General features: G+C 38.1%; 1 pseudogene; it reads right to left on the bottom strand.

Annotated features, from left to right (window-relative positions):
• Positions 1–15,613: 15,613 nt before the first annotated feature.
• Positions 15,614–42,076, bottom strand: LOC120524481 (annotated as a pseudogene).
• Positions 42,077–72,089: the final 30,013 nt, after the last annotated feature.

Below are 72,089 nucleotides of genomic sequence, written 5' to 3'. Positions count from 1 at the left end.
AGACCCCGGCTAAATGAGTCTATGTAAGTCCTTGATATTTTGGCAAGCAGGTGACCTGAGACTCAACTTTATTTGGTTGCTTTCAGATTTTTCCAGGGATGCAGATCTTTGTGCCCCGAAAATTCCCACATTTATTGGCAGCGAGTCAGTATTGTTTTCGTTTTTTTTTATTTAATGTGATTGGACAACCTTTGGTGCACTATTTTATGTTCATGTCTATGGTTCACAGTTAACACCCTCCATTGATGTAACTAAAGATGAGCGAGTGCAGTTTTAGGGAGATGACAACTTCAAGTGGAACTTCAGAAATCAAAGAGAATTTGGTTACGAATGAAACACCCCTTCAAAAATCGTTTACTTCAAGAAAAATGAAGATGAGTCTACACAGTAACTTTTTCGCACTCTTGTTATGATATATGTAGTTGATTAACTGGATTTTATGTAAGTAATGCCTTTTCTGCTTTCCCTGTTTGCTGCTTCATAGTGTCTGTACCAAAGTGTTGTGGAAATTGACAGGGGTACGAGACTTCATCTTTCTGAAAAATGCAAGCAGCATGAAAGTAGTCACAATCATCTAGACCAGTGCTTTTCAACCAGTGTGCCGTGGCACATTGGCATGCCATGAGAGCTACCCAGGTGTGCCATGGAAATAATAATGTAGTGCCATTGTGTCTGAATCTGAGAGGAACAAGCTCTGCAGTTGGTCAAGACCTGTCTGCAAAGGACAGGGCTACCGGGAGAAGCTGACATAAAAGCAGCTCCATGATCGCCATGTTCTTTCCATGCACTTCAGTCATGTCCAGTCTGCTAGAGTCCATCTGCCACCCTTGGTGTGTGGTTGCCAGCAAGCCTCACAGAGCTGGTGGATAGTGAGCATATGAGCTGCCTCTGAGGCAGAGAGGGGCAGGCAAAGGGGCAAGGTAGCTTGGAAATGCCAATAAAGTGCTCACTAAGTGCTAAGTTACGTTTTAAGATGTGAGGGTTATGTGGATCTTACAATGTGAATTTGTGCCCAGGTGAGGTAAGTCTGGCAGACTGGCAGCAAGTGTGGAATACAATTAGCGTGGGAATGACTTTGTGGCTGTGCTAAATGATAAACTAGGATGCAAGACTTGAGAAAAATCAGAGGAGTACTGATTGTATGTTATGGATTTATGATACACAGTGGAAATGGCTAAGGTCAGAGCACTATATTAACAAATTTGGATTGGACTAATGCTCTGGATTTGTTATAGCATAGATGAAAGTGCAAGCTATTGGAAGATTATGGAGGTTGAGGTGCGGACATTATGGTGTAAGTTTTGGCAGAATAGAGAACTGGGTCAGCTGGCTGAGGATTGGGCAATTTAGTGACAAAAGTATTTTAAGTTTTGTATGGCAGGTGCAACGGTTCCTTTCCACATCTATACAGCAAGTTGTGGGAAGAATAAAAGTACAGTAGAAATGGGAAAACTGGCATTGGATTGGGCAGCATGGTAGAAAGGGCATAATACATGTTGGCCTGGATTTGTCCTATGGGTCTGGTATTGGACAGGACAAGATATGCATTGACACTCTGATGAGGACCACAAGAGCATGTGGAATGGCCAGATAGAGAGATAAAAAGGCACTATATAATAAACTAGCCGAAGCCCGCCATAGCATACGGCAGTGTAAGAATAGGAACGGAAAACGGTGAGAAAGGAATTCAGTATAACAAAGGCTTAGGAAACCACCGTCGCAGTATAACGAAAATAGCAAGGAGCAAAACCAATGCCAATGGTCGAGAGAGTACCTTCCTGTAACATGCTACGGAAAACATAGACATATATAGATAGACGCCGTATTAACTGTGTTGCCCAGTCGACATGATAAGTCAGCGCGTCTGCCCTATTGCGAGTGGTAAAAGTGGCATTTAAACTAATACAGGTAGACATGGAAACTGGGTTTTCTGATGAAAAAACAATAACGTTTTAAACAGTATCGTTTACATACAACAGATTTTGCCGAATCGTTTAAATGCAATTATTATATTTATATACACTAATTATGGCAATTATTAAATAATAATAATAATTATTATTATTATTATCAAATAATTCCACCCGTATAAGTAACATTTCTTGGACTGCTTTCTTCCATCTCCAAAACATTTCTAGACTTCGTCCTGTTCTTACGCAACACAGTACTAAAGTATTGGTTAATGCCCGAGTCACCTCACGTATAGATTACTGTGATGGTATTCTATCTGTCATCCCACAAAAACGTATCCATCGCTTACAATTTATTTAAAATTCTGCTGCCAGGATAATAATCTGCTGTTCTAAATCCACTGAACATACTACACCTATTCTCGCTCAACTTCACTGGCTCCCTGTTAACTACAGAATACAATACTAAATACCGCTCTTAACATTTAAAGCTCTCCACAACCTCACTGATCTTCTACAGACTGACACTCGTCTCGCTCACTCTGATTCTCATCTACAGCTGTACTTTCTGTACCACAGATCGAACTCTGTGCTATGGGAGCTGGAGCGTCTCTCATAGTGCTCCTAAACTCGGGAAATCTCTTCTCTCTCATATACATCAGCTCGATTCAATAACATATTTTAAAACCACCCTCAAAAGTTATCTTTTCAAACTGGAATACCAATTGTGAATTTTGCACTGTTACTGCCAGTTATCTTTGTTTGTTTGCTAATTATTGCTGTTTGATCGAGAGCGACGGTGGACACGGAAGTAGGATTAGAGATGGCGGGCGGGGCTCTGTCGTGCGTATCCCATGGTCTTAGAGTTGGTGGGCGAGGCTCTGTGAGTTTTGGGTGTGGCTCTCTGTCTTACGTGTGCTCTCTGTCTTGCTTGCGCTCACCATCTTGCGCTCACTGTCTTGCGTGCCCTTAGTGATTTATATATATAGATAAGTGCTGCTTCAGTTTGTCCCCCCAAAAATTGTGCCCTGCCGAAATTTTAGGGAGGTGCAAAGCTGTAGATTCGCCAAAAATTTCGATATCTGGTTTTTGACGGATCTCAATGTTTTAGGGTCCCCGATACCAAACATTGCTATCTCAATGATGGATGCATGTCTCTGTGTGTGTGCGTCTATGTGTCATAGTTTCTTGAGAAGAGTCTAGAGCTAAAATGGCTGGACGAAAAATACGAAAACTCAAAACTTAAGCCAGTAATGAGATGATAATGTGCTGATTAGTTTTTGAGCAAAATCATGCAAAAGAAAGAGGCACTCTAGAGGAACCCTCAAATACCATAATTCTGCGATTAATTATGAATTCTTCTCATCAGTTGCTATCATAATGACATATTTTATGATCATAAAGATCAGCATCAGAGCAGTAAATAATTACTGAAATGTTATTGAATAGTTCGGGATCTTGGTTCCTAGGGTGCAAAGCCGACTGACGTTCACATCCAAATTTTTAGTCTTTTTTCTGATTGTAAAAATCAAGGAATGCAGCTTTTACCATTTTGACAGAGTTTTGTAACTTTTCATTTTCTTTCTTATTTAGCTGAGCTCTTATATTTGGGTGAATTGTTTCAGACACCCACTTCTTCAGAACTGTGTTCAGTGTTCTCTATTTGTAAACATTTTTATCTGACTGTAGAATGATGGAATTCAAAATCATTTACGACTTACCATATAACATTTCCCAGAAGCTGCTTCTGCAAGGTCACTGCAGATGTATGTTGTCCCTGGCTTAGGGTTACCATGAACCTCTAAAGTGAACTGCAAAAGATTCTGATTTAACATGTACTTTAGGTGATGTGACTTGCTAATGATCAGCTGTTCAAGAGTATATGACTAAGAACATCTGGCTGTTTTTTGAGGAAATAATGACAGTACTGGTGAAGGATTATTGGGGCAGGGCCTAGCAAGGTATTTTAGTGTGAATTTAAATTTTAAAACAGTTTCCACAGGCAAAACCAATGTTTCATATACAATATTTCATATATAGTTACATTCAGTTTTCATTGAAGAATTTAATTTCAGAAGTGCCACTTTCAAAGAGGTAACATTAGTAAGGCAGCAGGATTTGGAGAGTCATTCATTACTCTGCTTTATTTGAATAGAACTACAGCAATAAAGTTGCTTCGAACATCATGACTTATTTTTTATTTAATCATATACTTTTGGTTTTGTTTGGAAAAAAATTAATGTATTGGTTGATTGTCTCATTACATATTTTGAGGTTTTCAAGAAAAGATAACCAAAATAGATCGATGTTTGATTAATGGCTACACTGATTGCAAATGTTCCACTAATTCATTGTCTGCTGATTTTTTTAAATTTGTTAATTAGAAACCAATGCAGCTGTGACAGAATTTATATGTGGTTATGTGATTTCTCCTAGTCTAATTCTTCTGCATTTGAACTTAGTTTATTTATTTTCTTTTCATTAAAAAATGTTAAGTTTGAATTAGTGCTCCTAAATTTCTAAGGTTTTCTGTTTTCCTAAGTATCGTATCTAAGGATATATTTCCTGATAAAAAAAACATAAGCAAACTGAAATATTTTAGCTGTTTCTGTGTTAGAAACCTTTGACATTATATTTGTTTGATAAAAAATGATGCTAGCAAATTACATCTAAATGCCTGTGCATTAAAAATTGTTACTGCAATAAGCATGAACTGTATGTGAAAATCATATAGGATATTAGTAGTTGAAGCCTTATTAGGAAATTAGTTACAACACAAAACTTTCAGTGACTTCAGTGTTATAGCACCCTTGTATATAAAAATCATGCCAATAAACCTTCACGTTTGGCATTGTTGTTAGCTGAGATAGTGTTGCTAAATCAGTGTATATTATAATACTTAAATTGTATTTTTTCTGCTTTTTTTATTAAAACCCTTTTAATTTAAGCTGTAATTAAGCATATTTAAAATTTCAGTTTTCTGTAGCAAATGTCGAGGCTCACCAGTTTGTTTTTAAATTTCTTGACATTGCTAGATTGTTTTGATTTAATTATGTCAAAGTAGTCATTTTTCTTCCATAATAGTTCTTTCTTTACTATTACAATTGTGCAAATTTATGCTGCCAGCAATACTAAAAAAATAATTTGAAAAATAAATCAAACAAAAAAAGTATATTGGGATTAAACGTGTAAGAAACATTTCACAATACACCTAACTATTCTGTTAGTTCTCTTGCTTCGCTAAAAGTTTATTTATTCTTGTTAAACACACTTAAGTCAATGAATAAAGTATACCACTTAATAATTACAAACACTATACAAAAAGAAAAAAAAGACAAGCAAACAAACAAAAGATCGCTCTTTCACACTACTAACGTCTTCTTTTTTTCTTCTTCTTCCTCTTCATTTCTTCACACTTTTGTGTGAGTCAATGTGCTTGATACATATAATATTTATAAATATAAACTAATGCATGAATTGTCAATACATCTGTAAACTATCAAGTGCATCAAATGAACATCATTTTAGACAAAGATCTTTGAAAACCTCTGAGTAAAAATCATTCATAACCCAGTAACAACTGTGTTTGGTGGACTCCCATATGGACTTAAAGTGGTGAAGGACAAATTGATTGTAACTGTCTATGACACACTACTAGCACATAGATGTATCCTGTTTAACTGAAAGAACCCCAAACCGACTTTTATAGCTCAGTGGGTAAATGATGTTCTATACTATTTGAAACTTGAAAAAATCTGATTTTCACTCAGAGGAAAACTTTCTTTAAAACATGCCATTTATAAGCATTTATATAAATTTTCCCTTATTTTTTTTCTTTTTTGCCTAAGCTCTTGGCTCTCCTCTTTTTCTCTAGGAGTGTGATTGAATTCTATCTAAATTTTGCCTGTTTATGTTCCTTTTTTATTTGCATGCATAATTAGCTTTGTGCCCAGCTATGACCCCAAAACACAACTTAAAGGATCTCTCCCATCCCTCTTCTGATGTCAGAATGAAACATTATTAAATGATAATCATAAAGAAATAATTACTATTTACAATTTTTTTCTTTTTTCTTGAAAGAAAAAGGTGCAAACTATCTGCACATATATGTGGGAAATTGTGCCCAGCTCCAAACAACAAAACAAGTCAGTCTGACACTGCTCCTCCGTGGCATGGCCAATGTGTGCCTGTGATGGTCCGGGTTGCCCTAGGAGCCTTTCAAACCCGAAAACCATTGATAGTCATACACCGAGATGAGCTGGGCAAATGAAGACTCACACTTAAAACAAGGGGTAGGTGTAAAGGTGACAAGTGTTTTTATTAAAATCAGTCCAAAAAACAGTGTTCAAATGTCCAGAGCATTTCAAGATGTTCTTCTAACAAATAAATAAATAATCCAATAAAAACGAGAGAATGTGGCAGTTAAAACAGTTCAATAAATAATCCATAAAAATGAGGTTAAAAAACGCAGGCAGGATGCTGTCACATAAAAAAAAACTCAGTCCCTGGTGCTTCCTTTCTAAAACTGAGTTGGGTGTCTTCTTTGCCTCAAGATCCTGTGTGGGGTAAGCAGAGGAGGCACCCAACTGACAGGCACAGCCAACTTTTCCTCATAGGCTTGGATCCCGGCAGGACTTCGCACCTTGCTGCCCCGCCTCAGTCTTATCCGGGAGCCCCCTATGAACATTGTTGAACTTTTTTTGAGACAGCTGGAGTGACCCTCTTCAGCTCCCAAGCGTTGGCCCTACACTCCTCCTAGAAGCTTTCTTCCCGGCTGACTGCCTCCTTTACTCCACGGCCAGGGGTCTCCCTATCCTGCTACCTCTTTTAATTTCAGTTCCTTTTTTAACTTCCATCTTGTTCTTTGTGTCTTTCTAGTTCTGTTACTGTTCCCCTTTCTGCCTCTTATATTACCTTGATTGGGCGCAGGTGTGAAGCATCTGACTAAGCCACTCACCTTTCTACGTGTACACGCAATCAGCAGTACCCCAATCATCTCTGCAGCCTGCACTTAATGGGGCACAATTATTTATTTAAAAACCTGCACAACTCCACAAACCACTTAACACAGTGCCTCAAGACTGAACCTTTGTGAGCTCAGTAATCTATATTTTATTTATCTTTTGCTAGTGGTTGGCCATATTTTTCTTTGTGGTATTCATTTTACCTGCATATTTTTCTGTTTGCAGCACAGTGGCAATGTAGATTCACAGCTCAGATCACATTTATGGTCAGAATAATCAGTCCAGCATAGTGCTTCTCTAGTCCTCAGTAACAGTTAAAAGACCATTTAACCATTTTTAACCACTCAGAACTAGTTCAGTTCTTCCTTACGAATTGACTTCAATGCATTTCACAGAGTTTGAGGAAATTCCTGAACATTTCCATGATTTCACTAAACTTATGGCAAAGAAAACTCCGCTGCTTTCGCTCATCACTACCTTTGAAATCTGACCTTGATGCCAGCTTTGCTTAGATGCAAATAAATAAGTGAGAGATGGCTAAGCCATTATATTCAAATTCAAAGCTATTGTTTCTAGTTTACTTAAAAATTCGTAATAGTTATAAGTTTACCTGATGCAAATATGATCTTGTTACACAGTTAAAAATCAAACATGGGAAAGAAAATCTATATCTGTCTGTTTTGCAAACTGCATAGAATTCTAATTTATGTTGTCACCAAGTCTTTAATGATGATGTTTGATGCTGTGTGATGTTGTGTGTTGTTGACTCAGATTTGAAAATTGAATTTTGCTTTTGGTAAAGTGCCCTCTTTGTCTTTGTCACATAGTCTTTTGCTCAGCATGTAGTGTCATCTTGCTCAGTTTGCTGTTGGTCTGTGTCCTGTGCTCTTTGCAATTTCATAGGAAAAAGAATAAATATTTCAGATATAAGAGCTTAATCGATGAAATTCTCTTCTTGAAGTAATGCTGCTTCTCAATCTTCTCAGACTGACTTCAGTCACTAGCAGACAGCCTACTTATACATCTTAGAGTTAGTTTGGGGTTTCCAGCTTCAAGGTTAAATGGAAAGTTTGGAAGGTTTTGGTCCATACAGAGTAGTAGCTTCCTATTCCAAAACAGTGAATTGTTGGCTTTCACCTCAGAAGATACAAGAGAGATACAAGCACCTAAATTTAAAAGAAGATGTAGGCCTCTAGTGATTGGATCTACGGTCCTTCCATTTACAAAATACTTATAGGTGCATTACAAAGTTTAAAATGACTTTCATTTTTGGTACCATTTCATCTGAAGTAGTTTGTGCAGTTGTGTCATTTCAACCTTGATTTACACCTTTGTTATCAGATGAAGTACAGAACCAACTTAAACACTGATAGAGCTGCAGTTTATCTGTTCATTTTATTATTCAATCTGGAGTGCAGATGGTGTTGTCAAGTTTGCAGCTGTTTAATTCTGTTCTCGTAACAGGGATTGAGTCCCTCTGAAAGCATAACCCACTTTATTTATACAGGTCTGTGGGAGGGATGTCTTGATTTTGAACTGTACCCACTAGGCATTTATGCTTTGTCTAATCTGGATCTGGCTAGACGCCCCAGCCCCTCCCCCAGTTAAACCCCCTCCATGGCTTTCCATTGAATCTAATGCATCTGGTCCTATTTTTCTTTCTTTCTTTCTTTCTTTCTTTCTTTCTTTCTTTCTCTGTGAGTAAACTAAAGTCAAGAATAAAGTTTAATTCCATTTTTTCATATGTTTTGGAAACTTACAGGGTGCAGGGTTGTGATTTTTTTGGTCTTATCCATTTAGGCCCTCTCACACTTGTATTTTCCACAATTTGGCTTTACATATTGGTGGAAAGCCCACCTATTTTCTAACTTGGATGTGTTAGGGGATTGACTCTCAGGGACATTTATGATGTCTCTGGGCTAAGGACTTTCCAATTATAAAGTACCTCTCTCTTTTTTTCTTTTACATCCAACTTAGGTCTATTCTTAATTCTTTATGAACAGTGTACCGTCATTTTTTCCACTTTATTGTCATCTACTCAGTAACTTCTTTTTCTTTCTTTTTTCTGCTTTGAAGCCAGTAGCAGCTCTGTATGCGTCTCTGTGTAAGGGATCCTACAAGTCCCTACCAATTGACTCAATCTGTGTTCCCCCTATCTTATGGGTATCTAAATTTAAAATATAACTTTTTTCGCGAGTTCAAATTTGTATACCGTCTATATGTTTTTCTCTATAAATATCATGCCATGGGCCTGGCTATTGATCTAAGTGACATCTATCTATGATAAACACTCCTGGAACATTTTTGCACATGTTCTAGGAAAGCTTTATGATCTGTTAGTTCCAATTTTCTGTTTTCCATTATTTCTACTAATGTAGTGACATTAATATTCCTGCTCTTACATCTACTTCATTACCCTCTTACTGTACAATCACTACAAAAAACTATTTAGCCTCTCATTGCAAATCCCCTGAATCTTCTTCGTTTACATTTCCATTTACATTATGAAAATTTACTTCATGGAAATGTTAATTTAATTTTACTTGTACTGTCTGCATCATAAATAGGTAGGTAATTTGGTCCCAATATGGAAAGGTGGAAGACATTGGTAAAGTTAGTCCATGGTTAGATGGTAGGTATGCCACATTGACTTTCCTCTTAACAGTTGTGTTTCTTTTGATATTTCCTTGCAGAGCTTTATTGGGTTGGGTGCCAAAGAGTGGGTGTTTATATTCAAAAAATATTTAAATAGTTTAATTTGACAGCTGTAAATGTCTGTTTTTAGGGCAGTTTTGACCAAGATCTTCATTTAATTTTCCATATGTATTATTGTTACAGAGTTTCCATGACAAACAGATAGGTTGGCCTGTGGTGTAGTAATTCAAAAAAACCACAGTCATTCTGACTGCAAAATGTTCACAGGGAAGCCAGCATCTCAATAGTCATATCTTCTGCCAGTTGGAGTTGTTAAACCCTAACGCCATCATTAGAGGGACACTTGCACTGTGCTGTAGTTGAGCTTCAGTTTAATAATTGTGGACTGCATCATAAATCAGTTGCTAAAAGCATTCCCCGAACTGATGCTTATGTTCAGGAATCTTGTTTTCTTTATTGACAAAATATACATTGATTGTGGACAATAGAACCTGGGATAATTAACACATCTTTATAATAAACAAAATTAATCAAAAATAAAATGAATCAAAATTAAAACAGATCCCTTTTTTACATCTTACTAACATCATCTGAATAGAAAAAAAAAAAATCCATATCATATTTTGATAGCATTTTGTCAAATAGTACTGTATATCAGTTCAAAGGTTTTTTTTCAAGATCATATTGTGAACTAAAACATTATAATCTAAAAGAGAAGCAAGTTCTGATTCCTTTAGCTGCTTTATACTGTTGCATATCACACAAATTTAGTATAGCATCTATAACATATTTAAGACTCAGGGGTATCAATGTTAAAAATGGAAAAACAGAGAATAGAAAATGTGACTTAAAATCAAGAAAATGTTTAAAATTTAAAATTAATCCCATTTACATTTTTTGTCAGTCATGTATTTCATTGTGAATTCTGTATACTCTACCATGCAAGTTCATAGTAAAACTATTACTATCAATCCTATATATCATATCCACTTCCATGCAGGCTATATTGTATTGCAGACACAGAAAACAGAAAGAAAATGAAGAGGATTTAGTAATGGAAAATCAAAAAAAATTACTACAGTGAAGTGAAAAGCCATATAAGAGACAACTACAAACGGCTTCATCAGCAGTTCTAATAAGAGTACGCTATTGTAATATAATGAGTCTTTAGCCTTGATTTTAATACTACGACTGATTAGGTTTGTCAAATATTTCCTGGTAGATAATTCCATTACTAAAAATATTTTTAAAAAAATCATAATTTCTGTAATACCTTGAAAACTGGAATTATACCTTATTTAACCTCCTTAGCTTTTCATTCCAAAAAACATATAAAAAGTGCTGCAATTTTTTTTGGCATGAAAAATTACATTTGCATTAATTATCAAAAGTACAATAATAATTTTAATGATGAATAAAAATAATAAAATAATAATATGAATAATAATACCAAAAATAGGTAATAGCAGTAATAATAATACTACTAATGATGCCAAAACAGTATATAATCTCAAAATGAGTCCTTTGTGTGGTAAATCTTAAAGCACGGTGAAAGACACAGTCCACAGTCGGGACAACTATATCGTGCTCCTTTTTGGATTTTCTTTCTAGATTTGTCCGTTTTTTTGAAGAGCACACTGCACGGGTACAAGTTGGATTCTGTTTATTTGTCTGTTGCATATACATAACCAATAAAATTTCTACCAATAAGATGTTCAGGATTGATCCGTGATGTGCTGGGTCGACTGCGTCTATTTAGTGGTAGTGTGGACGATGGATGTGCAGCAGTGATTTGTTCTTGAAGCTGACATGTAAAGTTTGCATGACATTTTCACCAGCCTTTAATTTCTATAAGACAAATGCATTCCAAATGCACTGTTCCTCAAAGCTGAGATCCAGACCTGGAACACAGTTTGCAGCGCCATTTCATTAAACGAAAACGGCAAAGAAACTGGTACATCTGCATCGCGACACAAGGAGGTGTGCCTGCTTGCCTACAGTTGACCAGTGCAGAACACACCTGCTGTACTGAACAACAGCACAGCATTTAACATCACAGTTGTGCCATCTGCCAGTGCAGCACAAAACATCTCTGCTGCGCTATCTGACAACACAGCACTCCCAAGCCCTTCTGATGTGCCCTCAGCTCCAAATGCAGGACAGAAGCGGGAGAGAAGACAATCTAGCTATTTCGACGAGTTTGTGCAAGGAGTTTGAAGTGGCTTTTGGAGACAGTGACTTTGAATATGTTTTTGTAGTATTTCTTTTGTTGCCTCTGCATAACGGGGTTGAAAGTCAATTGTTGATTCACATAATTTATGGTGCCCACCATGCTAGTGTAGTCAACCACAGCATAAGGCTATAGAACCTGCTTGTTGCCTTTTGCCTGTATAATGACTGTAGCAGCATTATGTAAAGTGCTAAGTAGACAAACATCTTTTTTGTCCTTCCATTTCAGCGCAAGCATTTACCCTTTTCCAAGCTACTAGCACACCTTGCTGCAATTTAATTCTGCCAAAGTCTTCAAGCATGCCACAACAGTTGGGATGCACTGTTCCATATGTATCTGTATTTCTTTGCAGCAAGATGTCAAATAACTCTGGCGAAGTACTAAAACTTGTCCATGCTTACACAATAACCTTGATCTAGCAGAGCATCTATCAAAGTCGGCACTGATTGTGTGACTCTTTCATTCATACTGACATCGCAGTCCGATGCTTCAAAATTTTACTACAATAGCCTGGTATATGTCCCAAATTTTCTTTATTTTGGGTGCTGGATGGGTATTCTCATCAAAGTCTTTATGGTTGGTAAAGTGCAGATTACACACAGACATAATTTCTTCAATGGCAGCACTGACAGCACTTTTACAGCCCAAGTGATTCTGTACAGATGCTCAAGTGAGCACTCGGGACTAATGCAAAGGAGACTACTTTAGTGTATTCACTTAGATATTAAGTTGTTTTCCACTCACAGTTTTTTTCAGCTAATTTTACTTTTTTGAAATGAGAATCTTTTTGAAATATAAATTTTACTTAGGTGATAATTTCTCACTAGTGACTTTAGAAATGTCAACATCTGTTAGAAAAAATTACTGTTATGTAGTAATTTACTTATCAAATTAAATTATGTGATGAAGACATAAATACTTTAAGAAGTCATACCAAGTTAATACATTTCTCAAAATTGGGTGTACCCATTTTTGTTATTGTAATTACATGATGAGTGAATGATAAGAAGGGTTACAGCTATTAATAGATTAAATTTGTATATGCTAGCAAATTAGTTATACAGTCAACACATTATAACTATTAATGTAACCCAGTGTAACATTAATTATTTAATGTATTTGGAAAAGCCATGTGGCCTCTAAGTGTCCATATGGCTGGATTTAAAGAATCATTAAGTATATTTTCTGTTTTAATTATGCATTTAGCTTTAAATCTTTGCAACTTATAAAACCTATTTTTTAAAATGAAAGATTAAAGCTAAACATTATTTTTTATTCCTAATCAAAATTAATTAAAAGAAATTTGGTAATTTTTTATGTTGTATAACAACATTGTAAACAGAAATTACCTAATTTTTCATCCTTTTAGAGATTCCTATTCTTTGTTGGCTATTCAGCCTATTCTTGTATATTTTTCCCATCTTTATCCGTCTTTTGAATGGCAAAAATGTAAAAAAAGGGAAAATATAATAAAGTCATCATTTACTCTGGAGATAAAAATAAAAAATATTATCATTAAAAGATTGCAATACTTCATAGCATTAGAACCAGGGTTGATGTTTTTTAATATAAAAACTTGTGTTTCCCAGTTTCAAGTAATATTAGCATATATTCATGTCCGGGTGCAATTTGTTTCTTCCAATTAAAATTGTTCCACATGGCATCAAAGTAGTAAAGGCAAAACCTAAATATTAAATCAGGATAATTCATCAAATCAAAATTTCTTCAAGCAGTACCATATCCCAGTAACTTATTTGAATTAACAAATATAGTGTTTACCGGCCTCTGAATAACTGCATCTTTCCCTATCATGAATATAGGGACTTGTTTTGCTGTGATTCCTTTGTTGTTATGGGGGAATTCAGTCTTCTGAATCTGCTGGAAGGGAACTGTCAGTGATTGGGGTTCACCCTTCTTTAACAATAGGCTGAGCTTATCTCTCTTGTCGCAGTCGTTCCTTGTCAGCCACATCTTAATGCCTCCCGCTTCCATCTAGGAGTGTTACTTTCATTGAATGTTTCTTGAGACGCTCCTGAAAAAAGTGAGAGAAAAAAAATTGTCTGAAGAGACTGGAGTTCCACATCTTTTTCCATGGAGTTTTTAACCATGATCCTGACTCGAGAGGCAGAACCAACAGCAATAAAATCTTGTATTTCCATTTCTTGTATTTGAGTATTTTTTTTTTTTTTTTTGCTTTTGTCAACATATTTTTCGTCTTCTTTTCTGCTGTAGAAGATTATATAATAATATAGCAATGCAAGAAAAAAAAATCTTTTTATCTTTATATTTCATGATCTGTTAGCTCATGATTTACAAGAACCAAACAAATCCCATTTAGACTTTGGCTCAAAATCACAGTTTAAAGTGCTGTGTCACTGTTTGTTACTGCAGCATGTATATGCGTTGTAATACAGCAACAATGTTGTCGTTAATGTGCATGTGATGATATAAATACCATCTTTGATGGTAGGTAGGTTTGAAGGAAAATGTTCTTTTTTGTACTTTGTTCTACTTTAAAAAAAAACTATATATATATATGTTTGGTATTGTTTTATGTTTTGAAGTGACATGGAGCTTTAAACAAGTGTGGCTGAAGAACATAGTAAGGGAACACAAAGACAAAAATAAAATAAATGCAATCATCTTACTTACTTAGACTTAGTTCCTCCTACGCTGGGTGGTGAATTGGGCGCCAAGAGATCGCCAACAAATTCAGTCAGCGGCAGCGGCTTCGTCCCGTGATATGTCTATAGCGCGTAGGTCTTCGTTGAAAGAACATCGCCATGTTTGTTTTGGGCAGCCACGCTTTTGTGTACCACGGGCGGGCGTCCAGCTCATTGCGATCTTTGGAAGGAGATGTATTGGTTACTGGAGGATGTTGCCACCAAATTGAAAGTGGCGTTCCGCTACAGTGCTCACTAAAGGTTGGGTAGCTATTCGTTGATGGATTTCGTCATTACTGACGTGGTCCTGATGGGGGACCTTCAGTATTCGCCGTAGGCAGTGTTGTTGAAAGACGTTCTCGTAATCGCTGCAGATGACTTCCAAGTTTCGCTCGCATATATCACCGTAGGAATGCCGATCGTATTTAGCAGTCGTATCTTCATTGGCAGTGTAATAGCGTTGGATCGCCATATTGGTCCCAGTTGTCGCATTACTGATGAAGCTTTCCCAATACGGCAGGCTACGTCGATGTCTGTCCCCCCCATTAGGCGCCATGGTGCTTCCAAGGTAGGTAAAGTGGTCGACTTCCTCAAGCTGTTGTTGGCCGATGGAGACCGGAATGTTTGCATGGGCATAGCTGAGACCTTGCTCTTGGCCTCACTAATTCGGAGCCCAATTTTTGCCGCCTCACATTGTAGTAGTTCAGTGAGATCGTGGAGGGATTGTTGGGTGGGGCCAAGTAGAGCAATATCGTCCGCAAAGTCCAGATCTGCTATTCATCTCCCATCGCAGCCCTGAAGGCCATGGCCGGCGTGTCCAAGGGTGTGGTGCATGACGAAGTGAAGTGCCAGCAGAAATAGAAATGGCGAAATGATACAGCCTTGTGGCACGCCCATGTTGATCCGGAAGGCCTTGGAGATGCCGTAGTCCGTGTGTACACAGTAGATCGACTCGTGGTATATATTTCGTAAGATGTTAACCGAACTTCACTGGGATGCCATAGGCTCCAGCAATTTTCCGTAGTGTCTCTCAGTGAATACTGTCGAAGGCCTTAGTAAAGTCGATAAAGTTTATAGACAGTTTTTGCTGCAGTTCGGTACTTTGTTCGATGATTGTTCGTAGGACAAAGATTATGTCCAGAGCAGGATCTCCCGTTGCGGAACCCTGCTTGTTCCTTGCAGAGTAGATGGTCAACAGCTTGGCGTAGGTGTCGGAGCAGGATAGAGCACAGCACTTTGCCTGGGACGGAGAGGAGGGTAATTCCGTGCCACTTGTTGCAGTCGGCGAGATTCCCTATCTTTGGAATTTTTACGATGACCCCTTTTCTCCAGTCTTCTGGGACGGTCACTGTTTCTCAGCACCTGTTAAAGAGAGATGTAAAACAGTCTATAAGTGTTTTTTTCCAGCACAAAAGGATCCATAAGATGACATGGCGGTCTCCAGGAGGACTATACAAAAACGAAATCGATTACATCTGCATCAGCAAAAGATGCCACTCGTCCTTGCTAGTTGTGAAAAGCCAGAGAGGAGCGGACATTGGTTCAGACTATAATCTACTAGTCGCCAAATGCCGGCTAAAACTTATGCGATTGACGCCTAAACCTCAACGACCAAGACCCTTCAATGTTACAAAGCTCAAAGAGACCCCCTTAGCCCAACAGTTCCAACTCGAACTCCGAAATCACTTTGAAATACTCGCAGAAACAGATGGCGAAGAATCGATTGAGGATGACTGGACACGACTCCACCAGACTGTCATCGAAAGTGCCACAACTACAATCGGTTGAAGACGAGGCACATACCAAGAACGCTGGATAAAAGATAACACCTGGGACCTAATTGATCCACGGCGTCGCTTGAAACAAGTACAGGATCAGGAGACCCCAGGATCTGGTCTCACTGTGGCAGAGGAGCACTACCGAGCTGCCGGTCGAATGGTCAAATGAAGCTGCCACCAAGATAAGCACGATTGGATCGAAAAGAAAGGACATGAGGAGCAAGAATCAGCGAACAGGAACGACACTAAAACACTATACAGGATCGTCCAAGAGCTGAGTGGCACGCCCAACGGAAGAGGTGTACAAATAAAAGCATAGGAGGGTCACCTGTTGCTAACCACCGAAGCACAAGAAAAACGATGGGTCGAACACTTTGCTGAGCTCCTGAACCAACCAGAACCCACATCAACATTCACGGACGATCTCTTAACATTGGCAAATGACCTTCCAGTTGAAGTTGGACCGATCACACCAGCTGAAACCAAGTCGCTGATTGCCGCCCTTAAGGCTGGTTGTGCACCTGGCATGGACGAAATCTCTCCCGAAATGTTAAAACACACAGGACAACCACTTGTAGACTATTTTACATCTCTCCTTAGCAGGTGCTGGGAAACAGCGACCATCCCAGAAATGCAATCATCAAGATAAACAAAAACATTTTGTACAATTACGTGGTCACTTCTTGCTCTCTAACAAACATCAGGCTCTTTTTTATTTTATTTTATTCATTTTAATTAAAAGTCAAACAACATTACATACAATCAAGTCAAACTAAACAAACCAAAATTCAACCTCTACCCAGGACAAAGAGAGGAGAGCCAACAACCAGTGCAAGGAAGAAAGAGTATCACTTTCTCTGACAAAGAAGCTTTTTCTACATTGTTTTTGATTAGATCTTGCCCCATTAAAAGAATAAACAGATCCTCTAAGTGAGAATTTCGTTTTTTTCAGTTTCAAATAATATAGAACATCAGTAACCACTGATTTAAAACTGGTGGGTTGGGATTCTTCCAGATGAGCAAAATAATTCTGCATGGAAGTAAGTGAGGTAAAGGCAACTACAGTCTGTTTGTCCTTCTCCACTTTAAGCCCATCTGGTAGTACACCAAACACAGTTGATAATGGGTTAGGAATGATTGTGACACCAAGGCTGCCTGATAGGCATTCAAAGATTTTTGTCCAAAATGAGGTTAATTTTGTGCACTGACAAAATATGTGGCCCAGTGAGGCTGGAGCGAGATTGCAATATATTTACAGGTTGAATCTTGCCCAGGATACATTTTGGACAATGTTTAACACAATAAATGCCCTAGATAAAATATTTTAAATTGAATGATTGAGTGTATCACACATAACAAACTAGAGTGTATTCTGTGCATGGCTGCCATTCACTCCTTATTTGAAATTTTAAGTGATCCTTTCCCTATTGAAATCTTTGAAAGGAAGGAACTTTAAAATGTGTATGTATGAATCTATATGAACTGTTAAAATATTTTTTCTGGAATACAAATAGGTGGTAGGTAAGGAAAATCGAGCAGGTTCTATACACCAAAGTTTATAATTTGAAAGTAGTACAAAAATTTTATTGATGAGAACTTAAATTTAAAGCTTAATTGTACATAGGATGCAAAGACATTATCTATGTACAGATCTCTAAGTGTTTTATTCCTGGACATTTTCCAAACATTACATCTGTGTATGATTGAGAGGGTGGACAAAGATGGTTGTCATGTAGAGATAAAACAGATAAGAGTGTCTCTGTCTTAAAGTGCTTCCTACATTGGTTCTATATTCTGAGTGAATGAAGGGCAATTGGATTATTAGTGTATTGACGATAATTTGTATTTACTGGGCCACAGAACTCAGAATATAAAGGAAGTACTGCAAGATTTTAATTATGTTGCAGACTAAGCTTGTGTTTATATTCATCAATTTGTGTCGATGTCCAGGGGCCTCATGCATAATGCTGTGTAGAATTCACACTAAAACATGGCACACGGATAAAAAATGGGAAATGTGCGTATGCACAAAAAAATTCAAATGCACAAAACCTGCTCCATAAATCCCAGTCAACATGAAAAGTAACGTGCATGGACATAACTGTTGTCCCACCCCTTCCATAATTTTGTGCATTTTAATATGCAAATCAATATAAATATCACCTTCCAATCAGTGTTTGATTACAAGACAATGGCAAAAACACAGGAAAAAACAAATTTTAGTGAATGCAAGGTAGAGGCACAGAAAAATTTACTATTTGTTGGCTTAAGCAGTGGTAACAATAACAGTGGTATAAACAACAAAAGGAAGTTGGTAGAGTGATACAGAATGAGGTGAAACTCAAATATTCAAATTCAGAAAGAAAAAAAATAAGGCAATGTGAAACAAAGGTTTAAATGTCCACTTTAATCTCATAGTTTATTTTGTCACTAGCAAAATACCCGCGCTTCGCAGCGGAGAAGTAGTGTGTTAAAGAAGCAATGAAAAAGAAAAGGAAACATTTTGAAAATAACGTAACATGATTGTCAATGTAATTGTTTTGTCACTGTTGTGAGTGATGAGTGATGAGTGTTGTTGTCATATATATATATATATATATATATATATATATTTACACACACACATAAACATATATATATATATATACATATCTATACATATACACATATATACATACATATATATCTACATATATACACATACATATACATACACACATAAATACATACACACATACATACATACACACAAATACATATATATACACACACACACACACACCCACACATATATAAACATATATATACATATACATACATATCTACATATATACACACACACAGCTATTTCGTATCAGTGCAATACGCTGCTTGTTAAAACGGATAACTCCCGCTCTTATGTGCAAGTCTGCGTGGATATTATGAACTATTGTATTTGTTCAAGTTCTATTTAAATTTTAAATAGAAGGAATTTTTATTTAGTCGACAGAAATATCTTTGGTAGGAATGGTAAAAACAGACAGGAATATTATTCGTGAATAAATCAACTCAAACCTCAAACAACTTATAATATTTTGCTCTCCATAAAAATATATCCTGTCTAAATTATACAAGTTAGAAATAAAGTAAACGTTAAAAGAACAAACATTCAAATTTCTTTACTCTTATGTAATTTTATATAAAAATAAACTTAGATTTTAAATATCCCAAAAGATTTTGCTCTCCATAAAAATATATCCTGTCAAAATTATACAAATTCAAATATGATCATGCTGCATAACAAAACCTAGAAATATAAATAAAATGTGTTCCTTTCAGCAATAACAAATCAAATCATTCAGTTGTCTCTGCTGTTATGTCATTTTAGAGCTGGACGCCTGGCATCTTTTTTTGGCCACAGGTTCGTTTCTGTTTGCTGTGAGGTTCTGTGTTGTGGAGATTCTCAGGATGGATTGCAGGTGCTCATCAGTGAGGCGACTCCTGTGTGCTGTTTTGTTAGTCTTTATCACTGAGAAGAGCTTCTCACACAGATATGTGCTACCAAACATGCACAAGGTTCGAGCCGCATGTAGACAGACTTTTTTTGTTCTTCAAAGTCACCAAAGCGCCGTGCAAACTCGGTGCGCTCAGTTTATCAGCAAAGTGCGTATTTGGGAACACCGTAGTGACGACTTGGTTCAACATTACTTGGCAACAGGGAAAGTGGGGCAAGTTGCACTGGTGCATTTGTGTCTCCCATAAAAACAGCTTCACTTGAAATCACTTTGTGATTGTGCACGGGTAAAAACGTCCGCTGAAGTGTCAGATTCTTATTTAATTATGCTGCTTTCTGTATCTTCTGCATTGCATTCAGGTTACCCTGATGTTTTGTCTCATAGTGCCGTCTTAGATTAAATTCTGTAATTACAGCCACATTAGCTCCACAAATGAGACACACGGGTTCAGTAAACATATACTCAGTCTCCCATCGCTTTTTAAAGGCTCTATTTTCAGAATCAACTTTTCTCTTCAGCATTGTGTGAGCTAGCTTCGCAATAACTTGCAGCATCATAAGGTAGACTTGATTAACGCGGTAAGTGTTCGGCAAGGCAGCTGAAGCGCTGCATTATGGGATCTGTAGTTTATTGTGTTACCAGCGCTTCATATACCCGGGCTTTAATAACAATAATACAGTATATAAAATGATCTCGGGCGGATATAATTACGCCGGGCGGATGTGGCCCGCCCCTTGAGTTTGACACATATGGACTAAATAGAACTTGAAAAGATATATTTTTCAAATGTGATCGCGCAATTCAGATAGAGTTGACGCGCACTACAGCCTGCATCTTCCCCTCGCTCTTACTTTTTTACCGTTCATCTAATGAATACACTGAGTATGGCTTTACCAAAACAATCATTGATGGGGAATAAAGTATCCATTATTCGAGTATGTAGATCGGGTTATATATATTGTCACGCTTGGGTCACAGATTTGCACAGAGACACAGAAAGTCGTAGAAAAAAAAGAAGGATTTTTATTCAGACACCGCAAACACATGAGCTTAAACGTGCTCCATGACAAGTCAGATATAACAGTTCCGCTAGGAGCAGAGAGAGATAAAAGCAAACAATCAATTCCCAAACTGACAGGCGCGCGCAAGGCTTATAAGTCGGCGGAGTACCGCGCGAGGCTTGTATTACGCGTTATAGTGCAAGGATAAGGAGCAATGTGTAGTCAGTGTTTCAGGGTTTGTGGTTTTCCCAGGGGCGTCTGTCTCTATTTGGGGTGCGATCAGCCCTCCAGCTCACACCCTCCCCCTCAGCTTTATTCACATTCCTGTGAATCAAGCGACTCTCTGTACTAGGTTCATTTAGTCGTGATAATACATCTGCGTTGACGTGTTCAGAACCTGGTCGGTGCTTTACTGTGAAACTGTAAGGTTGTAAACCCAGAAACCATCTCATTAGACGAGAGTTTGTATCTTTCTGTCGGTACAACCACTGGAGTGGAGCATGATCAGTTACCAAAGTGAAGTTTCGTCCCCACAAGTAATAGCGAAGCGCTTCCACAGCCCACTTAATTGCCAAGCATTCTTTCTCAATTGTAGAATAATTGCGTTCCCTAGGAAGTAATTTCCTACTCAAATATGTGATTGGATGTTCTTCTCCATCAAAATTTGTGACAGGACTGCGCCCACACCAAATGCACTTAAGGCGTCTGTTTGCAAGATAAAATCTTTTGTGAAATCCGGGTTCCTTAGAACCGGGTAAGAAGACAATGCTTTTTTTAAATCGTTGAAAGAACGTTCGCAATTTTCTGTCCACAGGACAGGTCGGTTTTTTCTGCCTCTAGTAAGTTCTGTAAGAGGAGCAGCTCTATGTGCAAAATTTGGAATGAATTTTCTGTAGTAACCAGCGAGTCCCAGAAAGGCGCGTACTTGTTTCTGTGTCTCAGGTCTCGGGTAAACAAGCATTTCTTCTATTTTCCTTAATTGTGGCTTTAGTAAACCCCAGCATATTCAGAGTGAGGACGCAGGATCTGATCCATCATATGCTGAAAAGTTAGAGGTGCCCCGTGAAGACCAAACGGGAGTCTTGTAAATTCATAGAGTCCGTCAGGAGTCGCAAATGCCGTTTTCTCACAACTGCTAGCCTCTAAAGGCACCTGCCAATAGCCTTTCGTGAGATCTAGCGTGGAGATATAGCTCGCCTGACCCAGTTTTTCCAACAGTTCATCGACACGGGGCATGGGATAAGCATCGAATTTAGAGACCTTATTCAAGCGTCTGAAATCGATACAGAACCGAACCGAACCGTCTTGCTTTGGGACTAATACGACTGGGCTGCACCAGTCACTTTACTTTCACGAATTACACCCAGTGTCAGCATCTTTTTACCTCTTCGACAATATTTCGCGCTTCCGTATCCGGACGGCCGCATCTGTACGCGAACATCAGGTGCAGTGGTAATTTTATGTTTTGTAATGTTAGTCTTGCCTGGTAAATCTGAAAAGACATCAGTGTTCCGTTCTATCAAAGATAACAGTTCTGTCTTTTGCGTGTCAGTAAGATCGTTACCAATGGTAACATCGGACTGAGAAACAGCAGCCAAGGAAGTGTTAACCTCTTGTCGGTCGTGCCATTCCTTCAAGAGGTTAATGTGTAAAATCTGGAATGGTTTGCGCCGGCCGGTATTCTAACCTTGTAATTTACTGGACTCATACGCTCCTCAATAATGGCGGGGCCCTGCCATTTAGCTAAGAATTTGTGTGGATCCGAGGGAACCAGTACCAAAACACGATCGCCAGGTTTGAACTCACGGAGCTTGCTGCGCCTATCGTAAAGACGCTTCTGAGTTTCCTGTTCTCGTTGTTGGTGTTCCACAGCAATAGAGGAAAGCATAGAAATTCTGTCTTGCAACGAAATTAGTCGATCTGCAAAGCTTGGACCCTTAGCTGCTCTCTCGTTTCCTATCCATTCCTCACGCACCACATCCAGGATGCCTCGCGCGCCTGCCGAATAACAACTCGAAGGGACTCAAGCCAGTGGACGCCTGTGGTGATTCTCGCACGCGTACAAAACAAACGGTAGGACAGTGTTCCATGTTGTGGGATCATTATGAGCAACTCGCCTGATCATCTGTTTCAATGTTTTGTTAAATCGCTCGGTTAAACCATTCGTTTGAGGATGGTAAACAGTAGTACTCAATTTCTTAATAGCAAAGCTGTCACACAATTGTTTCATCACGCGAGAAGTGAAAGGTGTGCCCTGATCAGTTAAGATTTCTCTAGGGATACCAATACGAGTAAAAGTTTCACATAGTGCTTTGGCTACAGCCGAAGAGTTGGCCTTTTTAGCGATCATTTCTGGATATCGTGTCGCATAATCAACCAACACCAGCAAATATTGGTACCCATCCTTAGTCTTAGGTAATGGTCCCACAATATCTAATCCCACACGCTGAAAGGGAACTTCCAATATGGGCATAGGACAAAGGGGAGCCCGAGGAGGCTTATAAGCAGAGACGATCTGGCAGTCTGGACATGAAGTACAAAATCGTTCAACATCTTTTCCCATATTAAGCCAATAAAATCGTTTTGATAACCGGTCTCTAGTTTTGTCGGCACCGAGGTGCCCCCCCAAGATGTGTGAATGTGCCAGATGCAAAACAGTTTCCCTATGTGCTTCAGGTACCACCAGTTGTTCAATAAATTCCCCTCAAATGATCTGAGATCACTCTGAAAAGGCAACCGTCCTTTTCTATAAAGTGTGGGTTTTCACACCCCCGGAATTACGCTCTTGGTAATAAGAGTCAATAGCAGGGCGAGCCTGTTTAAATGCATATTCTAATGAGCTATCAGTATGCTGCAAACGCACAAAATCTGATTGTTCGTTAACACTCGGTTTGTGTTCGGAGGCGTTTGCAAAAAAGAAAAAAAAGTAGAAAAAAAAGAAGGATTTTTATTCAGACACCGCAAACACATGAGCTTAAACGTGCTCCATGACAAGTCAGATATAACAGTTCCGCTAGGAGCAGAGAGAGATAAAAGCAAACAATCAATTCCCAAACTGACAGGCGCTGAGCCAGGCTTATAAGTCGGCGGAGTACCGCGAGGCTTGTATTACGCGTTATAGTGCAAGGATAAGGAGCAATGTGTAGTCAGTGTTTCAGGGTTTGTGGTTTTCCCAGGGGCGTCTGTCTCTATTTGGGGTGCGATCAGCCCTCCAGCTCACAATATATATACATATATATATACCCGCATATCGCAGCGGAGAAGTAGTGTGTTAAAAAAGCTAGAAAAAGAAAAGGGAACATTTTAAAAATAACGTAACATGACTGTCAATATACAGTATTTGTTTTGTGAGTGTTATGAGTGTTGCTGTCATCAAGGATTTGATTATAATTATTTCTTTCAATCAGGTTCGTATTTGTAGGATGTGTTGTGTTCAAGTTACATTCCGTGTTTGTCAATCGTTGTAAAGATGACAGGTTTCATTCATCGATTCGTTTCTTACTGCATCAATAAACAGCTCGTCTTCTTCTTTATCTGAGACCTGACACACTGCATGCACGGGTTTTTACACTGTCTTCCTTTAGCGGGACATTGACTTTTTCCAACGTGTGCTTTGTTTCCGCAGTAGTTGGATTTATGAATATGCTTGTATGTATGAGACGCTTCATATTTTTTGCTGCCTTTTCAATTGTGTAATTCGGTTTTGTTCAGCCTCTTTGGAACTGTTGCTTTTATCTGTGCACTCGTCAGTTCACGTGAGCCACTCGGTGTACATGCATCGAAGGTTCCCAGCTGTGCTGGTGCCATCTGGTACTATGTCCATGGCTGTATTTAATGTTACCTTAGTCCTGGCACTTAAAACTTTCTCTCGCAGTTTCGCTGAGTTTGTGTCAAACACCACCCTGACCATCTCATCTTCCTCTCCATAAGCACAGTCCTTCACCCGTGAATATTTACCCGTGGCAGTTTGCTATTGGATTGCCGCTGACGGACGGCCTTATATGGGCAGGCACTAAATTACAAACGCCAGCAGCAGCCTGTCTATGAACTTAATTTAAAGTGTAGGTTTACATCGTGCTTTGTTTCCGAAGTAGCAGAACTCATGAATATGGTTGTATATGTCACTCGCTCGCTTCTTATTGTTTCGCTGCCTTCTCAATTATATAATGCATGTTTTCTTCAGCGCTTTTTTGAGGTCTTCCTGGTTTTCTATGTACTGCGTGATTACGTGAAGGCGTGATGATGTCACACGAAACTCCGCCCCCACGGCGTTGAAGCTCATCTCCATTACAGTAAATGGAGAAAAACTGCTTCCAGTTATGACCATTACGCGTAGAATTTCGATATAAAACCTGCCCAACTTTTGTAAGGAAGCTGTAAGGAATGAACCTGCCAAATTTCAGCCTTCCACCCACACGGGAAGTTGGAGAATTAGTGATGAGTGAGTGAGTGAGTGAGTGAGTGAGTGAGTGAGTGAGGGCTTTGCCTTTTATTAGTATAGATTAAAGTAGAACATTGTAAACTCAATGTTAAAATCAATGTTTAATTTGTTAGAGTTTCTCAGATCCCATCTTAACTAAAGCACATTAAATGCTTTATGTTCAATGTGTTCCTTTATGTGCTCAATGTGTGTGAATCACTATGTGCTTCTTAGACATAAAATACATTGCATTCATGATATTACAGCTCTCTGAACAATTTTAATACTAAGATGTACAGTAATCCCTCCTCGATTGCGGGGGTTGCGTTCCAGAACACCCTGCGATAGATGAAAATCTGCGAAGTAGAAACCATATGTTTGTATGGTTATTTTTATATATATTAAGCCCTTATAAACTCTCCCACACTGTTAACATTATTAGAGCCCTCTAGACATGAAATAACACCCTTTAGTCAAAAGTTTAAACTGTGCTCCATGACAAGACAGAGATGACAGTTCTTTCTCACAATTAAAAGAATGCAAACATATCTTCTCTTTAAAGGAATGCGTGTCAGGAGCAGAGAATGTCAGAGGGAGAGAGAGAGAGAGCAAGAGAAAAGCAAACAATCAAACAATCAATACATGCTTTTGGGCTTTTAAGTATGCCGAAGCACCGCGATAAAGCAGCATTTTTTAGAGGAGCGTCCTTATCCTCTAGGCAAACAGCCTCTGTGCAAACAGTCCCTCTGCTCCCACCTCCTCCGTCAGGCGCAGAGAATGTCAGACAGAGTGAGAAAGACAGAGAAAAGCAAGTTAATACGTAATACATGCTCTGATTGGGTAGCTTCTAAGCCATCCGCCAATAGCGTCCTTTGTATGAAATCAACTGGGCAAACAAACTGAGGAAGCATGTACCATAAATTAAAAGACCCATAGTCCACAGTAATCAGCGAACCAGCGAAAAATCCGTGATATATATTTAGATATGCTTACATTTAAAATCCGCGATGGAGTGAAACCGCAAAAGTCGAAGCACGATATTGCGAGGGATCACTGTATACTTAATATCTTTTTCATGATCAAATGAATTAAAGCATATATTAAACATGGAGGCACGGTGGTGCAGCGGCAGCGATGAGCTGGAACCCTGTCAAAAGATTGCTTCTGCCTCCCACATGATGATTGCTGGGACATGCACAACCCTAGAAGAAAAAATTTCAGCAGAACTGTCTCTTTCAAATGTACCAAACCCCAATTCCTGCCCTTCCTTTTCTTTCTCCATGTAACCAACTGCCACACAATAAGGTCTGTAATAAATGTCAAACCATCTTTAATCTTAGAAAGCAGATTTTTCAAAACTTTTAAGGAACATTGAAATATCATCATAGTACATGTTTAATTATTCCATCCATCTATCCATCCAGTCCCATCAAGAGTACAGCGCGAGACAGAAACAATTCCTGGACGGGGCTCCAGCTCATCAATACCATCGCACCACTGTGCCCACACATTTCATTATTAATAATACATTATTTAAATGAAGTTAAAAATGCATTTGTATAATGTAATATACGTACTTTAATAAATTTCATCTTAAAAATGATATTAAGAGATCCAAGAAGATAACTATTGGAAATCTAAATCGACTCAGAAGCCAGTCATCATCTGTAAAAATGCACTCTTCTATTGAATTGAATTGAATTCCTTTATTGTTATTGAATGGTACAATGAGATTCAATATGCAAATCCTCCATAAACTAATTTTCCTACAAAATGATAAAACAATAATAATAATAAGACAACAAAAAATAACTAAATGTATATAATATGAAAGCATTAGTACAATATACATGTACATATAGTGCAAATGGTTCATAAAGTGGCTCAGGTTATGCAATATTACAACTGAAGTACAAATTTACAGTGAGGTCATTGTACTTATAATTACATACAGCTCTACCAGGAGCACTTGATGGACTGATTGTGTGTGTTTATAGTTCACTATATTGTTACAGGTTGATAACAATCAGATGCCTTAAATGTATAAATGATATGCGGTTAATTTCTGTGTATTTGATAAAGTCACGTCAGGGATGTGATTCTAAAAAAGAAAGGGAACCACACAGGAACAGTAGCACTGTTGTGATGCTGGGTGCCACCACTTTGCAAAAACGAGCAGAAAAAGTTTGTATGCAATGTGCTGTGCTGCCGTGAGAATGTGTTTGGCTTTATACCAAGTTTAAGTTTATTTTTTCTACATTGCGATGTGAGCATGGTAATGAGCATACGCAACATTTCTGTGCATATGCAGCATTTATACATGAGGCCCCAGGTCTTTATGGCATGTATATTTGCCACGCAGTAATAAAATTGAAAGGTACAATACAATACAATACATTTATTTTTGTATAGCCCAAAATCGCACAGGAAGTGCCGCAATGGGCTTTAACAGGCCCTGCCTTTTGACAGCCCCCCAGCCTTGACTCTCTGAGAAGACAAGGAAAACTCCCAATAAAAACCTTGTAGGGAAAAATGGAAGAAACCTCGGAAAAGGCAGTTCAAAGAGAGACCCCTTTCCAGGTAGGTTGGGCGTGCAGTGGGTGTCCAAAGTAGGGGGTCAATACAATACAATACACAGAAAAGAACAATTCCTTAATACAGCATAATAATAAAAGTTTTAGAAGTACGGTTTAACAGTAGATGATATGACATAATTAGGTTTGGATATTTTTAGAGTCCTGGAGACCTCATCCATCTAGCTGCCTCCCCATTTGGCCATGCCACGGCTGAAACGCTGTTGATGAATGGACCCCTCTTTCCCATGATTCCTGTGATCCTCAATCAGGGATGACTTTACCATAGGCAGGCAAACAACTTGGCAGGTGGGCCGTGGCACCAATTGCCACATTTGGGTGCCGAGAAAAGAAACAGAATAGGTGGGGGTTAGTATTCAATTATAATTATCATGTTACTTATGTTTTAGTGCTAATGACTAACAACAGAGATGCAGTATGTACAGTTAATCAGCAGCTCTAGTCAGGATATGCCAAACCGAAGTAGTGAGTCTTCAGCCGGGATTTAAAGGCTGAGACTGAAGGGGCATCTCTTATGGAAGCAGGAAGACCATTCCACAGTTTAGGGGCCCTGTAACTAAAAGCTCGACCTCCCACTGTTATTTTATTAATCCTTGGAATCCTAAGCAGACCGGCATCTTGAGATCTTAATGTGCGCTCAGGTTTGTAAGTCAAGATAAGTTCAGACAAGTAAGCCGGACCTTGGCCATTTAATGCTTTATATGTTAAAAGGAGGATTTTGAACTGGGAGCCAGTGTAAAGATTTAAGAACTGGAGTATTGTGTTCATATTTTCTTGTTCTTGTAATAATTCTTGCAGCCGCATTTTGGATTAACTGGAGGCTGTATAGAGAACAGTTTGAACAGCCAGTGAACACCGCATTGTAGTAGTCAATCCTACTAGAGAATGTCATTTACAACCCGTGTTAGTGCCGTTTCTGTACTATGACCAGTGCCAAAGCCAGACTGGAATTTCTCAAATAAATTTTAATGCGTAAGGTGTGACTGAAGTTGACTGGCGACTACTTTCTCTAGTATTTTAGAGAGAAATGGTAAATTTGAAATAGGCCTATAATTATTTAGTATGTGTGGGTCTAGGTCTGACTTTTTAAGTAAAGGTTTAATGACTGACACTTTTAGTGCATCAGGTACTGTGCCATGCAGTAATGAACTATTGATAACGGTTAGAATAGGCGCTGCAAGAACATCCATTGCACTTTTTACTAGTTTTGTTGGCACTGGATCTAAAAGGGAACAAATAGTGGGCTTCATTTTAGTAATTAAAGTTAAGACTTCCTGGTGAGTTACAGGATTAAAATTACTAAAGTGCTGAATGCAATGTGCGGCAGGGTCTGCTGAGCTAGTATTTGGTTTGTACTGTGATGCTGAGATCTGGGATCTTATATTTTTAATTTTCTCATTGAAGAAGTTCATAAAGTCTGTACTGCTAATATCTGTTGGTATTTTGCACTGTTGATCTGAATTCCATTTGTTAATTTAGCCACTGCTCTAAAAGTACCCTAGGATTTTTATTATTGCTATCTATTAATGTAGAATAGTATTCTGAGCGAGCTTTAAAGAGGGCTTTTTATATTTATTAACACTCTCTGTCCATGCAATTTGAAAGACATGTAGCTTTGTTGTTCTCCATCTGCGCTCCAGTTTTCGACACTCTAATTTAAGAGCTCGAGTATTTTCATTAAACCAGGGAGAGTTTCTATGTGCTTTGATCACTTTTGTTTTTAGGGAGCCACTGTGTCCAGAGCATCTCTCAAGGTCACATTATAATGTGATGTTAGCTGATCTAAATTGTTTTCCACGTTTACATTTGATGTTAACTGATCTAAATGGTTTTCCACAATTACACTCGACTTACTCAAGGTATCTATAAATTTTGAAGCAGAATTACAATCTAGATGTCGCACTGTCTTTGTTTTAATCTGTGAGTGCTGGCATGGGCAGAACTAAATCAAATGTAATTAAGAAGTGATCGGAAATAACTACATTTAATGGAGTAATATTTAAATTTTGAATTTCAACTTTGTAAGTTATAATTAAATCTAATGTGTGGTTATGATTATGAGTTGGACCTTTGACAATCTGACAAAATCCTACTGAATTTAACAAATAAGTAAAACATTCCACATCAATGTGTACATTAAAATCCCTCATCAGAACTACGTGATCATAATTTATAGCCAAATCAGACAGAAGGTTGCTAAATTCAGTCATGAACAATGAATATGGCCCTGGTGGTCTGTAGACTAGCACTATAATTGTGTTGGAATCTGTTTTCATATTTAAAATGAATGCCTCAAAGGATGTAAAGTTGCCTAAATTTTTAGGAGTGATTTGCATTTTGTTACAATGAATTATTCCAAGGCCTCCTCCTCGACCAGAATCTCTAGACTTATGAAGGAACGAGTATCCATCTGGTGACGCCTCAGCTAGGGAACAGTGTCAGATTTACTAAGCCAGGTTTCAGTAAGAAGACACAGATCAGATTTTGTACTTAATATGATATCATTTACCAAAACAGCTTTAGTGCCAAGAGAGCGAATGTTCAATAAACAGCATTTAAAACTGCATGGTTCTTTCTGAACTGCTGATATATTTTTGTTTTAATTTGAATTAAATTTCTATTACAGATGCCCCTGGTGGAGTGTCTGGTTTTATCCCTTGGTCTAATTATACACCTTATTTTTGGTTATCAATTAATTTATGGTTTGTATCAAGACTAAATTTACTGGATGCCCCACAACAGGGATTATGGGTAACAGCTTCAGGAAAATAACAGGTGGGATAAACAACAGCCTGTGATTTAAGATCACATGACTGCGGCCTGGATGGTGCTCTAATCAGTCAACCAGGCAGTTTTGCTGCCATATTTTGGGATAATACATAAGATCCCTCCAGTTAGGATGAAGACCATCTCTTCTGAAAAATCCAGGCCTTTCCCAAAAATCATCCCAATTGTTCACAAATGCTATGCTTTTATTTGCACACCAGGTTTCTAGCCAGCAGTGAAAGGAATGCAATCTGCTATAAATCACATCCCTCTATATAATCTTGGTAAGGGACCAGATACAATTAAATTCCGACATTTTGTTTTAGCTTTGGTGCATAGAGAGATGAAGTTCCGCTTTAATACCTCAGATTGCTGTAAATAAATATCATTAGTGCCGACATGCAGCAATAAGGTAGATACTTCATCGTCGCAACACGGTCCAATGCGCCTTTATGCCAGAAATCTTGGCCCCTGCAAGGCACTTAACATTAACTGCTGGTTTAACATAGTTTGGAATTCTAACATTCCGCACTATGGAATCGCCAATTATGAGCACTTTATTATTCTCAGTTTCCACAGGCATGCTGCAGAGAGCTGAGAATCTGTTCTGGGTCCGAATTGGTGACCTGGGTGCTGGGGGACTAAATTTTGGATTCTTAGACCCCCGTCTTACTGTTACCCACTCGCCCTGTGGCTGAATTGGTGCTGCTGATTTCGCCTGACTACAGTGGGACCTGGAGAGACTGAAGCCGAATCAGATGTAGCCGAATTGTCTAAACAAACCGAGTCGATCCAATTTTCGGTTTGCCTAATCGCTATCAGATTCCTAACGCGGTCCTCCAATTCGCGTATTTTCCCGACCAACTCTAAATTAACTAAACATTTTTGGCAGGTGAAGCTATCTGCACTGTCGGCCGGAAAACCTGAGCTGTACATACTGCAGGACACACAACATATAAACGTGCCCTCGATGGGCAGAGAGCAGATAGAACTTACATTAAGTGTTGAAGTCATCTTTGCCTTTTTTATAGGTGCTTCAGCGCTTTCCGTGTTCAGCTGAATCACCGTCGCTTTAAGTTTCCACCACCCGCTGAGCGATCGACTTTAATTTCTCACTGCCGGTTATTTCTACTAGTCAGCTGCCGGCTTTACCTCAGGTGAACTTGCTCGGGTGCTTTCGAAGGGCTATGTGCCTGTGGGAGATGCCGCCACTCTCTGCTTCCGCTCGCTGATCCGCTCTCTGCTTCCGCTCGCTCTGCAATGATTCTACCCCTCAAAACACCCATGCCATGCCTCTTTCTGCTTATAGGTCATTAGTAGAGTCACCCTTTCGATGTGTGGATGTTTCAGATTCCAAATAGATAAGGTTATAATTGAATCTAATATCATAAAAGATGTTTTTGTTAAATGTATATGGGATGTTTTGAAGTAGAAGAAGAAGCTTGGGAATGATGTTCATATTGACAGTGTTGATATTCTCTCTGCTAACATGAGATGTAGAGTAGACTATCTATTCATGTCTTGTTTCATTTTTCTCCATGCAGACAGTATATTTACTTGTGATCTTCACCCCTAGATATTAACAACAACAGCATTTATTTATATAGCACATTTTCATACACACAGTAGCTCAAAGTGCTTTACATATACACAATAAGAAAACAAAATAAGTCAACATTAATTAACATAGAATAAGTAAGGTCCAATGGCCAGGGGGACAGAAAACTGATCTGCTAAGATAAATGGGAAGGTATCTAGTTTAATATTGTGTGCTAGAGAGTTCACTAGAAAAAGCACACTTTTATTCAAATTGATTTTGAGTCTGGATATCATTTGAAAATCTGCTAGTGCTTTTAGGACTGCTGGCATGGAATTTTGGGGCTCATATATGTGCAGTATCATATCATCTGCATATAGTGATATGTTCTTGTCCTTCTCTGAAAATCCCCTTTATCATTTAGGCATTTTGAAACTAAAGAGCCAATGGTGCAATGGCGATTGCAAAGAGCAGTGATGAGAGGAGGCATCCATGTAGAGTACCACATTCTATTTTGAAGTAGGTTGAAATAATGTTGTTAAAACAAACTGAGGCTTTTGGATTGGTGTAGGGTAGTTTGATCCATGCACATATGTTTCGGCCAAATATAAATTTGTGCAGTGTGGTGAATAAGTAGTCTATATCATTTTTATTTTTGCATCCAAAGATAATAAGATCTCTGGGATGTTAGATTTAATGGGTGAATATATTATATTAACCAAATGTTGAAGATTAGAAGCTGTGTCTAATAAATCTGGTTTGATATTGTGATATTACAGAAGGAAGCACTTTCTCACTTTTTCTGGTTAGATCTTTGGAGAATATCTTAATGTCATTATTCAGGAGTGAAATTGGGATGTGTGATACACATTGTAGTAAATCCTTATTTTTATCAGGAAAGATGGTAATTAATGCTTGGTTAAATGTTTGAGGTAGAATTTTGTAGCTTCTATGAATGTTGTTAAAAGTAGTGGAGCTAACTTATTTGATTTTTTTTTATATAAAATTCCACTTGGTAGCCATCAGTGCCAGCTGCTTTCCCATTCTGAAGTGAGTTTATAGCATCTAGTATTTCTGAGAGTGCCAGAGGTTTATCTAGTTTCATTGCACTAAAAGTATCTAGCTGAGGTTCCTGTAATGAATCAAAAAATGCATTAGATTGTGTCTTCTTTAAACTGAGTAGAACATAAGGATGCATAAAATTTAAGGACTTATAGTCCTTCTGTAATATATTCCTAAATGTGTGTGTGTTATTTTTATGATCAATGATTTTATCTCTGTCTGTGTTGGTAATAACTGTTATTGCATTGAGGACTTCCTGTTTGTGTATTTATTAGGCTAAGATTTCATTGGCCTTTTCTCGTTGTTAATAAAAATGATGTTGCAATTTAAAGATGAGTTGTTCCATTTCTTTAGTTGTCAAGATATTAAATTCTGATTAAATCCCTTTTACTAAAAAGTACCTCATTTGGAGACATGACATATTCTGTTCTATTCTGGTAATTTCACTGATTAACTCAAACACCTTCTTCGTTTCCCATTTTTGAGAAAGGTATAAAATAATCTGTTCTCTTAAAAATGCTTTTAGAGTTTCTCAGAGCATTCCTGCAGAGACCTCTGAGGATGCATTTGTTTCAAGAAAATAAATTGCTTGGATATAAATTCTGTACAGTTCTCATCAGCTAATGACAGAGGGTTAAGATACAAGCTACGAGATGAGTGTGTAGGGAATAGTGATTTATGCTCCATGATCAGAGGGGTGTGGTCAGAAATAACAATAGTATCCAACTTAGATTTGATAATGAGCAAAAAATGATTGTCTATGAAGAAATATTAGAACATTAGGTAACAATGATGTACTGGTGAGAAGGAGCAATATGCTTTGAGGTTAGGATTTAAAATCCTTCATGGGTCTGATAAATTATGATTCATTACACTGTGTAATTATTTTTGCAGCAATACATGTTCCTGACACTGTAGCTGAAGACATATCTAGCTCTGCATTTAAAACACAATTAAAGTCTCCTGCCATTATAATTTTAGGAGTAGTCACATTAGGAATAGATGTGAATACTTTTTGGATGAAATCTCTATCATTCTTGTTAGGTGCAAAGATAATTATCATAATCACTTCAGTATTAAATATTGCCCATCATCATGACATATTGCCCTTTAGGATCAGATATTACATCTGACACTACCAATGGAGTAATTCTGTGTATTAAGATTCCGACACTCTTAGTTTTCTTTGTATAGTTGGAGTGAAAAATATGGCCAATCCAATTATTATTAAACTAGTCTCCTGTAAAAATACTATCTTGGCATTTAGATCTGTTAGGTGAAAGAATTTTTTCTTTGTCTTTAATTCATGATTGAGACCTTTGAAATTCCAGCTCACAAAGTATACTGTTTGGACATAGAGACATTGTTTCTGAACTTTTGTTAACATTTTGTAGGGTTAAGTTAAGGTAGTAAATAGTTACTTATGATAGGTTCAACCTAGATTTCATATTATTGCCAGGTGTTGTCCAACAAAGTCTTTTAAAGTGTTTGATGAGTTTTCCACACAAAGTGGATTAGTAGTCAAATGGTCTGGGTCTGTCAGAGAGGTATATAATCTTCATATCTGGTCATAAAACTCTTGTCTCTATTTAACTCTTTTGAGGCAGATGTCAAATTATAACATCACATAGGAGTGACACTATGATCAGCTCGGTACTAATTAGCTGATGCTGATGCATCACTTTCATTTTCGATCTCCATATCACTTGCATCAAAGTTGGAGTCAGATAAATCAGTTGTTATTTCAGTAATAATATACAAAATGTTGTCCATGGAGCATTTTGCTTTGCACAATGGCTTCTTTCTCTCGCTAGATCAGCCTTTAGCTCTGGCAGTTGGTGCCTGTGTGAAGACAGCTCCTGCAAGTAGCAGCTGCTCTGACAGCCGAGAAAATATTCAGACCTCAAAGAATTAGAATTTAGCATCAGTTTAAATTCCCATTCATTTCTTTGTTGCTGTGTCTTTAAAGTACTTCTCATAGCGTCCATTGCTGCTGAAATGTGTTCCTACAGGAACACCCCTATTGCCATGCTTCATGCGCAACCTGTGTAAATTCATTGTTTGATGCAGTGTTCGTCCAGTTTCTCCCACATAGAGTGCAGTGTTGAGACATTTCATATACAGATTGGGGTAGACCACATTCGATAATCTGCTGGAAAATTAGCCCTTTATTGGTTGTTGTTGTCAGCCATTTGATATAACTACACGAACTGTATTATACATGTGAGCAAACATTTGACCTCTTTTATGTGAGCAAGGAGATGTAGAATTATCTATTGGTTCCCACAGGGTGTTTCAGACAATTGGTTGCTGCAAATTTGGTGGTTGTCTCTATACCAGGAGGGGAGGTTCTGGGAATGAATAAGTCAGCATGTCATCATTATTTAGTATTGGGTGAAATTATTATAGAATTTTTTGAAGCGCTTCAAGGTGTGGATTAATGGTGACAACAAAAGGGATATGTTTTTTGTTTTCTTTGTTTTTATATTCTAGAAGGTTGCCTCTGGATATGGCAATAGCTCAACTTATTTGAGTATTTGTATTTTGTGAATATATTCTTGACTAATAAAATTTGTCTAAACTCCTGCTGTTGTTTATTCTGGTCTGTCAGGTCTGAACAAATACAATTGTAAAAATGATGGAGCAATTTATATGCTTGGGGTGTAAGCTATCACTTCTCAGGTATGTCCGTCTGTCTGTTGGTTTGTGAAAAACAGAGGTTACAAGGGTGTTATCTTTCAGGTGAGCAGTGGTGTCAAGGAAGCTGACTTCTGTTTTTGAGTAAGTAAGCTTCAGCTTTATGTTGAGGGTAAATCATGTTGTGTTAGGTATGTTTCACATGCCAATATGCCATTATCAGGGACAATGTTTTTGTATAGTGCCTCAGCATCCATTGTGGCCAGTAAGGTTCCGTCAGGCAAGGGACCTATAGCAGAGTTTTTTTAGGAAATCAGTTGTGTCTTGGATGTAGCTGGTTGAATTATAGGTGAGGGGTTTAAGGATGTGCTCCACCCATCTTGAAATATTTTCTGTAAGTGAACCAATTCCTGAGATGAGGACTGGGCGGTCTCATGGTCTGGAATCCCTACAGATTTTATTTTTTTCTCCAGCCGTCTGGTGTTTTTTTTTTGTTTTTTCTGTCCCCCCTGGCCAATGGACCTTACTCTTATTCGATGTTAATTAATGTTGATTTATTTTGTTTTCTTATTGTGTCTTTTATTTTTCTATTCTTTATTATGTAAAGCACTTTGAGCTACTTTGTATAAAAATGTGCTATATAAATAAATGTTGTTGTTGTTGAGATTATTATCTTTCCTGTGTTTCCTACTTTGTGGATCTTAGGAAGCATGTAGACGTAACACATTTTGGTGTTCTTAGGAATTAAATTGCTTTCATGATCCCTGATGTAAAGAGGAAAGCTACTTACTATCTTTTTTAGTTTCTTCTTGTAGAGATCTATAGAATCTTCCTGTAGTTTGTAATAATGTGCAGTATTGGACAATTGCCCTTGTGCCTCCTGTATATAGTCAGATGTGTTCATGATAAATAAAGCGCCCCATTTTTCTGTTGGTTTAATAATGATCTCTGCATTTTCCCTAAGTGAATGTGTGGCTATTCACTTGTGAATAGTGATGTTGTGTATACGATTTTGCTGTCTGTTTAGAATCCCTATTTCAACTCTCTGTTGGAAGCAATCTATATAATTGTCAAGAGTGGAGTTTCTGCTGGGTTCTGGCATCGATGTAGATTTATTAGTGGGGTTATTGTAACAGCTAGTTGTTGGTTCCCGTGTGTCACCATTTTCTTTCTTGTGAAAAAATTCCTTTTAGTCAGAATTTTCTGAAGAATTCTTCCGTATCACTTCAGAGTCTGATTTTGTCAATGGGCTTTGCAGGGCAGAATAAGAGTCCCTTTGTAAGTAATGAAATCTCTGCTTCATTTGGTGTGTACGAGGAGATATTAACCCCTTGTTGCCTAAATTTATTTACAATTATATAAAAAAAAGAATTATTTGTGCTTTTGCTGTCAAGCAGATAGTAAATTAAGAAGGGTCTAGCTGCAGCTTGCAATACCTATGACATAGATCAGGTAATGCGCACTTTGTCAGTTACAAAACGCCCTTTTACTGAGCTAACCCTACTACAACCCTAATCTTAACCATAGTGTAACGGGGCCGTACTGACCCCTACTCTCTTTTTTCTGTTTCTTTTTCCAGTTTCTTTGTGGTGGTGGCCTGCGCCACCTCCACCTACTCAAAGCATCATGATGCTCCAACAATGATGGATGGATTAAAAGGCAGAAGTCTACATGGCCATCATCATCAAGCCCTTCAAGAACCCTAAATCCAAAGAGGACTGTTTCATTTATGTTAGGTAGAATGCCCAGAGGGGACTGGGCGGGCTCATGGTCTGGAATCCCTACAGATTTTATTTTTTCTCCAGCCGTCTGGAGTTTTTTTTGTTTTTTCTGTCCCCGCTGGCCATTGGACCTTACTCTTATTCGATGTTAATTAATGTTGATTTATTTTGTTTTCTTATTGTGTCTTTTCTATTCTTTATTATGTAAAGCACATTGAGCTACTGTTTATATGAAAATGTGCTATATAAATAAATGTTGTTAATGCTAATCATAGTCTAATGTGATGGGTGTTACAAGACTGACGTTGAGGGCATTTCATGATGTTGGGGCATTAAATGACTAACTTCATGGATGCTGCAGTCTGCAATTACACTTTGTTGAAATTAAGTGGAGATTGTTAATTTGTAAATAGCATACAAGCAACCAGGGCGGCATGGTGGCACAATGGGTAGCGCTACTGCCTTGCAGTTAGGAGACCCGGGTTCAATTCCACATTTTCCCTGTGTCTGTGTGGGTTTCCTCCAGGTACTCTGGTTTCCTTCCACAGTCCAAAGACATGCAGGTTAGGTGCATTGGCGATTCTAAACTGTCCTTGGTCCGCGTGTGCCCTGCAGTGGGCTGGTGCCCTGCCTGAGGTTTGCTTCCTGGCTTGCACCCTATGTTGGCTGGGATTAGCTCCAGCAGACCCTGTGACCCTGTAGTTAGGATATAGCGTGTTGGATAATGGATGAACACAAGCAAACAATAAGCTGGTACATATTTTTATCTTACCACAATTTATCTCAAATTTGGACAATTTCTCGAAATTAGTAGCCAAAATCCATGTGCACTTTGCTTCCATCAGGCGGATGTAGTTTCCACCACAACTGCTAGATGGCGTGACCAGTGCTTCCAATACAACCCTTGGTACGTATCAAATGAGCATCAACTGGCATTGGCGGGATACATATGCCACCTCAGCTGCATTCAGGCCAGAAGCGGTTTGAAGCGATTTTGCCACAATCATCTACAAGAGGTTAACAATACGAGTCTGTTGCTCTTTGCTTTTTGCTGTTAAATGTCCAGCTTTATCTCGCAGACTATGCATCTTTTTCTTTTTGTTAACAATAAGGATGTTCCGGAGTCTTTTGTAATATAGATGTAGTTCCTATACCATATCCTGTATGTCATTTCCAAGGAACAGGGTGAGGTCTTGGATCTTTTCTTGTGTGTTCTTTTTCATGTTATAGAAAATTTTGATTAGGTGGTTTCTTTGCCTTTCAGATGTGCTAGTACAAAGTTGCTCTGCAAATACTATAAGTTTGTATAGTTGGATTCCTTATCAAGATGCCTTTCAGTATAAGATTTTCCTTTTTGCATTTCATTAAGAAGAAGATGTTACTTGTCCAGGTGTGCCATTTTCTTCCACATTATGCCTATTAATGCAAAATTTAGCATATCCTTTCATTTGACTAAAATATAAATTTCTATTTACTCTTCTTGTACTTTGACTTTCTATAGCTTGGCATTTCATCCAGAGCTTCTGAAGATCTGCTTCAGCTTCTGACAACCTGGAAATTGCATTATGTATGTTTAATAATTAGATGGATGGATATTCTTATTTCCACCAAGAAAACTGGATGGTATTATAAAAAGTTCTGGCTCTGAATGTGTATGTGACCAAAATCCTACATCCCACTGGATTAATCTTTTTCCTGTATTATTTACTAGTGCAGCATGTTTCTTATTAACTGAAATATCTATTTGGTAATTATTAAAAAAGATTTATACACTACAATCCACTTTCAAGTAACTGTAATTAGGCTGGTGAGACTTTTTTGCATATCATTTCTAATATCATTTCTACAATTCCCTCTGCTGTTTGAAACAGATTGTTTAAAGCTAGGCTGGCAATTAGTTTGTTTTCATGTAAGAAATAAGCTGTAAATGAGAAACGCAGAAAAGTCATTTCCTTTACCTTCAATTTCTTGTCATATTGTAATAGCAGGGGGCCCCCAGGGAGACACTGCATCCAGAATAAAAGGCAAGGAGGGCAAAGTGTACAAATATGGCGTGTTTATTTTAAAAGTAAATACCAGGTAGAGATAAAAATAGAGCAAAAAGAAGTGCCAAATAAACAGAAGATAAAATATGAAACATGGACCTGCTTTCACAGAGGTAGAAACCCTGTGTACCAAATGGGGTTCTCCTTGCTTGCTCATCTCATGGGTAGTCTCGAGTACAAGCTCGATTCCAGAATCTTTCTTTCTGTTCTGGCTTCTTCCTTCAACTAGTTGAGCTTTTCTCTTTCTGTCTCTAGCTGCATGTTTATAGCATCAAGTGGCTATTAACCACTTACTTGGTTAATTTCTGCACATGGCCTGGATTCAGTTTTATGATCTAGGGCAGGGGTGTCAAACTCAATTGCACAGGGGGCCAAAATCCAAAACACATTTTAGGTCGCAGGCCGAACAGGATAAACATTTATTGAACACACTAAAACTAAACTTTTAAAATTTTAAAACGTAACTTTTTTGAACATAAATATGAAAAGGAATATTATTCTGGAATAAATCAACTCAAACCTTAAATAACTTATAATATTTTGCTCTCCATAAAAATATATCCTTTCTAAATTATACAAGTTAGAAATAAAGTAAACGTTAAAATAACAAACATTCAAATTTATTTACTCTTATGTCATTTTATATAAAAAATAAACTTTAAAATTTTAAATATCCCAAAAGATTTTGCTCTCCATAAAAATATATCCTGTCAAAATTATACGAATTCAAAATATGAACATGCTGCATAACAAAACCTAGAAATATAAATAAAATGTGTTCCTTTCAGCAATAACAAATCAAATCATTCAGTTGTCTTTGCTCATATGTCATTTTAGAGCTGGACGCCTGGCATCTTTTTTTGGCAACAAGTTCGTTTATGCTTGGTGTGATGTTCTGTGTTGTGGAGATTCTCAGGATGGACTGCAGGTGCTCATCAGTGAGGCGACTCCTGTGTGCTGTTTTGTTGGTCTTCATCACTGAGAAGAGCTTCTCACACAGATATGTGCTACCAAACATGCACAAGGTTCGAGCCGCATGTAGACGGAGCTGGAGCATTTCTGCGGGAATGGAGTGAATAAACTGTGCGGGCCCTGCAGTATCATACTTTGCCTTCAGTGTGCCATTTAACTGCAGCTCAATCAGCTCCATCTGAATCAGGTGCAGTTTCCACATCGATGGCAAATGGGTTGCGAAGCATATTCAAAGTCACCAAAGCACCATGCGAACTCAGTGTGCTCAGTTTATCAGCAAAGTGTGTATTTGGGAACACCGTTGTGCTGACTTGGTTCAACATTACTTGGCAACAGGGAAAGTGCGGCAAGTTGCACTGGTGCATTTGTGTCTCCCATAAAAGCAGCTTCACTTGAAATGCCTTCACTGCATCATACATGTCAGTGATTATGCGGTCACGTCCCTGGAGCTGAAGGTTTAAGGCGTTGAGATGAGCTGTTATGTCAGCCAGAAATGCCAACTCACATTTCCACTTTTCATCCCTAAAATTGGTGGAGTCTTTTCCTTTACTGTCCATGAACTGACAGATTTCGTTGCTGAGCTCAAAAACTCTGTTGAGAACCTTTCCCCGACTTAGCCAACGCACCTCTGTATGATAAGGAATGTCAGCAAACACTGAATCTATCTCCCACATAAAGGATTAAAATTGCCAGTGATTTAAACCTTTAGCTCGGATAAAGTTTACGGTTTGTGTCACAGTGCTCATTACATTGACCATCGTCAGGACTTTGCCACATAGTGCTTCCTGGTGTATGATGCAGTGATATGCCGTTAACTCACCAGTACAGTTCTCCTCCTGCATCTTTACTCGCATCCTTCCCACTAGTCCACTTTTTTCACTACATATAGATAATGCTCCATCAGTTGTAAGTGCAATAAGTTTGTCCCAGGGCAGTTTCATGTCGGTTATAGTTTGACATACATTTTCAAAAATGTCTTTTCCAGTCGTGGCATCGATTTAATGTCCATTATTTCCTCTGTAATGCGCAAATTGGAGTCCACTCCACAGATGAAGATAGCCAGCTGTGCAGTATCAGTCATGTCAGTACTTTCATCCACAGCAAGAGAGTATGCAATAAAGTCTTTGCTTCTTTCACTCAACTGTGTTCTTAAATCAGTGGCCATCTCACAAACTCGATCAGCAATTATATTTCTACTCAGGCTTACATTTGCCAGCATCTGCTTTTTGTCTAGACATAAGACGTCAAACACCTTGATCATGCAGCTCTTCAGAAATTCTCCCTCGGTAAATGGCCTGGCTGATTTGACGATCTCCTCTGCCACGATAAAACTTGCTTTCACAGCAGCTTCACTTTGTGATTAGGCACGGGTAAAAAACGTCTGCTGAAGTGTCAGATTCTTCTTTAACTCTTCTGCTTTCTGTATCTTCTGCTTTGTATTCAGATCTTTCAGGTTATCCTGATGTTTTGTCTCATAGTGCCGTCTTAGATTAAATTCTTTAATTACAGCCACATTAGCTCCACAAATGAGACACATGGGTTTACCGGCAATGTAAGTAAACATATACTCAGCCTCCCATTGGTTTTTAAAGGTTCTGTTTTCAGAATCAACTTTTCTCTTCGGCATCGTGAGGGCTAGCTTCGCAATAACTTGCAGCATCATAAGCTAGACTTGATTAACGCGGGAAGTGTTTGGCAAGGCAGCTGGAGCGCTGCATTATGGGATCTGTAGTTTATTGTGTTACCAGCGCTTCATATCACCGGGTCATTCATAACAATAATATATAAAATGATCTCGCGGGCCGGATATAATTACACGCCGGGCCGGATGTGGCCCGCGGGCCTTGAGTTTGACACATATGATCTAGGGCATCATTAATTAATTCTATCAAATTCTGGCTTCCCTGTTCCATTTAAAAATTAGTCATCATTTTCAAAGCCTGGTCTCACAAGTATTCTTAATTTCTGTAGCTTTATAGGGATTGCTCTACACAGTCCTTCTAAGCTATCTTTACAATGGGCTTCTTATTTTCTACCCAGCAATTTGCTAACATTAGTTGGCAAGAAGACCCTGAAAGGTCTTGCTTGCTTTCTCTAACATCTCTACATGAAGCGTCAGGCAGCTATGAAAGGTGTTGAATTCTAATCCCCCTTGGCATCCTGGAAGAGTGGTACATGTTTGCAAAAGGCCTCATCTCTTTCTTTTCTATATTGTTATTCCTAACTATTGTCTTATGTGGCACCAAACACACTTAAAGTGTATACTGCCCTAACATCTCTCTGTCCACACACTGGCATGTCTTGTTGCTCTATTTCTGCATGTGTCGCTCTTCTAGAGATTTCCAGTGGAGCTTTGCACTCTTACCTTAGGGTGCTATTTACCGCAGACAACCATCTTGCCATTAAACACAAATGATATGCAATTTGATAAGTAATTATTTTTTACTCTTAGAAAAAATATTTCCAAAATTAACTTAATTAGAAATGCCTAATATCTAAAACAGCTTGTAATGACCGTAAGGTGTATATTAAGTGACTACATTATGGGAATCAATTATCTGAAGGTCATTGTTAGGCCTAGATTATTAGTTAAATTGTAAGATAAATGCCAGAATCAATCAAGTTTTTCTGTAAACATGACAAACATAATCTTTGCCTTAAAACACTGCACAGGGAGAGACTGAACACGTGCAGAAATCATCGGCGCATATGAACCGGAAGGGAAACTGGCTTGTTCGTCACACGAGTGTGTGGTTGTGAACAGATGCAAAAGTTTGGCGAACTTTTTGGTCATAACACGATTTGTTCGTAGTCCGAGACGTTCGTGACACGAGGTTCCACTGTATTTATATTTATCTTGTTCTATTGTGTTGATTTTCTTTTTAGGTTAAATCCTTTTGGATATACAGTGTTTAACACTAGAATTACCAGAGCCTACGAAAAAACTCATAATTCCATCCCACCTTAAATCGCTTCTTAAATCCTTTCACACCTCTCCGCCAGCGCCCTTTGTCTTCTAAATGTGCTGATAAAGAGAAGCTTGGAGCAGCCGGCTATTCCATCCGCCCACCAATTTAGAACGTGCACAAACTTCTCTCAGCTCATGCCTTGATTGAGTATCTGGGAGTGAAGTGGAGTTTTAGAGTGGAAATAATAGATTGTTGTTTGGAACACAAGGAATTTAATGTCTGTTCCGTTTCTACAGTAATCTGTGTCAACACATTGTTAAAACAGAAACGTTTTTTTATATTCTAGTAGTAGATGACAAAATGTAGGCATAAACTATATAATGTATGAAGCCTGAAGTCCAAATAGCAAAGAAACATTTTCACAAGAATAACACAATTACGCTTTTATTCAAAAATATAACTACAGAAACAAAAAGCCGCCTTAACATGCGACATTGACAGCAGTTTACTGTAATTGCCTCTGTGGTTCAATAGACTCAGCCCCCGCTTGGGAATCAAGAGGTTACGAGTTCGATCCTGTGCCCCTCTGTTTTGAGAAGTAAACTGCTCTTAGTCTTACTGTTTTAGAATAAAAGTATACATTTGATTTCAGTCTGTAACAGCCGGTGCAATTTATGATCCTTGTAAAGGTTAGCTTTTTTTTTTTTTATTTCACTTTTCATTCTCTCAGTCGCGTTCAGAATCAATCCATACAACCCCATCTGACACGGCTGTTTTCACTAAAGACGCGCTAAAGCTCTGCAGTGTACCACGATGCATACTAACGCCAAACCGAACACCCATTCCCGGATTCTGACACACAAACGCTGGCGAAGCTGCCTTCTTCGTATCTCACCGTCACTTGCTTTTCTTTTTATTCAGTTTTATTGAGTGTTCCTGCCAGTCCCCGCATGTTGCTGTATGCTGCTTCTTTTGTACTCCAGGACATGCAGAGGAAAGAATGGTAAAGACCAGTAACTTCGGCGCTATATGCAATCATCAGACACTCCCCATCTGCCCGTTGTTTTGTTATACTTTTCAATACTTTTTATACTGCTCAAACGGGCATGCTCAAAAAATACACGTGTAATGCCACAAAAAGTGCACGCAGACAGTTCATTTCGCAAACAAAACAAGGGCACTTTTATTCAAAACTACCTGTATAACCGAAGAAAAAAGAAAGCAAGTTACAGTCGGCGATTGATACGACAGCTTGCATGGTGCAATGCTAAGAAGTGCAGATTTTCATTCCGTGCTATATAAAATCATCACATTCAAATATTAACAGTTCCCACACACCCAAGGACCGTCCTTCTTACATTTACGACACGTGTACTTGTTGCCGTGTACACACCTCTCTGTGCTATGGTTTCTATTACACTGAATGAGCACCTGACACTGTACTTTCTTCCCTGGCTGAAGGTCCCGCATCAGAGAATTTCCAGTTCCTGCATTAACACCCGATCTGACGCTGCTCGTTTTCAAATAATATTGCATTAGTGCGATTATATTTTCACATGTATTGTCTCTTTCTTTCAGGTGTGTAATAGAAACCACAGCATAGAGAGGATTGTGTACATTGCTTCTTACAGGAAAAGGCGATGGAAAAAGTGCACTTGAATAAAAGTGCACTTTTGTTATACTTTTACACCAACATATGTTCCTGTGTTTGAGCGACACGGGCAGATGGGGAGTGTCTGATGATTGCATATAGCGCCGAAGTTACTGGTCTTTACCATTCTCTCCTCTGCATGCCCTGGAGTACAAAAGAAACAGCATACAGCAACATGCGGGGACTGGCAGGAACACTCAATAAAACTGAATAAAAAGAAAAGCAAGTGACGGTGAGATACAAAGAAGGCAGCTTCGCCAGCGTTTGTGTGTCAGAACCCCGGGGGGGGCGTTAGTATGCATCGTGGTACACTGCAGAGCTATAGCGCGTCTTTAGTGAAAACAACCGTGTCAGATGGGGTTGTATGGATTGATTCTGAACGCGACTGAGAGAATGAAAAGTGAAATAAAAAAAAAAAGCTAACCTTTACAAGGATCATAAATTGCACCGGCTGTTACAGACTGAAATCAAATGTATACTTTTATTCTAAAACAGTAAGACTAAGAGCAGTTTACTTCTCAAAACGGAGGGGTGCAGGATCGAACTCGTAACCTCTTGATTCCCAAGCGGGGGCTGAGTCTATTGAACCACAGAGGCAGTTACAATAAACAATTGTGTTATTCTTGTGAAAATGTTTCTTTGCTATTTGGACTTCAGGCTTCATACATTATATAGTTTATGCCTACATTTTGTCATCTACTACTAGAATATAAAAAACGTTTCTGTTTTAACAATGTGTTGACACAGATTACTGTAGAAATGGAACAGACATGAAATGCGTGTGTTCCAAACAACGATCTATTATTTCCACTCTAAAACTCCACTTCACTCCCAGATACTCAATCAAGGCATGAGCTGAGAGAAGTTCCTGCACGTTCTAAATTGGTGGGGGGATGGAATAGCCGGCTGCTCCAAGCTTCTCTTTATCAACACATTTAGAAGACAAAGGACGCTGGCGGAGAGGTGTGAAAGGATTTAAGAAGCAATTTAAGGTGGGACGGAATTACAAGTTTTTTTGTAGGCTCTGGTAATTCTAGTGTTAATTACTTGATCCATTTTTGTTCATTGTATCTCCTGGCTCTTGTAGTCCATTGTGGATTACATTCCAAAATTGCTATTTTTAAGCTTTTAGTGCCAATGTAAAAGTGTGTAATTAAAGGTGTATTTAGTTTATTTGTCCTAATATTCATAAGGTGTTGTTGGAGTCTTAATCTTAATTTATTTTGTGTTTCACCATTATATAACTGTACAATGTTTACATCAAATGTAATATACACAATTCATAGTATCTAAATAATCATGTTGAAGGTTTGGTCTCAATAGTCTGATCTGGTTACTTCTAATAATATTATTCATATTCCACCATTTCTTCATCCATTGAACTTTTATGTTTTTCCCTAAATTTTGCACTGTACTTGTAACCAAATCATCTTTTAAACTTATATTCTTCTTAGCTAACGGGAGCAGGCAAAAGAAAAAGAAGATAGGCTGCTACTATATGATATTGGCGTAGAGTATTGTGCTTTTTCTGTATATTATTAAATTCTGTCTTAATAATTCTATTTACTTGTGTATTGTGTTTGTTATATGTACAAACCATAGGTGTTATGTTCTGTTTTTATTTAGTGGATACATTTTGAAATTTTTTTAGATTATTTCTGAGTAGGATTCTTGAATATCCCCTTTTTTTAAAGCTTGGAATAGTATTTTTGTGAATCTTAAAAGTCCTCAGAAGTAGAGCTGATTCTGTATTATCTGATAAGTTGAGACTTAATAATGCTTTTATGTGTATGTGATGGGTGAAAGCTGTCCCTATGCAAGGGTATCAGTTTTTTTGAAGTAAACTCTAGTGTATAGATTTTGTTCTGATTTATATATTTCAATATCTAAGAAATTTACAGAGTTGTTACTTATGTTGGCTTTTAACTTTATATTCAGCCAATGATTATTTAGCATATGCAGGTATTTTTTAAACACTTGTAGGCCATGTTCCCAGATACCAAAGATATCATCCAAGTATCTGTAGTAAACTGATGGTTTGTAGTTTTGTAACACTTGGCCAAATAGATGTTTGCATAGGCAGGGGCATATTTCTTGCCCATTGGTGTGCCTTTTATCTGTAAAAAGTACTGTGCTAACATATTGCACAGTGTTGGCAGAAGTCCAAAGAAAAAGACTATCATGGCCTATTTGAGGTATGCCGGTGTATGCAAATGAAGGCTTTTAGCAGATAAGCGGTGTAGATGACCAGCACCTCTGATCAATAGGATAGACTAACAAGAAGGGTATGTATCTTAGACAAGAAAAAGGCATGTGACGCGCTGACGGACCTGTGAAGTGGAAGGAAGGAGTGAAGTTCTGCTAAAAGAAAATGTTTCAAAACACAACTCCTGTTTCAAGTTGAATATTGGTTTTGATCAATTAAAATGGAATTCCTTTGATTAATAAAGTACCAGTTCAACATCATATAATACATGTAAAGGTGGATGGAAATTGCTTGTTTTATTGTCGATCATTGTGTGAATAGCATACAAATGCATTAAGTTTAGAAATTCAGCATCAAATTGTTTCATTTTAATACAAGCATTTCTCATATAACACAAATGCAGACAATTAAATGATGTTGTAACATATATGAATGATATGCAGAGGTGATTTTGATGTTTATGAACCTATTCCTTTTGTTGATCTTGATCAAACTGAAAATTGTTTCCATCAGTAAACATCGCAATCAAATACATTCTCTAGCTTATCTGATGTGAGTGAATTATCACAAAACGGTACTAATAAAACAGGAAAACGTAACCACTATATTAGGTATACAGGCAATATCATTCAAAATCAATTTTAAAAAATCTGTGGTGAAATATGTGCAAAAAATCCTGAAGTGAGAAGCCTTGCAGTTGTTAAATACAGACATAAACATCCAGAAATTTACAGGGCTGCTGCTAAAAATGATACCTCAGAATATTGTAATATGGCGCTATATAGCGCCCAGCCCGGCACAAATTCACACTGAGGCACATGGGCAAATAACAAGGCTTTTTATTTTTCTTCACTGTGGGGCACGTCTTCCCCTTGAACCCCACAGTCAATGCACAGTTCCAAGCACTTACACACAGCCCCAACACTCTTCACTGTGGGGCATGTCTTCCCCGTGAACCCCACAGGTATAACACAGTCCCAAAGCACAGCAATCCTTCCACACTGGCACCAACACTCCTCTCGGGCAATCTCTTCCTCCCTATTCTGGCCCTGAGTGGTGGTTGCTGGATCCTTTTATGGCCCTCAAGGAAGTGCTCCCGGTGCTTATTCACCTGCTTCCAATTGCACTCCTGGGTGGGGCCACGGATTAGACCAGCTGGGCTCAGCAATCCATGCCTCACTACCTTGTGGCCACCCCAGATCCCCAAAGGGTTGTGGAGAACTCCATCTCCCAGGGAACATTGCGGGAGACTGATGCACCATCGTCCACTAGGGAGGCTGCCACCAAGCCTCCCGGGGGAGTTACTGAGGAGCCCATGGCTGCTCCCCTGGAACATCCACCACAATATATTGATATGAAGAGAGAAACGTCTGTTTGACATGCAAATCAAAAAAGATATTTGCTTTCTATCAAAAATTACAATAGTGGATTTAATTATAATTCAAATATTGATTATCAATTTAATAAAAAAAAAATCTTAAAGGGCCCATGAATGTTAAATACAGTATTCGTATTGTTGTGCATTGAAATGGACAGATGAACCACCTGGAATGTGTTGCAAAAGTTGACAAATCCAATGCTAACCTTCTGAAGGCTTACCTGGGCCCATTAAAGTTTATACATGTACTTGTAACATTTTCTAAGAGTGCAGTAAGTTCATAAATTCATTTGCTTTAGGGTCTCACTGGTTATCTGTGTGAAAATTGAAATCACCTACAATTTGGAGCCTGTCATACTCAATTATTATTACAGACAGTAGGTCTGAAAATGTCTTGATAAAATATGCATTTTATTTGCTGCAAAAAGAAAAATCAAGGGGATTTCATGCTAAATTTTAAATTACAAGGATAGGTGTATCACAATTGTCTTAGGAAAATTCCCAAGGGAAGCCACGTAACACAGCTAGCATATTTACATATATAAAATCTGACAGTGTATTTCCATAAATCAGCTTCTAGATAACCTCCTAATGGATTACATTATCAACATTTCCTTCTCTAACTTTATTTTCATTTTCTAAGGTACTTTAACTACTAATTACTACTTCATTACTTACTAATTACTTATGCATCATTTTTCCTCATGCTTTCACTCATAGGAAACACTCATTCTGTTTTTTTCAGCCATTGGAAGCTCACAAGATAGTACACTACGTTTTTCCATATAATTTGGTTCCCTACTTTTCTTCCCATGTTCCGCACTGCTGTCAAATCTTTTACCTCCATAATTATAGGGAATGGAATGAAGCTCCGCTGAAAACACAACTCTCCTATTCACAACTGAGACATGCCATAGCTCTCCATCAAATGGGTTACAGCTGTATTAGCAGCCTTTTGTATTTGTCTGGTTTAATTTAGCTACTGTCCTTGCTGAATTAAATATCTATAGCTACCTAAAGATATTCATTTTTTTAAATTTTGTAAAATCCAGCAAATTACTCCATTACAGCTTTTTTTTTCCATTCAGGACTGATACATGATATATGATAGAAAAAGTACTTGCAATTCACAGTACAATAGCATAATCAGTCACCTGTTCTTCAGTATTTTTTTTTCAAGTTGGAGGCCAGCCCAGGTTTTATAGATCCTGCAGTCACATAAAAGTATTATTCAATAAGAATAATTTGCACACTTTAATTATATTGCACAGCTTTGCCATTTTGTATACCATGTCCTCACTACTAACTCACTAAAGGCAATATTTGCTTTATATATTTGGCTGACAAATTCCCTTTCTCTGACACTACAGAAAGTTAAACCTTAAGCAATAGCAATGTGTAGTCATTAATATGTTTTGTTCGTTCCATAATTGTATGTCAAAATTACTTTACTGGAGATTTGGTTATCTACTTATATTAAAATTTACCCCAAAACAGTTATGGCATGAGGTTTTCTAAACTAACGAACAGATGGGTCCTGCATACATGTATAACCAATTTTTGTATGTAAGTGAAAGGCTGCATTCGCACAGGAGCTTTTGCTTTGATGATATCCAGCGTGTATACTGCATGCTAACATCATCAATGCTTGGTGGACTTTACTGAAAGCTGAGTGCTGCATGTTAATTCTGTATGGGGCTTGATTAATATACAGCATTTGTTCTTAAAATGTATATTTTGTTTGTCACTAAACTGAAGGGTGGTACTTTTGTCCTATTGGAAGGGTTTTTGCATTTTGTTTTCAGCAAAGCACATCCTGAGCTAAGGGCATGTATGCATCTTGGCTGCAGTGATTTGAAAATGGTAGGTGATTGCTTCTTTGATTAAATAGGTTGAAGTCAACAAATTGTGGAAATCACATAACATTTATCCTACAGTACTTGAACACGTTAATAAGTGTACAGATAAAACATTGATGATTATTTGTCAAAACCATTGCACAAAGGGAAAATTCCTAAAGATTTGAAGCTAGCAAATATTATTCCATTATAAACAAATGGTGATCGGGCAATTCTCATTAACTATACAGTAGTAAGTTAAACATGTATTAAAGGTAAATTGATGGAAGCAATTAATAATGAAAAGTGCATCACATGTTAAGAACACACACATTGGTAGCCTGTCAACATGGGTTCAGACAGGGAAAATTGTGTTTCACTAAACAGTGATGAGCAAACCCTGTTTGCTTCATTGTGAGCTTGGAGAAATCATAGAAATGTTCAGCAACTTCGACGAACTCTATGAAATGAATTGAGATCAATTTGGGAAGGACGAACTGAACTAGTTTTCATTGTCTTATAATAATAGAATGGTGTTGTCCCTAATGGCTAGGGAAGCATCTGACAACTATGCTGGACTGATTATTGTGGCCAGAAATGTGATTTGATTGAGCTGTTAGGCAGCAGTACTGACCTTTGCACCATCAAACCTCAAACAACAAAAGATGCAGCTGGAAACAATATACAATAGAAGGCCACAGAACAGCAGTAATAAAAAATAGGTATACTGTACCGTATATATATATATATATATATATATATATATATATATATATATATATATATATATATATATATATATATATACACTCACCTAAAGGATTATTAGGAACACCTGTTCAATTTCTCATTAATGCAATTATCTAATCAACCAATCACATGGCAGTTGCTTCAATGCATTTAGGGTGTGGTCCTGGTCAAGACAATCTCCTGAACTCCAAACTGAATGTCAGAATGGGAAAGAAAGGTGATTTAAGCAATTTTGAGCATGGCATGGTTGTTGGTGCCAGACAGGCCGGTCTGAGTATTTCACAATCTGCTCAGTTACTGGGGTTTTCACGCACAGCCATTTCTAGGGTTTACAAAGAATGGTGTGAAAAGGGAAAAACATCTAGTATACGGCAGTCCTGTGGGCGAAAATGCCTTGTTGATGCTAGAGGTCAGAGGAGAATGGGCCGACTGATTCAAGCTGATAGAAGAGCAACTTTGACTGAAATAACCACTCGTAAAAAACCGAGGTATGCAGCAAAGCATTTGTGAAGCCACAACACGCACAACCTTGAGGCGGATGGGCTACAACAGCAGAAGACCCCACCGGGTACCACTCATCTCCACTACAAATAGGAAAAAGAGGCTACAATTTGCACGAGCTCACCAAAATTGGACAGTTGAAGACTGGAAAAATATTGCCTGGTCTGATGAGTCTCGATTTCTGTTGAGACATTCAGATGGTAGAGTCAGAATTTGGCGTAAACAGAATGAGAACATGGATCCATCATGCCTTGTTACCACTGTGCAGGCTGGTGGTGGTGGTGGTGTAATGGTGTGGGGGATGTTTTCTTGGCACACTTTAGGCCCCTTAGTGCCAATTGGTCATCGTTCAAATGCCACGGGCTACCTGAGCATTGTTTCTAACCATGTCCATCCCTTCATGACCACCATGCACCCATCCTCTGATGGCTACTTCCAGCAGGATAATGCATCATGTCACAAAGCTCGAATCATTTCAAATTGGTTTCTTGAACATGACAATGAGTTCACTGTACTAAAATGGCCCCCATAGTCACCAGATCTCAACCCAATAGAGCATCTTTGGGATGTGGTAGAACGAGAGCTTCGTGCCCTGGATGTGCATCCCACAAATTTCAATCAACTGCAAGATGCTATCCTATCAATATGGGCCAACATTTCTAAAGAATGCTTTCAGCACCTTGTTGAATCAATGCCACGTAGAATTAAGGCAGTTCTGAAGGCGAAAGGGGGTCAAACACCGTATTAGTATGGTGTTCCTAATAATCCTTTAGGTGAGTGTGTATATATATATATATATATATATATATATATATAGATATATAGATATAGATATAGATATATATAGATATATCATTGCACTCACAGAGTTCCAGACTTGGGGCACACATTTGCTGTGCCATTATGCAGCAAAATGGGACTGGCTTGTTCCATTATTTGAAGATATAGCTCTGAGCAGAGCGAAAATTATATTTTGTTTCCAATCTCTGTGCAGATGCTTTGCACTTTTTTTCTTCCATGAAGAAGAATGAAATGTTTTGTAAAGTAATAAATTTTTTGTTATTATTATTGTTTCGCAAGGGTGCATGTGTTTTCTTTCTTAGGGAGGAGGAGTGCTCCTTTAAGACTTGTTTTTCATGCAAATTATCCATATGCTACCGCACAGGGATCAGTGTTATATATCTTTTCTCATTATGGTCAGGTAATGTACCCAACAAATGAGAATCCTGCATTTTTTTAACACATAGGAAGGCTGGAGTATTGATCTGGTTGTGACATTATGCATGGCTGAAGCAGTTCAGTAAGGATCGTACCGTGTGACAGTTCTGTGCATGGCTCCTACAGTTCTGTGATATCATATTGCCCTTGCAAAGCACCATAGGGTGCTGGGAAAATAATTTTTGTCTAAGCTAGCCACAAGGTGAATTTATTGGGAAATATTCGGTGAAAAAGGTCACTGGCAAATACAGCATGTGATCAGAATGGTGCTTATGATATTGCTTTTCTGTATTTTCAGAAACCTTCTGAAAAGGTTACACATGAAAGGGTAGTCATTAAACTAAAAGAAGTGAGAATGCAAGTCACAATGTGTCTAGGCACAAAACTAGTTGAAACACCAGGAACAAAGTTATTGGACTTTTTCAGAATTATGTGATGTTAAAAAGTAGTAAACCTCAGGGTTCAATGCTGGGGCCACTGTTTTTTTTTTTGTGCAAGTAGGTAGAAATAAGGTGATATAGAAAGATCTTGAATATCTCTTATACCAGACATGTTACTAATTAGGAAATCCATAATTAGATTAAACAGGCCATTGGAATTCATGATGACTCCTGCATAGCTGCAATGAAAAGTGAGAAATGAAGAGAGGTCAACAAGAAATTATTACCCAACAAGCCGCCTATGGGTTAAAGGATATCTGATGTGACGTAACGCAACCAGAACAAGAATATAAAAAACAAGGTGGTCAAGTCTGCAGATGAAACCAAAGCAGGTAGAATGCTAGATAATCTACACTCTGCCAGAATATAAGTATTAACAGATTTGTGGTAGATGAAATTTAATGTAAGTAAATATAAGGTTTTAGTCATATGAAGTAAAATGTTAGATTTGAGTACATTTCGGGAAATTTGAAACGTGAAAATACAAACTGCAAAGGTCCTAGAAGTTGGAGTGGACTTGTCACTACCTAAATCAAGACAATGTACAGAAGCCATTAAGAAGGCAAATTATATTTCAGGATATATATTTGGGCTGAAAGTGCAGTGTGTAAATCAAGAGGAAATTTGCTTAAGTTATGTAATGCCCTATATTGTCTGCAGTTTTGGTCTCCATATTACTAAAAAAAACATAGCAGCACTACAGAAAATTTATTCATATGCATATATTTTTTAATTTTTACTTTATGAATCTTTCATTGCACTAACCCATCCACAGGGGATGCACAATCTAGTGTGTTTCTTCATGCTGGTCCCAAGCCCAGATAAATGGTCAGTTATGGAGACATGTCCGAAGGCAGGAGAGGAGGAGGAGGGTAAAGAGAGTGGAACTGAGGGTAGGAACTTTGAATGTTGGGAGTATGACTGTTAAGGGAAAAGAGTTAGCTGATGTGATGGAGAGAAGGGAAACTGATACAGTATATTGTGCATGTAAGAGACTAAATGAGAGTAGGTTGAGGAGAACCTAGAGAGGTGGAGATATACTCTTAAGTAGGTTAGTATGAACAAGACAGAATACATGTGTGTAGATGAGAGAGTGGTTCAGTGGAATGGTGAGGATGCAGGGAGTAGAGTTGGCGAAGATGGATGATTTTAAATACTTGGTATAAGTACAGAGTAACTGGGATTGTTGAGGAGAGGTGTGAAAGAGAGTGCAGGCAGGGTGGAATGGGTGGAGAAGAGTGACAGGAGGTCTACAGGAATTTAGTGAGACCAACTATGTTATATGGGTTGGAGACGGTGACAGTGACCAGAAAGCAGGAGACAGAGCTGGAGCTGACAGAGCTGAAGATGCTAAGATTTGCATTGGGTGTGACGAGGATGGATAGGATTAGGAATGAGTACATAAGAGGGTCAACTCAGGTTGGAAGGTTTGGAGACAAAGTCAGAAAGAAGAGATTGTGTTGGTTTGGACATGTGCAGAGGAGAGATGCTGGGCATATTGGGAAAAGAATGGTAAGGATAGAGCTACCAGGCAAGAGGAAGGCCTAAGAGAAGGTTTATTGTTGTGGTAAGAGAGGATATGCAGGTGATGGGTGTAACAGAGCAAGATGCAGAGGATAGGAAGTTATGGAAAAAATTATCCTCTGTGGCAACCCCTAACAGGAGCAGACGAAGAAGAAGAATCTTCCATTGCACTGAACATTATTCAGTGCTGTACGGCTACGGTGTGTACTCACGGGTGCCGTTTTGTGCATGTTTGATCAACACAACCTCTGCTTGGCTGTGCTTGTCAAGTAAAGATGCTAACCTGAGGCATTCAGATATATTTGTTGTTTTTCAAAAAATCTGTATGTTTTAGTTGTAGTACGTTAACCACTATTACACTACCTTAAATCATAAAAATATACTGTTTTCACAAAAATCCATCACTAACAAATATTTGTGAGATGTGTGAATGAAAGCACAAAATAATTGAAAATGTTGACTGAGTATACACTTTACTTTGCTGTTCCTAAGAGATAATGACAGCTGCTAAATCTTCATTCATTTCAAAACTAATCTGCTTCTTTTATAAGTCATTGGGTACAAATTAATTCAAATTCAGTTCAAATGAAAAATAATGAAGTTCTATTTGCTCCTTTGTATCTGGATTGTCAAGACTGCCTTAACCTAAGTCCCATCTGTATGTTGTATATCTGCCAGTGGAATTTCTACACAGGATGTGTAAAGATGTTACCTTAATGTTTGATTTCCTGTCTTGAAGGGCACTGTATCTTCCTTTTGTTTTAATTATCCCTCACTTCTTCACTAACTATTTTGAGTCTGATGACATTCAATTTCTTTCCAAAGATGGTTTCCTCAGTTAAAAAAAAAGTCTACCAAAATGTAGCAGCCTATAGGAAGAATTCCTCTGACTAATTCTTATCACTTTTAGCTTCTGCAATTTAATCAATTAGGATGCACTCCACAAGGTTTAATACTATTTCCTTCAATGTCCTTCTATGTGGAGCTCAAGGCGGCAGCTGATTTACAAACGGTCAAGGCCTGTTATTATGTTCATACTTAAACTCCCAAACCTAGGTGGGCCTGGGCTGCCAAAGAAAGCTGTAGAAGACTGAAGGCAGAATTCTTTTAAAAGCTTTATTATAGTTATCTCAAATACATACATATGTGAAAAAAGCATTTAAATAAATAATTCAAAAATAGACACTGGCAGAAAATTTTATTAGCACTATGGATGTCAGCCAAGGGTAATATGCCACAATGTCTGACAAGCAATCTGGCAGTCTTAAAAATTTACTTTGGTTCATAGTTTTTTAAATGTCTTACCAAACACGACCTACCCTTTGGGGGAAAAATTGCTCTGCAAATAGCATTTATAGTAATTTAAAATGCAAACAAAGCATTTCATACTTTTAAATGAATGTTGTGCAGCAGTGCTATTTTTATTGGTTATGGTTTTTCAAGGTGACTGTGTGGCCTTTAAAGACATTTTTGACATTTGTTTAGTCATCAAGGTTTGGGGTTTCCGGCCCGTATACTGTAAGAAATATGCAAAAATATTAATTTCGTCAGTGCAGTATAGACTTCCATATACAACAGCAGACCGTCAAAATGGAGGAGTGGGGAACATTTATGATGAGGGACCGGAAGTAGAGAGAGAGGGCTGCTGGGAAAGAACCGAGATGGATGCAGGGAGCGTTGATGTCATCAGGGATTGACAGAGGGAAGGCGGAAGTGGCAATGCATGGTCAGGAAGTTGTGGCAGATTCATGGCGGCAGTGCGTCTTTCTTTCTGCAGAAATAAAGAGAGAGAGGTTAGTATCCCGCCACTCCCTTCTGGCATGCGACTTCACACAACAGTTTGGGTCCGTATGCGGTCTCCTAATCGCATGTGCATGACACTGTATTATCTGTGTAGCCCATAGACATGTTTGTAATATTCCTGCCTCCTATATTTTTTATGATGCTGATACAAAATCATAAAAATCACATGTTTTAGAAACAGAAGTCAGTTGGTCTGGCAACTGTTTACTTTTCATATATGTATTTGAATTTATAGTAGCTCAACTACTAATAAGGAACTTAAATGAAGTGTGGCTAAAACTTCAGAATAGCCTGTTCACTTTTCAGAGTTGCAATAAACAACCAAAAAGGGTAGCTGGGTATCTCCAACTGTCAGACCAGCCAAGAAAGGTCAAAAATCAGGGATAAGAAATTCCGTTATGGGTCACATGACTTTAAGGATGGATAAAGGAGGACCAAAAATAATGTGTAAGTCTGTCTGAGGCTGTTGTAAAGGGCGGAACTCAAATTAGAAGTAGCTTTCCAAATTTTCAATGTTGAGTCCCTGTTCACTGCCTCTGCTCAGTTTGGACATACAGTTGACACTTCACTTTACCTGTTAGGAAAATATTTCTCAAGGAAAGACACAGAGAGACCAAGCAAAGGCCTACGCCGTGATAAAAATATACCATAGACAAGAAAACCTATCCTGCATGTCTGGATTTAAATTCATAATAAATAGTCTTCCTTCCCGGTTTTCCAAGTACCACCAATGGTCAAAATATGTATAAAACATTTCAGATATGACTTACAGTATCTTGAACTTTGAGTTACTCAAATTAAATATAAGGCATACTGCACATGAATTAATTAAATAGTTAACTAATTTGGCATTACTGTTGGAAATAATTTATACTGAAATATAAATTTTGATTAAATCTATTTTCATGTAGGCTAAAATTATTTTAATTAGGTACTGGCACAAATGATATTTTAACAATTAGGAGAGAATCAGAAATAAAAACAAAAACACTCTGCAGTTCCCATTTAATGTTTCGTAAAAACTATGGACAATTTTGGAAAAATATGTCATCAATATAAGGATACATTCTAATATTTGCATAACATGGATGTTACAGAAGATGTATGCCAGAAATGGTGTACAAATTATAAATTACTTTTAAATTTTTAAAATTTGCTTTACATTCCCAAGACGTGTAATCTAAACATCCACAAATGCTGAATAGTGTTTTTTTTTGGGAAGCCAGTAAAGCCGAATTTTGCATAACAAAAAAATATAAAAGAGTCAATCCTTTTCATTTTAAGCAAAAGAAGATTAAGAGATTTGAAGTGCTTGTAGTGTTTAAAATTATGAATGGAATTAGTACAGTGGATCGAGGCTATTTTAAAACGAGTTAATCGAGAGCATGGGGACATAGTTAGAAACATGTTAAGGGTAAACAATAGGAAATTTATCTTTACACAAAGAACCATAGACACTTGAAATAAGCCACAAAGTAGTGTGGTAGACAATAGGGCTTTCTTCAGAACTAGACTTGATGTTTTTTTAGAAGATTTAAGTGGATTGGACTAGCTTTGTTTAACTGAATGGCCTGTTCTCATCTGGATTGTTCTGATGTTCTAGTATTACACTGAATAGTGCTGTTGCCTTGCGTATCCAGTTTTGAATTTGAATCCAATACTTGCTGATTTACATGCTGAGTTTTAATGTTTCTTCTGGACGTCTCCAAAGACTTGCAGGTTAGGTTAATTATCAATGTTAATTTGACCTCAGGTGAGTATGGATATATAGAAGACTGGGTCCTGCCATGAAGTGGAGTCCTTTCCAGGGATGCTTTCCATCTTGTACCTGGTGATGCCATGATCAACCTGGCCCCCCTGCGCCCCTGGGTTTGGATGAAGCAAGCTACAAAACTTATGTATGTATGATTATGAGATTGTAGGCTATTTGAGATAATGTTTTAATACAAAACTAACACAAATGACAAACTACTAAGGACTTATATACACCTGTCCAATTTCTTGTAAATTCAAATATTTAATTAGCCAAGTCCGTGGAAACAACTCAATGCATTTAGACATGTAGACATTGTGAAGACGACCTGCTGAAGTTCAAGCAGAGCCTCACAATGGGGAAGAAAGTTGATTTAAGTGACTTTGAACATGGCATGGTTGTTGGTGCCAGACGGGCTGGCCCGAGTATTTGATCTTCTGGGATTTTTACGCACAACCAACTCTAGGGTTTACAGAGAATTGTCCAAAAAGGGAAAATATCCAGTAAGTGGCAGTTCTCTTGGTGAAAAAAACTTGTTGATGCCAGAGGACACAGTAGAATGGCAAGATTGATTCGAGCTGATAGAAAGGCAGCATTAACTCAAATAAAAACTTGTTACAACTGAGGTATACAGAAGAGCATCTCTGAACACACCTCAAGTTGAACCTTGAAGCAGAAGGGCTACAGTAGAAGGAGACCTCAATAGGCGCCATTCTTGTCAGCTAAATACAGGCAACTGAGGCTACAATTCACACAGACTCACCAAAATTTGACAGTAGAAGATTAGAAAAACGTTGCCTAGCCTGCAGAGTTTAGACTTTTGCTGCAACATTTCGATGGTAGGGTCAGAATTTGGCGTCAAAAACATGAAAGCATGGATCCATCCTGACTTATATCAACAGTGCAGGCTGGTTGTGGTGGTGTAATGGTGTGGGGGATATTTTCTTGGCACACTTTGGGCCCTTTAGCACCAACTGAGCATTGTTTAATTATCACTGCCTACCGCTGAGTATTGTTGCTGACCATGTCCATCTCTCTATTACCGCAGTGTACCCATCTTCTAATGGATACTTCCAGCAGGATAACTTGCCATGTCACAAAGCTAAAATCATCTCAAACTGGTTTCTTGGACATAACAATGAGTTTACTGTACTCAAAGGGTCTTCACATTCACCATATCGTAATCCAATAGTGCACCTTTGGGATATGGTAGGACGGTAGATTTATGGATGTGCAGTTGACAACTCTGCAGCAACTGTGTAATGCTATCATTTCAATATGGACCAAAATCCCTGAAGAACATTTCCAACATCTTGTTGAATCTATGCCATGGTGAATTACTGCAGTTATGAAGGCAAAAGAGGGTTTAACCCAGTACTAGCAAGGTGTATCTAATAAAGTGATAGGTAAGTGTGTATGTATGTGAGTGTGTGTGTGTGTGTGTGTGTGTGTGTGTGTGTGTGTATAAGAGCACAAGCCGCTAAATCATACACAACAACATAGTAAGTGAGGAAAGAAAATGAACTGGGAATCTCTGATGCAGAAGGATCTTCATGATATATTTCAGCTTCATTGCCATTCACTGGATCTCCCTCTGTTAGTTACTTCAGTAGCACAGAGTGTCTTGTAAAGCCATTAATAAATTAAGTTTTTATGGCAGAGAAATACAACTCACTGTATTCTTAAATCTCACTTAAAAAAGATATAAAATTCAAAAATAATTTCTCAATACATAAATGACAACACTTCAGATGTTAGAAATATTTAATCATGAATAAGAAAGGAAACAGTCACACTGCTTCATGTCTATACTGTATATTAAATTATTAAGTTGGCAAAATGTCAATAATTAATTTCTGAATTCAATCAACATGCTAATCTGTTGAAAGCCACTTATGTATTTTTAAAATATGGTTCTTCGGAATGCTCTGCTGATGTCTCAGTAGTCACTGTTTCCCCAGCATCATTTTCTTCATAAGCTTATATGGACATTGTGCAGGGCCGCTGGGCTCTGTTTCACTGCAACATATACCAGGAAAACTGAATTATTTTTTTAGATTCTATTATTATTAGATGTAGACTTTAACATAAAATTAATACTTTAAAATTGGCTTAGTATACACAGTATAATTAAATGTAACTACTACACAACAATGGATCTGGTTAAATTTTTTTTATTTAATATACATTAATAGAGCCTTGAACATGTTTGTATTATGTTGACCTATTGTTACTACCGTTTCATTTTATACAACAATCTTCCCTTTTTAACTTGTATTTTATATTCTGTCTAGCTTTTAAACATCCTCCCCTGCAGCCAGCACAAATCAAACTCAAAGCAGAACAGTTACTAGGGAAGACACAAACATTAGAACTAATCATGACTCTTTCAATTAATCATGACAAATTTTTCAGACTTAAAGACACTTCACAGAACAAGCCATCCAAAGACCCTTAAAACTAGAAACAGGAGTACAATTGTGAGCACAATAACAAGATAAAATACAAGATTATTCACAGAGCAATAGTGTAGATATATACAGTACAGTCAATACAGAATAGCTAATTACTGAATCAAGTTTCAAGTATAGCTGATTACAAGGCAGGAATGAAACACTAAACTTATAGAAGGGACTAGAATGTCACCCCTGAAGGGGCTTCATGAACACTCCTAAGAGAACAGTTCAAAAGATTGTGAGTAGAAAACAATAAACTAAAGCAGTGCAGTGATCATTTTGGGACCTTGTCATTTTTCAGTTAACATTTTATCATATATTTTATCAGCATTATTCAGTTTTATTTATCATTTATTTTTCACTCATCAGTGATCACTACTCAGTTGTTGCTCATTGTGTATCCTTACTTTTTGATGGAAAATGTTTACTACAAATTAAATAAGTAAGTGTTTTGTTTTGTACTTATACCACAATCCATTCCTGGTCATGTATTTCGACAATGGTAACGGTAGGAGATTAGCTGCAAACATGTGTAGCAGTTCACTACAGCATGAATAGCCTTTACAGTAAGCTAGGTTTATTCCGTGATGTCATTAATATGAGTATCATAAGCCCCTTACAGGTGCCTTGTTTCAGAAACCTCGCGGGCTCTGGAGACACTGTAACACTGTGTATAACACTATTTTTCATCCCCAATGTCAAAAAGGGGGAAGTTCCAATAGATACCTCCTCCTGTTCCTGTCCATAAGAAATAAATTTGACTATTTTATTCAATATTCCACTCATTTATTTTAACAAAAGCAGAAACTTAAAAGTAACAATTAGCAGCAAGTAAGTAGTAACTGAAGTTATGTATGACGAGTGACTTGTAATTTGTGAATGTCAGTAATGATGAATGACAAGTGAGCAGTGGTGCATTTTGAACAATAAGAGAGCAGTAATGAATGATACATGCTGAAAAAATTGTGGTGAACAACAAGTGAGTAGTGATGTGCAACGAGGAAGAAGAGATGGGTAATGGGTTCGAAACAACAGTGGGGAGTGAAGGGTGAACTTATGGCTAAATAGTGCAGAATACCAAATGATATAACACTGATTAATACTAGTCCTTGATGATGAGGGAAGTGTAAAATGGTGATGTACTTTAACAGACGTCATATATCATCATTGACCGAGACCTCCTTAAAAAGTCAGTAAAATAATGAGAAGGGTGGCATCAAGTTGAGATATGTAATCAATCAATCAATCAATCAATCAACATTTATTTATATAGCACATATTCATACAAAAAAATGTAGCTCAAAGTGCTTTACAAAATGAATAGAAAAATAGAAGACACAATAAAAAATAAACATAAGTCAACATTAATTAACATAGAATAAGTAAGGTCCGATGGCCAGGGTGGACAGAAAAAACAAACAAAAAAACTCCAAAAGCTGGAGAAAAAAAAAATCTGTAGGGGTTCCAGACCACGAGATCGCCCAGTCCCCTCTGGGCAATCTACATAACATAAGTCAAACAGTCCTCTTTGTATTTAGGGTTTTCATGGAAGGACCTGATGATGATGGTCACGTAGACTTCTGGCTTTCAGTCCATCAATGTTGGTGCATCATGATGCTTTGAGTAGGTGGTGGTAGCACAGGCCGCCACCACAAAGAAACCGGAAAAAGAAACAGAAGAGAGAGTTGGGGTCAGTACGGATTTTAGAGCCACTATGAATAGTTATTGTGATGAATTGAACATACAGAGTATCAGTATTAAGTTAAAGTGAAGTTATGAGAAGGCCATGTTAAAGTAATGGTGAAAGCTAATCTCAGATGTTAGAATTAGCATCTTTGTAAAGTTGTGGCTGTTTTTTATAGACAAAGTAATAGCAAGATGACTTAAATTGCAAGTAAACTTTGCCTGAATAAGATCAGTAAGCTATGTGTCAGTTTTGTTTTAGCTACAATTTATCTCGATTAAGGAATTGCATTGGGAAATCCATTTAATGACTCTTTAAAAGAAAAAAGATGAAGTGTATAGATGTGTCTTTAAAATCTATACAGTACATGCTCATTTGTGTTGAAGAAAAGCTTTCATTACCATATACCTGTTAAAGCACTGAATTGCTATAGATGTGCTTTCTTCTGACCAACATGCACAGGCTTATTTTTGACCCTACCACTAATAAAAGTTTTCAGTATACAAAATGCAATGCAAGTAACCTAAGAAAAAATTAAAGAAAAAAATCAATAGCCAATATTTTTACTAATATAAATATTTTTTTCTTTCCTAAATGAAAGAGAGGTTTGCTTGCTTTCATTCCCATTGTCTGACAACTGCCAACGCACTTTTTTTTGCCTTCCAAGATCTGTCCGCGTTTCAACTTTATCATTAAGTGTTTGCCATAACGTCACTTGGAGAAGCTGATGTTTGGGGTTGTCTTATGGTTGGTTATGTAGTTAGTTAATGTGTGACTTTCATCAAATATTATCGTAAAAGTCATATAGCTACCATTTTATGCTGTTTGTTAAACAATTTGTAGGCATAGTTAGAACCGCTGCCTCTCGGCTGTAGGAGGCAAGTTAAATATGACTTTTTCTCCTGGAAATTTGATTTCCTTCCAACTTACCAAAAACATGTTAGATTACCCGTCAACTGCAAAGTGACTCAGTGTTAATGTGTGTTTGTAAGTGTCTGTGGCCTGCTTTGATAATGTAAAGAGAAATAAAAAGGGTCATGACTTCCTTTCCTGATACCCAATACACAATATGCATGTTTTCTTCTTCTGCTAGAACATCACTACAATGCCAACTGAAGGTAACATGGTGCCAATATGCTGGACTGTCCCTCCTCTTGTGTAACATCCTTATATGAAGATGTGAGTTTTATAATTGCTTCACTACTGACACTGTAATACTGACATGCCATTTAATGCCCTTGTTAATATTTAATTTGCCCTACAACTTTTGCTGTGCTTAAAAGGTTTTATTTTTAGGAAAAAGAAGTGTAAAACCTTGTCAAATCTATTGTGCTCAAATGTAGGGGCAGTGATACTATCATTTGTTAACTGACATTAAGAAACTTAACTTTCAAAGTGAAATGTTTAATAGCATTTTCCACCAACACAATCTTTATTGGATTTAAAGGATATGTGTATCTTCACAATTCGAAACTGGATCAAGCAGACTCAAAAATAGAGTAAAAGGATGAACAAGTATGTACAATATATGTATATCCCTCAGTATATACATTTTTTGTACACTTTAATTTCTTGTTTTCTGCTCTGTTTTATTTGGTGTTTTATATGAATTCTATGCATACTCAACCATTTTTGTAAAACTACAAAAAATATAGTTAGCAAAATGAAACAATTCCATGAATTATATCAGCTGAGATCATTTTGCAGAGAAACAGATATTTAGAATAATTACCCAGAAATTCTGAACAGCATATTCACTCACATACCTGCTACTTTTGAGCTTCTTTTCAGCCACAAACCAAGTAGCACACCCTCCTCATATAGGGGCAGTAATCACATGGTGGTTGCAGAGACTGAAACAGAAGAGGATGACAACTAAGCAACAGATAGATTATACTTCAGTAACTTTTGGAAATATTCACAACACACATGCATAATCAGGTTCAGGTTCAAGTTTTTTGATCTGTGTATAGAGTACTGTGAGATCCTTACCTGCACGTCTGACCAACATGCAACACATCACTAGTAGTGGATACCAACTAAAGCCACAGACTATTCATGTAATATTTGTTACATATCACGCAGATACAATAAGCTATCTTGATCGCTGTTGTGAGAATGTTCAGGATCCATAACAACAAAGACACTACTTTGGCATTTAAACTTTGATCGAATTGTAATGAATTTTATTTCATTTTATGAATTACAATACACGAATGAACAAACTACTATATAAGTGTAAAGGATTGTCTGCCTGGCTCTGAATCCCATTAAGCTATTGAAATTAATTAAGTACTTTAACTTGAATTTGTGTACATCTATCTGGCAGTCCAGTAGATGTGTGTTTTCTCTGTATTGAGAAAAGGAGCACTCATTCGTGCCATATAGTACATTGAATAAAATAGCTTAAACATAATGATTGTTAGTAACAACTGCCCTCTTGTTTTTACCCCTTCTTAGTCAATTTTATAAAGTAACTGTATGCACCCTACTAAATAAAAAAAAACACAGTTTAAAAGGGTAAGAATGGAAGTATGTCTTCAACAGTTGCACTTGGAACTAAGAATATCTATGGACTGTCTAAGACCATGTCAATATTCCAGTCTTGTGTTAATGTAATTTTAGTATCTTCTAGATGTTTTTGTAGTATTTTCTCACAGATGTCAAGACTTAATTAGCCTTGTGCATGAAATCTTCTATAGATTGAGATAAACCTGTATATGAACTAGAATAAAGTTGGAGTTCCAAAATATAAGAGCCAATCTTAGAAAGTAATGCTTTAAGTTAAGTTAAATTCATATTAGTGTTTGCTTAATCATAGCCATAGACAATGGTATAGCCTTTTACTCCCTGTAAGTTCATAAGAGATAGAACTTTCTTGCCATAACTAAGATACAGTGAGTTAATTGAGTCAGTTGTTGTTTAGAACAGGTCCCAGTACACAGGAAATTAAAAGACCCATTTTCATCATAGATATTGGATAGGCATACAGTTTTCTGACCGTTTTGAAATGGTTCAGAAACGTTTAGAAGTCATTTGTAGCGATTAGAAATGTAGCAAGATTTAAGCTTTGAACAGAACTTTTCTTAAACAGGAACCTTTCTGATTTTTTGCTATTTCAATTTTCTCTTTTTTTGTGTGAACTGCTTTATTTTGAATTTTTACTAAAGCTTTTAAAAACAAAGATATTTTGTCTGTAGAATCATTTCGATCTGTCAGGCTTTTGCTGAATCTCATTTACAAGTTGGAGCTGCTGGAATCTGGTAATTTTGGATAAGAGTAGCTACAGTTATTCTTAGCAGTTAGCAGTTTTTAGCAGTTATTCTTAGGTTATTAAGTTTTAATTAGAAAACAGAAATTTCAATCAAAAAATATATAAGGCCCAGCTAAAATGTGCAGCCATACTAAAAACTGTGAAACAAATGGAAAGCATCCCTGCTTCATCCAATTTGTTTGCACTAAAGTAGCTTTAAATATATTTGTTAACAGGAAAGTAATCAAGATATGTAATTGAATGGCCAGGCTTGGGATTCATAGCCAAGATTTTGAATCTGTGCGAAAGTAACGGTACCCACTGCACCACTGTGCCTCCTTATATTTGCAAATTACTAGAAATAATACCTGCATTTCTGGAGTGGCTTTATTACCTGTAATCACCTAGCCAATCATTTTTATATTCATAGAATTTTTATAAAACTCATTCCAAGATCGAATCGTTGAGTTGGATTTGACTCCTTCATTTTTCAGAAAGCAGATGCTCAACTACATAAATATGATGACAAAAAAGTCAATGTAAGCCCAATTTCATAAAACAAGGTATTGGCTATGACTGGAAATCTCTTGTTTATGAGGAAATGGTTTTGGGAACTCACGATTGTGAATGAGCTGGTGCCCTGCCTGTGCCTTTTCCTTTTCTCATTTTCTTCCCCTACTTTAGTTCTTTTAAAATTTGTTCTTTTCATTAAGATTTAAGCTTAAGGGAATCGACCTCCAATTGTTGCAAATTCCTCAAGTGTTGCTGCTAATCATGGCAGCAACCTGAGGTTTAATTAATGGACCAGTTCAAACCTTAGGTCTTCAGTGACTGAGAGCATGAGTGTTAATTTCAACATGTCAGTTGCTCACCACTTAAGTCAAGTCTTATCTTGCTTTATGTTTCTTATCTGCAGGCTTGTTCCTGTTTTTGGAGTTAATTGCCTGGTCCCATTATATAGTTAGAACTTTTGATTAGTTGTTCTGAGTTTACTTTCTTTACTGTAATTAATTATGTAATATTTGAGATTTTAGTTTTACAGCTTTATTTGAGCTCTTTGAGTTTTGCACTTTACTATTTAAAGCTTTCTTATCATTTCAATGAAGTGTTTGCTTACCATACGTTTACTCAGTTACTTAATTTCGGTAACTTTCAGTTTTATTTTTTGTTATTATTGCCTTCAAATAATTTAATGTTGTATTTGTGTTTTTTGATAATTATTTCCCTTTATTCAATTAACTATGAATTAAATTATTAATCTGCTAGTTAAATGTTAGCAAGGATTCAGGGTGGAATTCTCCCTCCTCTGCAGTTTAATGTTCTTAGTCCAGGTTGATGTTTCCAGAGAGGCAATTCTTTTATATATATATATATATTGTGGCAGTAGGGTGCGCTAGTGCTCCCTTGAACCCTCAGGTATGACTCCAGACACCAGGTAAAAGTCCAAGACTTTTTATTTTTTCTGACAGTGCACCAAGCACCTTCCACACTACTCATACAAACACTAATTCCAACACAATAAACCACTCCTCCTCGCCCAGACACTTTGCTCCTCTCCCACCCAGCACAGCTCAGTGTCTGGACTGAGGCACCGTCCTTTTATAGCCCCTGACCCGGAGGTTTTTCTGTCCCAACAGTCCACAGTTCCTTATTCCTTCCGGGTCAGGGCGATCAGTCCTTTTCTTTAACCCGGGAGCACGTCGTTTCTTCCTGTCACGTGTCCCTGACGTACTCCCGGGTCGTAGGGCACAAAAGAGCCCATAAGCCCCCCCACAGCGACTCCTGGTGGCCCCCAAGGTATCCAGCAGGGTCTGTGTATAAACACTACAAGGTCCATAAGGCCCTGCTGGACCTCGGGGCACGATCCTGCTGTCGGGAGAGCTCCTCCTGGCGGCCTGGGGGTGTGGACCGGCATGGAAAGCCGGCAATCCTCCACTATATATATATATATATATATATATATATATATATTGTAAGAAGAAGAGACATTAGGCATGGTAAGGTTTGGGGCAGCCACCCGTTTAATCCGGTTTCCTGGCTGCAAAAGTAACCGATTCATCACAGTCAAGTTTACTCAACAGAGTCCAAAACAGAACTGCCTGCCAGAGCAAAGGCAGGAGGCTTTATAGGACGGAGGGTGGAAGTGATGTTGTCCTCTGTGCCGGAACCGGAAGTGATGTTGTCCTCGGTGCCGGAACCGGAAGGGATGTGTCCCTCTTCGAGGTGTCGGCTCCTGGTGGGATTTCCCGGGAAAGACCTGTAGAGAACTCAGAAAGAGCGTCAGTGTACCCCGCCCCCCCCGGGCAGATGTATAATCAGTCCTCTCTAAGCCCTTCAGCTGCCTCCCATGCACACGTGTGTGACAATATATATATATTGTGGACGCAGCCCGGACACAGACAGGCGGACATGTTGTTCATCACCCCCACACGTTTATTTACAAACTATTATTTACAAGTCCTTGTGCACACACGAACCCCAAACACAGTCCTTGCCACACAGTGCCTTCGTCTTCGGGCTTCCTCCACTCTCTCTCCTGCTTTGTCCTGCTTCCACCCGACTCCAGCCTCAAATGAAGGGAGACGGCCCCTTTTATATCATCCCGAATGAGCCCCAGGTGTTTCCCGGCATTCCTCCCTGGACACGCCCCAGTGTGGCAGAAATGCCGGCTGTTCTCCCAGAAGCTCTCCGGGTGTCCCTTCTCTTCTTTCCCCCAGCACTTCCTGGTGTGGCGGAAGTGCTGAGGTCCAGGGTCCCCAAGGCATTGGGGCGCTCCCTGGCGGTGACCACAGGTCCCTACAGGGTTGGGCTTCCAAGCCCTTCTACCCGTGGGCCCCAAAGCAACCAGGATGGCGGCCCCCACGTGATCCATGGCAGGCGTAGACCCTCTTCCGGTCCCTCAAGGCGTCCCGGCCGGGTCGTTGCCCCTGGCATCCCTGACTATATATATATATATATATATATAGAGAGAGAGAGAGAGAGAGAGAGAGAGTTCACTTCCATTGTTATTTTAGATATCAAAGGAGACACATTCTTCTGGAGACACTCTTCAGTACTAGCTGGTCACACCAATATTTACTGCTAATACACATGTGATAGCTCTTAATGAAATAGGATGTACCAGATTACTTGCTTTCCTATCTATGGACTTTAGTTCTAACTTCCCACTGACTAAGGTTTTTACCTAACTCTGGGTAAAAATAGAATGCTTTTTAAAGGCAGAAACATTTCACCATCATTGTTTTACTTTATCATTATGGATTTCCAACATCCATAATTTCAGGTAAGTGACCTATTGTTCATGTTTGTTTTGTTTCTGGCCTAACAATCAACCAATCAACCATGTCCATATCCCTACTCTTTAGCAGTCGTTTTGATCATGGGCATTACGAAGTTCTCTTGCCTCTCACAAACACACCTGCTGACCTTCTGGTGCCATCTATTGACAATGTCGGTATGTTCACAGAAAATACACACCCAGGTGATCTCCACACTGATGTGACGTCACCTTCCCACTATCCTCTTACTGAAAAACATTTACAAACGCTTTTTGCACCGAAACGTTTGCTCCAAAACCTTCACACTCCAGAAATATCTCAACGCGCATTTAAAAACACACTCCACTGAACAAACACATTCCACACCAGACTTTCAATGCACCATTTGTTCCAAAAAATTCGGATTGCAGAAATATCTCAACGCACATTTAAAAACATACTCCACTGAACGAATGATGCAATGTGAACATTTCCATGAATGCTTCAGAACAACTCGCACTCTCAAAAAGCACTTACAAACTCATTCCACTCACACCTTCAATTGCACAATTTGTAACAAGGACTTCACGGCTAAGATGGATCTCCTCAACCATGTGCAAATCCATTCAACACAAACATTTGTATGCAACATTTTCGACAAACAGTTTAACGCACAAAGATATCTTACTAACCATTTCAAAACACTTTCCCTGACGAAATCCTTTCAGTGTTAACACTGCACTAAATCATTCGAAACTTCATTTCTTATCAACAAACATACAAGAACACATTCCCATGACACATTCTTTGAATGTGTACATTGCAAAAGCTGTTTCAAAAACTCACATCATCTCGCAAACCACATGCACAGTCATCGCATTCAATTATCCGCTGCTTTTCAAGAAGATACCGCCATTCCCGTCCAAGAACATAACATTGGCCTACCTAACGCACTATGTACTTCTTGCAATGCTCTTTATTGGCCAGCAGAGGTCAACAAATCCACCACTATCCCAACCTCCTCTTTTATTACAAAACCTCTTGACTGGCAAGAAGCCGCTGTCATGGAATTACTGTGATCATATCAGGGAATACAACTCTGCTTTAGCTTTCTCTTCAATGGGCGCACACATCCATCAACCATCTGGCCACGGACCGTATGCTTTCAGAATCCACGGTCAAATTTATCACCAGGTCTCTCCTTTATATACCAATCCTAACATGTCACCACAATATGGTCAGCTATATATCTTCATTCTCCAGAGTTCCATCTTTTCATTCACTCACAGTTATATCCTCAAACCCACCCCATTTGGACAACTGTGTCTTTCAAGAAGTGTTCAGTCATCAATAAATAATTATGCGGCATATGCTACGCCGTGGGTTGGCTAGTATATATATATATATATATATATATATATATATATAGCGGAATAAGCACTTGGCACCAACCCGACACAGACTGACACAGGAAGCACGTAAAAATGAACAAAAAGATTAAATTTTTTCACCTGTGGGACACGTCTTCCTCGTGTCCCACTGGCAAAACACAGTCCCCAAACCCACACACTAAAGAAAAACCACATCACAAAACACTCTTCTTTCTCCTCCACTCCTCCAAGGCAGTTTTGTCCTCCTCCTCCTCCCGACTCTGGCACCTGGAGTGGTGACTGTCGGCTCCTTTTATAGCCCAACCGGAAGTGTTGCAGGTGCTACTACCTACTTCCGGCTGGACCTCCGAGTGTCGCTGCGCTTCTGCCCAGATGGGCTCATTAAGCTGTACAGCTCCCTTTAGCGGTGGCCATGGAGTCCAACAGGAATGAGCTCCAGTGTTGCAACCCTGAGCCCTGATGCAACCCGGGGGGCTGCCACCAAGTGTTCCGGGGGACATAGCATGAATCCCATGGCTGCACCCCTGGATCTAATATCAAAGGGGCATCCCAACCGGGCATGGGTCCCGGCCGTCCATCACAATATATACAGTATATAATGAAGAGCTGACTCTGATACACTTCATAAAACACTATTTGACATTTATTTAGAAAGGTGAAATTTGGCAGGATGGTACATCTAGGTCAGTAGGTAACTGCTAAGAAAGAAAATTTTGATAAATCATAACACAGAAACATTGATGCTTGAACATACCACTGACAAAAACACAAAAAAGTTGAAGTGAATAATATAAACAAATGAAAATCGTTAAAATATAATAACACATCCATCCATTTCCTAAATCTGCTTTATACTGAGCACAGTTGCAGGGAAGTTTGAATCTCAGCAAACATAGTACACAAGGCAGGTGGACATAAATACACATAATTTACATTATTCAGTTTATTACCTGTTTGAATCAAAAGAGTATGTCCAGTAAAATAGACTTTTGTTGATGTTCAATACGAAATACAAAGTCAGACACTGGGAAAAATAGGAATTGGTCTAGAGCAGGAACATTTAATAATAATACATTTTATTTATATAGCACCGTTCCCCTGCTCTAGGTGCTCTAGGTAGGGTATATGTAACATTGGAGAAAAATATTTTATGCAGAGACAGAGAGTTAAACTGAAAGAAGGGGCAGAAGATCAGGTTAAGTTAAACACCTTCCTGAACAGATGAGTTACAAGTTGTTTTTTAAATGAATGAATGGAGTCAGCTAATCTAATTAACTTAGGGAGGTCATTCCAAGGTCTGGGCACTATACAGCTAAAGGCCCTGTCACCCATAGAGTGCAGTTTAGTGTGGGGCACAACAAAATTGCCAGAATCAGAGGAGCTTACTGGGCACACTGGAGCATTGCGATGGAGAAGGACACTGATGTAGTGCAGTGCAAGGACATTTAAAGCTCTGTAGGTTATTAATAGAATTTAAAATTCAATCCTTTTAGACACAGGTAGCCAATGAAGGCAAAGTAGGATGGGTCTTATGTGTTTGCTGTTGATAGTTTGTGAAAGGACTCTTTTATATATTTGCACTCTATGAACATCACATATAAAAGTAAAACAAGCCAGGGCTTGTCCAC

The sequence above is a fragment of the Polypterus senegalus genome, chromosome 2, assembly GCF_016835505.1.
Source record: "Polypterus senegalus isolate Bchr_013 chromosome 2, ASM1683550v1, whole genome shotgun sequence".
NCBI classification, from domain to species: domain Eukaryota; kingdom Metazoa; phylum Chordata; class Cladistia; order Polypteriformes; family Polypteridae; genus Polypterus; species Polypterus senegalus.
The sequence above is the reverse complement of the archived record's forward strand: the minus strand, read 5'-3'. Positions and strand labels throughout refer to the sequence as shown.